The 72,089-nt window shown below is 38.0% G+C and overlaps 1 protein-coding gene across 1 annotated transcript; it reads right to left on the bottom strand.

The window, feature by feature from the left end:
• Positions 1–38,450: 38,450 nt before the first annotated feature.
• LOC138080726 (FUN14 domain-containing protein 2) lies at positions 38,451–50,570 on the bottom strand. The gene is made up of 2 exons (XM_068973593.1): positions 50,557–50,570; positions 38,451–39,079 (listed from the first exon to the last, which is right to left on the bottom strand). The coding sequence occupies exons 1-2, from the start codon at positions 50,568–50,570 to the stop codon at positions 38,539–38,541; spliced, it is 555 nt and encodes a 184-aa protein (XP_068829694.1). The 3' UTR covers positions 38,451–38,538.
• Positions 50,571–72,089: the final 21,519 nt, after the last annotated feature.

The following is a 72,089-nucleotide window of genomic DNA, read 5'->3' as shown; positions in this document are numbered from 1 at the left end:
GTTACAACTTGCTGAGGGCTCAGATGATAGTTAGCAGTTTTTAGCAATTAATCATTTTTAAATTAAGGTATGTACATGGTTTTTCAAGACATAATGCTATTGCACACTTAACAGACTACAGACTAGTGTAAATGTAGCTTGTATATGCACTGGGAAAAAAATTCATGTGGCTCATTTTATTATTGTGATATTCACTTTATTGTGGTAGTCTGGAAAGAAACCTGAAATATCTCTAATGTCTGTACTCCTTTCTTCTTTCCAACTTCTCCCTTTTGGAATTGAAATGTCTATCCTGTGTCTATCCCACCACTGTATTTTGGAAGCACATGACTTCTATGGTTTCACGGGTTCACAGCTGGAGAATGATTTGCCTCAGAATGAATCATACCTTGAATCTCACCCATATCTGATTTGAATCATATTTAGATGAGACTTTGGATTTCAGATTTTAGTGTTGATGTTGGAATAAATTAAGACCTTTGGGGCTGTTAGGATGTGATGAATGTATTTTGTATCTGAGAAGGATTTGGGGATCAGAGATGGAATGCTACAGACTAAATGTTTCTCCCTCAATTTCATATGTTAAAACCTAACCCCTACTACAATGGTATTAGGCGGTGGAGTCTCTGGGAGGTGATTGGGTTATGAGTGGGAAGCCCTCATGAATGAAATTAACATCCTTGTAAAAGAGACCCTAGAGAGCTCTCTTGCCTCTTCTGCCATATGAAAACACAGTGGAAGGACAGCTCTCAATGAAAGAGAGACAGGTCTTCACTAGAGACTAATTCTGATGATACTTGTTCTTGGACTTCTTAGCCTCCAGAAATGTGAAAAATAAATTTCTGATGGTTTAAGCTACCCAGTCTGTGTTATTATCAAAGCAGCTAATAAGCTAAGATAGTGTCCATATATCATTTTATCTTTCACATCTGGAAATACAAACTCTCAGAATTGATCACTGAATAAGTAAGTCTAGGATGTAATGTTGGAGGCTTTTTTATAACTATGTATTTCAATGTGCAGACACGGTTCAAAAATCCTGACTTTACAAAACTTTATTTGTTTGTTTGTGTCCCACCTTGCTTCAAAAGGGTTTTAAGGTGGCTGACCAGAAAACACTAAAATATAGCAAGATCAATTTAAGGTAAGTGTTTAAAAGAAAGAGAAACTTAATACTAAGAAAGTCAAATGCTGGCTGAGAAGAAGCTTATACAAAAGTCCACACTAGTGGATTAGCCTCACTAGAGCTCTTGGGGATGTTCCATGGAGTAAATTGTTTCCTGCTCACTGTCTTTCTCTTTCCAACTTGTAGTATCTACATGTGCATGAAATGGCTTATTTATTATCTTTGCCTTATGGATACTGTACAGAATTTATGGAAGGTTAATGACAGAATTTAACATACACAAACACACAGACACATGTTTGTGTATGTACACACTTACAAAACAACAAGTAATATACAGATAGAAAAAACAATCAGAAACCATATAAAGTAGGGAAAAGCAGAGAAATCTGTGAGATATTTGCTATACAGTTTTGACTGTAACTGATTATTACATTTAGATTTTCACTGACAGGCCAATAAAGTAAAAAAGGGAACATAATAGAGACTGTTCTCTGATAAAAAGAATCTTCAATCTCTTTAGGAAAGGAATTTTTCCCTGCTATTACATTCTAAGAGAAATTTATTAGAACTGTCCATGAACAGAACTGAGTCACGGTTCTCCAGCCTTTATCAGAAATAGGCTTCGATCTCGCTCGTTTATAATTGTCCTTAGTTCCCTACATGTGTTTCTCCTTATTTAGATTAAGGGCTCTGTGAGAGCCAGAATATGTCTGTTCATCTTCCTAATGTGGCATTTTTCTGGGTGTTTTAGGTGCTAGTAGAAGTTCATCAAATGAATTAATTAATAATAAGTGATTAAGTGAACAAACAATACTTTGAGTGTCCAACTAAATGCATCTCTCAGCTCTTACCCAAAGAACTAGGTTTGGGGTAGTTATTTAAAAGTTCCTTGATTTAACAGGTATATATTGAGCACCTACTATATGCTAGGGCACTATTTTTAGTGCTGAGATATGGACAGAAAATAAAAGTTTAAAAAAAAATTCCTTCACTCACATTGTTTATATTCTAAGGTGAGCTGGGGAGTCAATAATGAATAAAATATTCAATATGTTGATGACAAGAAGTGCTTCGGGGAAAGTAAACTGACAATGAAAAAAAGAGGAACGTAAGGAGTTCTGATCAGTGTGTGTGTGAGTGCAAGTGCATGTGTGTGTGTATATAAGAGCAAGAGCAAGAGTGCACATTCACACAAGAGAGATAACGGAACAGGATAGAATATATATTCCAGGAGAAAAGATATTACTCATATAGTCTGGCTTCTCATGGAGACTGATCTAAGTAGGAGTAAAAAACACAGTGAGTTTTCTCTAATGGCTTCAAAGCAGGTAATAGTGTTGATGGAAAGAGGTTTACTTACAACCAGAAACACAAAGGAGTATGGGTATTTGCCTCACTTTGCTGCAAAAGAGATTTGAGATATAGCCAAACAAGCTGGCTGAGTGCACATATTCTGGGGAGTGGGCTAGAGAAAGTGGCTGGGGAGAAGGCTAGGAGGAGGAAGAAATTCTTGGGCACAAGAACCCCTTGTAACACTCCAACAGTAATGTTTTTCAGGAAAGAACTTGAGAATTAATTTCCAATTGGAAATCTAAGTGTAATTTAGGTAGGCAAAAAGTAATTTCCTGGGCTGGATTTGAGTGAGGGCAGGGCATTGGTATTAACACCTCATCTATTGCAAAAATGCCAGGGGATCTTTAATAATCACAAGCAAGCATGGCCTCAGATTTACAGCTCTAGCATAGGCTCGTATCTTCAGAGGGCAGCTCCACTTAGCACTCTGAACAAACTCCAGGTGGTGAAGGACACATAAATGTTGCTTATTGATTTACGTGTGCTCCATACTCCTATAAGCCCCAGTGTTTTTCCTAAAGAACTCCTGTGCCTAAGGACCACCAAGACTTTGCTCTATCATGTAGTGTACAAGATCAGATCAAATGACATCACAGGAACTTTGCAGCCAAGAAACCTAAAAATAAGGAGGGGGTCAAGAGATTCTTGCCATGGTAATTGTTATTTTTAAGTAGATAAATACATAAAAAATGAGCACTACAAAAATAATACAGATAGTGAACACTGAATGAAGTTTTCATCAATTCCCAAGCCATGTACAATCCAGCAAGTGTATGTACACACTTACAAAACAACAAGTAATATACAGAGAGAAAAAACAGTCAGAAACCATATAAAGTAGGGAAAAGCAGAGAAATCTGTGAGATATTTGCTATACAGTTTTGACTGTAACTGATTATTACATTTAGATGTTCATTGACAGGCTTCAATGACTTCACCTCTTGGAACCTCAGCTTCCTTGTCATTATGCGCTTGGAATGAAACTTAAACTACTTGTCCTCCTATATCCCTTCTCTCCTATGATCTTAGCCACATCAGCTTTCTTTCCTTTCTGTATATGAGTCAGACTTGTCTAGAATCAGAGCTGTGGTACTTGCTTGTCTTTCTTTCTACACGAAACCTTCCTCCTGCAGAGCTTTACATGGCTAACTTCTTATCATTTAAATACTATTCTTTTAGAGGCTCTATCTCATCACCCAACACAATGTAGCTCCTTGCTTGGCTAACTTTTGTTCTTACAGCATCCCATTTTATTAACTTTACTTTCCAAAATTATCTTTTTATGTAATTGTTTGTTTAACATCCATCCAAAACCCTTCCTTTATAGAATCAGAGTTTCCACATAGAAAAGAGTCCTGAATATAACTCTCACCAGTTCATTCCCCATATTTAGGACACAACTAATGGAGGGCAGGCTTTTAACAAATATGATAAGCAGAGGAGACTGGGCTCAATGACTGCCTTGGGCCATGCCAGCTCTGGTAGTCTGGGCACCCATGCCATCTCAAGGAAGGAAAGCTCTCAGCTCCAGGCAGCACCATAAGCTAAAGAAGTTGTTTTTAGTGTCTTTCTTCACCTGTCCCCACTCCTACCTATTCTAGATTAAACCTCTCCCAGGGGCACTGTTCTCAGCTATAATTACATAGTGAAGAAGATTGTGGTCTAAGGGTCGCATGAGATGAAATTAACGGAAACACTTAAAACAGTACCGAGATCATAGTAAGCACTCAGTGATTTCCCCATTTCTCCCTACCTAGCAGTGGTGACATTTGATATAATTACTAAGTAAAAATGTGGAGTAGTTGAATATGTTTATAGAAAATAAGAGTGAAAAATTAAATTATAAGAAACTTTAAAAATATTGAATAGCTGATTTTCAAATCCCATACATTTCTCATGATAGGATGGGAACCACAGGGACTGAGAGGGAATGGATGTGGTTGATACTGCACTTAAGACATCAGGGCTGTGGAGTATTAACTGAATTGAGGTGTGAGTGGGGTAAGATCCATGAATCCCTTAAATCCAAGGCAAGAATGTGATTGATCATGGTGGTGAGAAGGGTGACAGAGAGAGAATGGGAATACAGTAAAAAAAAAAAAAAACAGGTGACTGATTCTTGCCAGATGAAGTAATCTGAAAAAGTTCCAAAGAGCCATATTTGTCAACAACTATGTGTCATGTGATTCACATGGAATCAGTTAGAAAACAAAAGTTGTATCCCTCTAGTCAAGACAAAATGATTTTATCAAGATCTTCTTTACCGTCTTTTCACTTGGCTTCCATTGCTAAAAAAGCAAGAAGCAAAAATCTTACAGTTGGGAACCTCTGAAAGTCAGAAATGTCAAAGCAGTAAGGCAAGACCAAAACTGGTCTAATACAACATTTTTTTTTTTTGCATTTGCATTAATGAGATATTAATGAGCTTTCTGAAGCAATACTGTCTTTTTAAGAAGTTGGCTTTGAACACCTAGACTTATCTATATTTTGTCTAATTTAATATCTAAAATTTCCTCTTTCCTTCTAAAAAGGTACTAATATCAGGTGGGTTCTAACAGATTTCATGTGAAGTCACAAGAGATAGAGAATAGGATAGAGGAAAATTATATCTTTCACTGCACCTAGACAACTTCTTCAGAGAACTTTCACATGGCAGCTTTATTAGTCAGAGACCATCTAAGAAAACAAAGCTTATCATACCAAGTAATTCACTAGTGATCACTTAAACTGGGTTATTTGTTACTAGAGGTAAGAACTGATAGGTCAGCTAAGAGAATATGAGGCAACATAGAAATTAGCAACTGCAGGAAGTTGCCACTGCTTTGAGGACTGGAGAGGATTGGACCTGGAGCCCAGGAGCCTGAGCCACTCTGGACATGGAATCATGGGAAACCCATGGGGTAGGCCAGACAGACAGGTGTGTGGTGCCACAACCATTGTCAGATATGTCCCTGAAGCAGAGAGAAAAAGGAATAAGTCTTTCTGATTTCTAGCCAGTACTTCCCATTGCCCTAAAGGAGCCAGAAACTAGTTGATAACAGGGAGTAGGAAACAGAGTTTGCAGGGGATGAATCCCTATGATACAGGAGAAGAATAGGAAAAGGATCTGAGAGCTACCAGGTCCCACACGGCACAGAAGAGGGCAGAAACCCTGGCTCCTGTTCACCAAAGCATAGTCTGCCCACAGCTGACTGCTCCATCACACCTCAGAGGCTCCCTGTTTGTTTACTTGTTTTCATTTATAAGATGTTCTTTATGGGTACGCAGTCAGCACGATATTGCCATCTCACTTTAAAAGTTCCCTTCTCACACAGGTGAAATCATTCAAGGCCATTCTACCTAGATGGGTGGTTTCTTTCCATGCCAATTTAAAATTATTTTCATAAATACATATGTGTTTAAAACCAGGGAAGAAAAGAAAAGGAACGAATTTGAGAAGAGAGTGAAGTGCTAACACAAACCAGAAATCCATTACAGTGTACTTTGCAAATACTGTAGGTAATTAAAGACTTTTAAGAGCAACTACAGTATTATTTACTTGACAGTGGAACTCTTACAGGCTATTATGTAAATACACATTGCACACATTTGAAAAGTGCATGCTATTTACTATTCATAAATGTTGTTAATATGTATTTCATTTAACCCTAAGGAGCCATTTCAGTCTCTTGTGTGAATTTACATTTATGAATGTTTTTATAAAAATTTATATTATTTACCCAATAGGCAGCTTGGCTATAAGAAATGCTAGAGCTGATTGCCAATTTAACTTCACATGAGTTTCCAGGCAATTGTTCCTTAAGTCGGCCTGCATGGTTGGGCATCCCTAAATAGCCCTTCCTTTCAAAATCCTGCAGCCCTGAGCTGTTCAAACGAAGGAATTTTCTAGTCTTTTTTTGTTGTTGTTGGTTCTGGGGATTTTAGTATCACATAAAAAGAGGTCAGGATATATCTCATCTTAGAAAATAAAATAAAGAGTTCAGCACTGCAGTTGGTAGTCTATAAAGTGTATGTGTGTAATCACCTTGTTTGCTCTGTGTACTGAAGTCAACATCTTCAAAATAAAGATGAACAGGCTCTAAAGCAAGATACTGAAAAAGCGGATTTCCTTTTCTGTTTCCCCCCTCCCTTCCTATCAGGATGGAATCCTCCCTGCCCCAGTAATTTTCACTAAGATACCAATATGATCCACCACCACCCCCAACACACATACACATACCATATGTGGAATTTACAAAGGGAATAAATATTCTCTGCCAATACATAAACCATATGCAGAATTTACAAATGTAATCTGTTCCATGACTCCTGTACCCCTCAGCCAGATCAAAGATGTAAACAAGGATCAGAAAAAAAATTAAAGAGAACAGACTGGTGAGATGATTTCTTTGGAGAGAGACTCTCTAAGCTGGAAGTCCCTGCTAGTTCCTTTGGTTGAGGAGTGAGTGAATGAGAGTGCCTAACCCAAAGCTTGAAGGGATACGCTGAAAACTTTGAAATGTTTTCACATGGGAGAAACAGAAATTTGATGCTATTCTTATGACCAATAAAGCTAATGTAGATTGAGAACCTGGGTCTGACTCCCACCCAGGAAACTAAGAGGGCAAGGGAAAGCCTGCTGAACTGTTTTAATGGTGTATCTAGGATGTTTCTGTGTTGAGATTGTCCTGCAGTTTTGGAAATTGATAGGAAAAAGATATGGTCCTATTGACCAGATAGGAGATATGGTATGGAGAGAGAGCAGGTATCAGGTTGTCTTGGGTTTCATTCAAGAGGTTGAAGATCTGAAACGGGATGCCTGGGGCCAAGGGGGAAATTGCAAGCAAGTACTCAGACAATAAGCGCATCTTGCAAAGGTCAAGAATAATAGACATCTCTGGTGAGGGTCCCTTGGACTGCAAGGAGATCCAACCAGTCCATTCTGAAGGAGATCAACCCTGGGATTTCTTTGGAAGGAATGATGCTAAAGCTGAAGCTCCAGTACTTTGGCCACCTCATGCAAAGAGTTGACTCATTGGAAAAGACTCTGATGCTGGGAGAGATTGGGGGCAGGAGGAGAAGGGGACAACCCAGGATGAGATGGCTGGATGGCATCACAGACTCGATGGATGTGAGTCTGAGTGAACTCTGGGAGTTGGTGATGGACAGGGACGCCTGGCGTGCTGCGATTCATGGGGTCGCAAAGAGTCGGACATGACTGAGCGACTGAACTGAACTGAACTGGTGACAACAGCCACTGAGGACACCATGACTGTTTCCCATTCAAGAGTCAACTTTAGCCATCTGCCAGGTCCAGGGAGCCAGAAGCCACCTAGCTGAGTCAACACCCATTCCCTTATCTCTCTTCTTTCTTCCTTTTTTGATCCTGGCAGAAAGTGAATAGCAGCCAGAGACGTGGAGGTTACATGGGAGGGCAAAAAGTATTGAACAGAAGTTCACATTCTTGTGGTAGATTGCAAAATTGGCCATGATCCACCCCCTTGAAATGTAATATTACAAATTGTTTCCTCAAAAGGTGGAGTCTATTTATCCACACTTTCCAGATTGATTCACTTTGGCCAAACCTGAAAGACGCTGAAACCACTTACACGTTGGGGCTTGCCCTCTTTTGCAGGTCTTGGCAATCCTGTGACCACCATCCTGTGAATGAGCCTGGGCCAGCCTATTGGAGAATGAGGTATATGTTTTGGGGTGTCCTAGCCAGCAAACAGATATGAATGTGAGGTTACTAACCACCAGCTGATTGGTGACTCAAGAAGGAAGTATGAATGATTTCAGCTCAGACCAATAAAAGAACCGCATCACTGAACCTCATCCAAATTTCTGATCTATAGATTTGTGAACAAATTAACTGTCTAAAGTCACTAGGTTTATTATGCAGCAGGAAGTCACTGACAGACTCTCTCCCTCAGGCATATTTTTGTTTTAGTCTGAAGCAGGCCTAGATGGGGAAGAGGAGAAATTCAAAATGTCTGTGGGTGTGAACATGCAAACTGAGTCTGAATTGAGACTTATTTTTGATTTAATGTGACTACTTAGGAGCATCTAATATCTAAGAATCATTAGCCTGCATTTCATGTATGGACAAGGAAATCTCACTTCCAGTGAATAAAGTTTAAAGAGATGGTAAAATTTTACACTGCCTTTTGATCAAAAGTCACGTATTAGTCTTATCATGTTGGTTACATATTAATAAGCATAACACATTCAGCATGGTCTCAGAACTAAACACACAACAATTCAGAACTTCCTTAAACTCAATAACTTTGTTATTTGCTTACTGATATGGACTCGAAGATGGATTTTTCAAAGATATCAGAAAATTAAAATGAACTATAGAATGCTAGACATTAAGGCATTATAGGTTATTTTCTAAGTATTTGGTAACAAGAGAGATGTCTTTATCAATAGCTTTGAGAGTACTATTGGATTAAGTGATATGAAATAGCCATTTTTAGAAATCAACAATGTAGTGACATTAGATGTTTTATACACTTCAGTCTAACGTAAAACTGTTAATGTATAGGTTGGCAAACATGAGAAAGAATAGAAAAGAAAAAAAATAGATGAAATTTGGTAGACATTGATTTGTTGATCAATAATCTAACACTCTCCCAATATTTTTCCACCTCTGCTTTCTGACACTTCCTGGAGTTTGGAAAATAAAGTTACCTTTCCAGCCATAGTCAAATATAGCCAATTGTCATTTTTCTGACATATACAATATAACCTAGGGATTCTGGAAAGACATTTGTTCTCTTAATAAAAGGGGTGGATGAGACTGGTACCATCATGTGCCTTCTCTCTCTCCTTTCTGTCTTGGGTTTGATATTGTAGCTGTCAGCTGCCTAAAAGGTTAAACATGTTGATCAGGAGGATAGAAAGAAGCTGGGACCATGATCACATCATAGTGCCAGTATATCCACTCTAGGTTTTCTACCTCCAGATTTTGTTTAAGTGAGAAAAACAAGCTTGAGTTTACTTAAGCCATGTCTGTTGGGTTTTCTGTAACATACAGCTGAAGACAAAACAAAAAATAACCAAACAGTAATAAACACAAATGCAAAAAAAAAAGAAACTAATACAGTAGTAAATATGAATGTGTACGTAGACACACACAGGAGATTATTAGGGTTTGGGTAATAAGATTTTTCAGTTAAAAAACCATGTCAATGAGAGTCAGGAAAAGTACTTTTTATAACAACCATTATTAGCTTATATTAACTATGTCACATTTCTCTACATTAGAGAATACAGAAACAAAAATGACTGCTTTGTTTGAGGCTTTCTTTCAGAATTCCTATAGTCAGTAGGCTATATAATCACAGACTTCTTTTAATTCATTATAAAATAATAAACAAATATATGAAACTATGGAATTGTCAATCTTTATGAGTCTATAAAATATGGATTTTAAATTTCAAATTATTTCTATTTTTAAGATTTTCTTTATTGGATAATTTTATGTCTTAAAAGTTGAGCAAACTCTGGGAAATAGTGAAGGACAGGGAAGCCTGACACACTGGGGTCCATGAGGTCACAAAGAGTCATCCATGACTGAGCAAGTAAACAACAATAAATACATTAATGAGTTTCTAACACATTTCCAAAATCTATTAAAAAGCAATTAATTTTTCTGTTAAAAAAAGATGTTTAAAGCCAAGCATTCTAAGTTTATTAAATGTCAGTAACAGTGACATCATCTTTGATAAGACATTTAGTAGAATTGTATTGGTTATTTACTCATTTGTGCCAAAAATAATAAATATTGTCAAAGTTTTTTTTAACAATACACTCAGTTTTGAAAGCTATTTGGAACATCAAACATAATGCATTTTGCATTAGTTTTACATAAATTTTCATTGAATTCAAACTTTTAAATAAATCTTCCAATATCTAATGCATCGTATTATCAAAGTACCAAAAAACCATTATATGATTATAAGAAGAACCTCAGAACTCACTGTCTTCAAATTTAATGGACTCCCAGTGCTTTTTCACCCCCCCCTGCAAAGACTGTTTTTAAGACATTTCACAGTATTTTATACATTATAAATGGATTCCATTCTTGGCTTAGTAATTCACCTAATGGACAACGGATACAAAAAAGCTGTAACTCCAGGGACATTAAATTGGTTCTAAACTCTGAAAATTACAGCTTTTACAAAAAGAAGAAAATACTAAAAACATGTCTAATGCAACACGGCATCTAATTTTCCACTACCTCCAGATTGTCTAAAAGCTCCTAAACTTCTTAATGACACAATATGTTAAAATTGCATTTCTGTATATTTAGATCTCAGAAAGATCTCATCCATTTTATAACCCCCAAGGAGGGCTTACCAGCAAGAAGGGAGTATGTGTGTTGGGGGACAGAGGGAGGAAAAAGTGTGAGGTACTACATCGATCCTAGAGATTGAATTCTCCTTCTGGGTTAGGAAACTAGCAACCATGTAAGGCATCCTTTCATGCAACAAGGTGATTTACACAGCCAATTCCCATTTTACGCATTGGTCAATGGTATTTCAGTAAAGGAATAGTAAGGGCATTAAAAAAAAAATGCTTTTTCAGACACACCCCATACTGACTTTAAGCTTTAAGAACAGTCTCTAATTTGATACTATTGTTCAGATCTTCAGCCATTCAGGGCACATGAGCCAATTCTTCTGAAGCTAAGCAAGAAATTCAACACGGGGGCTAGAGAAGTTCTATTGCACTGTAAAAACAAAATGCCTCACATTTTGTGAATTTGGACGTGACTATAATAAAATATGACATGCATCTGAGTGCAGAGTCTATGAACTGGCACAGATTTAAAAAATGAATAGCATGGGGTTGGCTTGTTAGGGTCTCCTATACACTATCTAATTTCAAAGAGGGCACTTCCCCCTCCCCTTCTCCCTTCTGAAGAAACAAGTGATGCAGAATATGATCACAGTAACCTAAATCCCTCAATTTCATTGATTTTTCTTTTTCTCTACCTTATTCTGAGATTAGGAAGTTTCCTTCTCCAAGTAGTTACTTTCTGGTGAATTTTTTCCACATCATCATATTTAACATAAGCACAGTATGTAAAAAATAGCCATCTTAACTATTCCTCTGATACCTTGGGCATTTTACTTTATTGATTATTTGTGTTTGAGAAAGAATTATTTTGTTCTAGCTTTCACTCAGTCCTTTTTAACTGCTAATGAAGCTATGACAAGGTTTGCACATCCTTTAGAGAACCTGTGTTTTAAATTAGCACCAAACCCACCTGAGTAAATATCGGTAAAAACTTCTCTTTGTCTGCTGCTGCTGCTAAGTCACTTCAGTCGTGTCCGACTCTGTGCGACCCCATAGACGGCAGCCCACCAGGCTCCCCCGTCCCTGGGATTCTCCAAGCAAGAACACTGGAGTGGGTTGCCATTTTCTTCTCCAATGCATGAAGGTGAAAAGAGAAAGTGAAGGCGCTCAGTCATGTCTGACTCTCAGCGACCCCATGGACTGCAGCCTACCAGGCTCTTCCGTCCATGGGATTTTCCAGGCAAGAGTACTGGAGTGGGGTGCCATTGCCTTCTCTTTGTCTAACACCTTTTATTTCCCTAAAGGAGACCTGTTACAACAAAAATTTGCCTAAACTGGGCCTTTTGGCTGCCATCCTCCTTGTAATATGTTAATAATTTTTTAGCTGTTTTTTACCATGCTGAAGAAAAAAAACAAAAACCAGTGTCGTTTTAATTCCCAGTTTCTCTCTTAATTTTTATATATTCTTTCCTTAGAAGTTGCACACCACCCTGCAGTAAAGACAGCATTGATTTTAATGAGGAATTATATATTTTTGTGAGAGACTTTGTTACTTTATTCTTCCTCTGATTTGGTCTGAGAGATCTTCACAAATGAATTCCTCTTCCTTAAAACTGGATCTCTTTCCTCATCAGTCACACACACCATACCTTCATATTATGTCAGGTAACTGTGGGAAGCATTTCCCATCATTTTTATTAAAAAAGCATTTGTGTGAAAATAGGTCTTTGTCCCTCTGCATTCTCTCCATGCCCTTTGTCCTCATCCTTCGTCACCTATCATCCATTGTTCTCCTGAATGTAAACATCTGAAATAATTTGACTGTCTCTCACCACCATCCAACAATGCCACAAAAATCCTGTGAATCCTAATCTCTAAATATCTCTAGAATCTGTTCCTTTTGCTCTCTCCCTATTATTTTATTTACCTAAATGATATATAACAGGTATTGCAAAGTATAACATCATAAGGCTGTTTTATTCAATCCTACATTATATATATATTTTTTATTAGAGAGTAGTTTTGTTCATTTCATTTCTGAGATAGGACTTTTCAGAGTCAGAAACAAAGGTACATCTTGTATTTTTTTTCCTGCTCTTGATCTCAACATCTTACAACCCGAATTCTGAGACACCCTTTATCATTTCTAGGCTAAAGACATCAAATACATTTAAAAATATACCTGAATAATAAAATAGTTGCTTTTTTGACAATTTTATCACAATCAGTTCTCAATTGAACTACTCTGATTTAACTGATTTCTTTTTATAACTCGAATAAGGGTGTAAACATTTGGTTTTTACCTTTTACATACAGCATATAGCTGACATCCATGATACTGAATATAGACCTCTTCATTTAGAACTACAATCTTAAGGGATCAGCCACAGCAAATCTAACACCCAGACATGAACATGCTCCATAAAATCATAAGACATATTTTGCTTCTAGAAGTTTATCTGTGAAATGGAATGAACTTATACATAAGAACAAAGAAGACATAGTATAGATAACCTCTCCCTTACCCCTAAATATTTTCTTTTTTTGTTTTTCTTTTTTTCTTGTTTTTTATTTTATTTTATTTTATTATTATTATTATTTTTACTTTACAATATTTATTGCATCAAATCATTCCATCATTACAACAACTCTGTAAAATAGCTACTGTTACATTTACAGATGAGGAAATTAAGGCATATGTTAATTAGGTAATTGTTGGAGATTCCCAAAACAAAGGAGAAATCAGTGTTTGAACTGACTGCTTCCAGAGCCTATGCAACACAGCTTTCTTCTTGGTTGGTTGGTGTTGTTCAGTCGCTCAGTCATATAAGATTCTTTGCAACCCCATGGACTGCAGCACACCATGCTTCCCTGTCCTTCATCATCTCCCAGAGCTTGCTCAAACTCACATCCATTGAGTCAGTGGTGCTATCTAACCATTTTGTCCTCTTTCGTCCCCTTCTCCTCCTGCCTTCAGTCTTTCCCAGCTTCAGGGTCTTTTTTAAGGAGTCGGCTCTTCACATCAGGTGGCCAAATTATTGGAGCTTCAGCATCAGTCCTTTCAATAAATATTCAGAATTGATTTACTTTAGGATTGACTGGTTTGATCTCCTTGCAGTCCAAGAGACTCTCAAGAGTCTTCACCAACACCACAGTTCAAAAGCATTAATTCTTTGGCACTCAGCCTTCTTATGGTCCAGCTCTCACATCCATATATGACTACTGGAAAAACCATAGTTTTGACTATACAGACCGTTGTTGGCAAAGTAATGTCTCTGCTTTTTAATACACTGTCTAGATTTGTCGTAGCTTTTCTTCTAAGGAGCAAGTGTCTTTTAATTTTGTTGCTGCAGTCTTGGTTAGACTATTGTATTAATAAAATAATCCCAAAGCACTCTTCCAAACTCCAGTTTCACTCTCATCACTTCCATCTTCTACAAGGCACTAAACTGACTTTCTGAAACATAATTCTAAAGAAAGCATCTCTCTGCTTAAAAAGTATTTAAGCAACTTCCCAGTGCTCAACCTTTCTGTAATCTGACCTAATCTCTCTCCTAACCCCATTTATCCCATCCTCTTCTACCCCACACAGATGCTCCAGTCACTGAAAGCATCAGCTTTCTACATCTTTCTACCTAGAGTTGCCCTCTGCTAGCAGTTGTCTTAGAACTAACCACCTGGAGCACTCCTGATCATTGTGAGCACTCTTTGTGAATGCCTGGCCATGAACATCACCTTTTCTGTGGAGAGTTCTTGAAACAGCTTTTTAGAAATCATTCCCTCCACTGGGTTGTCTGAGAATATCTTTTTAATACTATTGGAGTACATTTGTGATCTCTTTCCCTTGTTTATGAATATATCAGAGGACAAGATCATATCTTCATCATTTCTGTCTCTCCAGTGCCTGCTATATTACATGGGCACCCAATAAATATTTGTAAAATAATGCTGCCCATTCCTTCATGTTTTTCAGTTCAGTTCAGTTCAGTCACTCAGTCGTGTCTGACTCTTAGGAACCCATGAACTGCAGCATGCCAGGCCTCCCCGTCCATCACCAACTCCCGGAGTCCACCCAAACCCATGCCCATTGAGTCAGTGATGCCATCCAGCCATCTCATCCTCTGTCGCCCCCTTCTTGTCCTGCCCTCAATCTTTCCCAGCATCAGGGTCTTTTCAAATGAGTCAGCTCTCCGCATCAGGTGGCCAAAGTATTGGAGTTTCATCTTCAGTATCAGTCCGTCCAAAGAATACCCAGGGCTGATCTCCTTCAGAATGGACTGGTTGGATCTCCTTGCAGTCCAAGGGACTCTCAAGAGTCCTCCAACACCACAGTTCAAAAGCATCAATTCTTCTGCACTCAGCTTTCTTTATAGTCCAACTCTCCCATCCATACATGACCACTGGAAAAACCACATCTTTGACTAGACGGACCTTTGTTGGCAAAGTAATGTCTCTGCTTTTTAATATGCTGTCTAGGCATTATTTTACTCCTTGAATAAATATCATATGCTTGAAGACATTACCCAGGTATCTTCAATAGGAATATGAACTTCCAGTCAGACACCCTGAGGGATGTTATTTGATAATATTTTCCCCTTGTGTCTCTTTAAAGTTTTGTCACTGAATGTTGCGCTAACTTTCTCAGTTACCAACCCTGCAACACAGTGCAGTTTTCAGTGAGTTCTGAGGACGACTGGGGGCCCTTGAGACTCAGAGACCTGTGTGGTCAAAACTATTTTCATAATAATACTAGAAGCTTTTTTATATTTTCACTCTTATTCTCTCATGAGTATCCAGCAAGTTCTCTAGTGACTACCAGACATAATATTGTCAATCCATGACTAATGGAATGTGTTTATGTATGCTTGTTTTATTTTTTAATTTTATGTTTTGTTTTTAAAATTTCAGTTTTCATTTCTAATTCAGTCAATATTGATAGATATGCTCCCATAGAAAGAAAATCTCTTTAGACTCTTCAATAACTTTTAAGACTACAAAAGGATTCTAAGATGAAAACATTTGAGAACTGCTGCTCTAGCAGGATGCTGGCCTACAGTGAATCTTTGTGTATGATAAAGAATGGCATATAGAAGGGATTCAAAATTCTAAAGGTTACACATACACTCTCATTGTATATTTTTAGTTTTGTAGTATATCCCCAAATAGTTTTATCATACTTGAACAAAAGTACTTGTTGCCAAAAATCTACTTTCTAAAAAATGATGTCGGTTGTGACCCTGGATATTGTGCTTTTACAGGAAATTACAAACTACCTAAAGATTAGTTCTAGTGTCTGCCCATATCAAAGTTAAATTGTCTTCTGTACAAGTACAAGATTGCTGCCTTATAAAAAATAAGTATGTATGCACATTTTCTTTATTCAGGCTCTTAAAGAATTCAGTAATAATAGATAGTATTTCAAACAAAGAAAAAACTAATTCCTGGTCATTGAAGTATATAGTATCTCTTTGTTTATGCAGTAAGGTAAATGTCATAATTTCCAAGGTTTTCTTTCATTTAGTCTCAATATGCAAAACTTTCTCAAAGTTATACTCATTTCAACCAGCTTCCCTACATTCTACAGTTATGCACATTTTAAAGTGAATTTTCTTGTTCTTGTATTCTTATGGCTCTTAAATGTAGTAACTAGAATGAATATTTGAAAAAATGTCTATTCTAGGAAGAAACTTTATGCTTCCTTTCTAATAATTCAGATTTAAAATGTATGATTTTTCTTATGTAATTTCTTCTTTCACTAAGGCATATACACAAAAAGAAGTGCTAAGAAAGATTTCTACTTCTTTCTGCTTTCTAAAAATATCATGCATATATTCATCTTGGCTAATCTTTCTGTATGTGATTTCAAATAGATTATAACATTTTGACTAGAATAAAAATCCTTTATGAATTTTCACTGATATTAAGCTCTTATGGGACATAAAATGCTTATAAAGGAGTGTTTGTTTCTTTTCAAAGTCATGCAGTATAAAACTTAGCCTACATAAAAAGATGATGTGACAGAATTCAACAATAACAAAGAATAATTAGAAAACTTAAATATTTTATATCTCCTGGGATTTGGAGGTGCCATTAAAAAACTATATTGATTCTAGCGGAAAAGCAAGAAAACTATATTCCTCCCACCACTATCATTCTCATGGAAATTTCTAACTTTTGAAGATGTAACTAAAATAGTGTAGAGAAAAAAAAAAAATCTGAAACTCTGATCATGAAACCATGTTGAGATAAGTCTCGTCAAGTCTGAACCTTCCAGGATTACACCTAATTCTCAAGCTCATTGACACGATATAATCTTTCACACATGGCTGCCCTTTAGGGCTCTGCCCAACCCCATATAGACACCCTGTTGTTTCTCACATTTTCTTGTAATTTGAAGAGATAAATGGTGCCAGCTGGCTCCTATTTAACTCAAGGCAGGATGATATTCAGCTCTTCAAGAACTTGGTACACACCTCAGAAAACTTGCCAGAAGAAAAGAGGAGTGATGGGTGTGTGTATTCTATCAGGGAGGGGGTGCTTCTAGGGAGAGAAATACCTGAATTAAGTTGTAGTAGTAACATTTGGGGGGATTTAATAGCCAGCTAGAGTGCTCATAAATTATAAGTGAAGCATACGGAGATAGACAGAGTTCAATATACAAATATGAAAAAACAAAATATCTAATATATTTGGGAAATGTTTTGTATCAATTTTACTTGATGAAATCACTTGTTTTCTCTGTTGGACAGATCAGTCTGGGAAAGATGGTGGTAGAGGGCTATAATTATAGTAAATATTTAAATTACTTTTCTTAGAGGAAAATCTGTATTGAAATAAATAAATGAGAATATTTGTGGCTGAGTATCAACAAATGGCTGATACTGCTTGGGGCTTTAATATGTGGCAGGCACTCTTTGGAGAGGTCCGTGTGGAGTAACTAGTTTAAATTTCACAAACATCTAATGCCCTGAGGAACTATCATTATCCTCATTTCACAAATGAAATGAAGAAATTGAGGCAAAGAAAGCTTTAGTTCTTTCCCAGAGAGCAGAGGAAACTAGCAGTAGTGCCGGGATTTGAACCCAGGAAGCCCTGCTCCAGAGACTGTACCCTTAGTTACTTCCTATTGCCTCAAGAGCACGTACAGCTCCAACATAAAATTCCTTTTGCAACTCTTTCATGATGTTTTATGTTCTATAATTTGACAATTTTGAATGTTTGCTACTTTTAAGTATGTGTTATTATTTTTTATCAACATCACTCAGATCATCTTCCTTCCTAGGTTAAACAAATCAAGAGAAAAAGATCTGTAACAAATTCTATGGAAAACTCAAGACTAACTTATACATAATTGCAGGTAGAAATCCATTTTTACAGTGAGTAGATCATAGCTTAGCAATCAACATTGTAAAATACACTTTCCATTGTGTCTTTATTCACATGTATTTTTTTAAACACACATTTAAAAAGAAAAGTTGCCTTTAATTTGTTCTAATGACAAAAATATTACATGTTTATTATGACACTCATAGAAAATACTGAAGTGGAAGGGAGCAATCCCATTCTGAAAGATTGGCCTTTACTATCTTTTTTCTGTTTCTACAGAAAAATGAATGAGAATCAGGACTGGTCAATAGCATGGTAGAGAGGAGAGAGCTCGCTGCTACTGAAAGTGGACTTTGAGAAAACAAGGAGGTCACTTAGCCCAGTTTGTAGGTTACATAAACAACTGGATTCTGGGAGAGCTTGGGGATTTCTGATTTGTATTGTTTGCCAACTTCTATGATGTAAATAGACCCACCATGGTTGATTTCAAGCTATCAATTTATCACTGAATGTTCAGTTAGATAAGAGGCACATATGAGCTCTGGAAAACAAGTACAAGACTGACCCAGCACAATACTGACAGTGTTCTCTAAGATTCATGCTAACTCTAACAGTCTAAGACTTCCTTACTTATTTATTTTTAATTGGAAGATAATTGCTTTACAACATTTGTTGGTTTCTGATGTAAAACGATGGGAATCAGCTATAAGTATATACAAATCCCCTCCTTAGGCAAGGTGCTATAGTTCACAGCTCCATGATGAAGTTACTTTCCTTCTCTCCTTACCAGGACCACTGCATTTACCTCTCAACTGGTGCACAATATATCCAGCCCTCCTCCTATTTGTCCTTCACAAGGCAGCCAGGGCAACTTTTAAAGATACGAATTTGAGTATGTCATTTTTTTCTGTTTAAATAAATGTAGAGTCTTCAGTACTTGGCTGAATACTGGCCCTCAATTATGTTGTTCTTCCAGTTATCAGAGGCTGTGAATGTTGCCCTACAAGGCAAAAAGAACTTTCAAATGAATACAAGTAGTGCATTCAGTAAGGACCTTGAGAATGGTAGATTATCCTGGATTATCTTGGTGAGCTTGATGTAATCACAATGGTCCTTGTAAGAGAGATTCATGAGTGTTCAGGGTCAGAGCAAAAGATGATGTGATGGCAGAAGCAGAGATTTGAGTGAGGCTGGAGAGATGCATCTTGAAGATGAAGAAAGGGACACAAGACAAGGAATACAGGTGGCCACTGGAACCTAATAATACAAGGAAAGAGATTCCCCCTGAGAGCCCTGGAAAGAAACACTCTGCCAACACTTTGACTTTAGTCTAGGAAAATTAATCTTGAACTTCTGATCTCCAGAACTGTAAAGGAACAAACTTATGTTGATTTAAGCCACTAAGTTTGTGGTAATTTTTTTACAGCAGCAATAGGAACTAACACAATGCCCTTTCCTATGAGGTAAGGACAGAATCCCTTCGAAAAGCACATGTCGTGTATATAATCTCACTTCTACCTGTTCTCCCATGTACCTCATCACATGTTCTGTTTTTCCTTCTGCTCCAGCCCCACTGGTTTTCCTTCTGTCCACTATATAGTGCATAACATGGCTGTCACAGCTACTTTTCCTATGCTGTTACTTTCTTGAAAGTGCTTTCCTTTCATTTCAGGGGTTCTTCCTGACCCAGGGATCCAACCTGGGTCTCCTGCCTTGCTGGCAGAATCTTTACCCTCTGAGCCACCAGAGAAGCCCAAGTTAATTCTTAATCTATGTCAATTCAAGTATCACTTCCTCAGAAAGATTTTTTCTACTAAGTAGGTCAAATCTCCATATACATATATATATATATATTTTTCTCTATTAAGTAAATCAAATCTCCATATATGTATGTATATATATATGCTGCTGCTAAGTCACTTCAGTCATGTCCAACTGTGCGACCCCATAGACGGCAGCCCATGAGGCTTCCCCATCCCTTGGATTCTCCAGGCAAGAACACTGGAGTGGGTTGCCATTTCCTTCTCCAATGCATGAAAGTGAAAAGTGAAAGTGAAGTCACTCAGTCGTGTCTGACTTTTAGCGACCCCATGGATTGTAGCCTACCAGGCTCCTCCACCCATGGAATTTTCCAGGCAAGAGTACTGGAGTGGGGTGCCATTTCCTTCTCCAGGTGATCTTCCCAATCCAGGGATCGAACCCAGGTCTCCCGCATTGCAGGCAGATGTTTACCATCTGAGCCACCAGGGAAGCCATATATATATATATATGGATTTGTACTTAGCTGCTCAGTCCAACTCTTTGAGACCCATGGACTGTAGCCTGCTAGGCTCCTCTGTTTGTGGAATTCCCCAGGCAAGAATACTGGAATGGGTTGCCATTCTCTTCTCCAAGGTAACTTCCCAACCCAAGGATCAAACCCAGGTCTCCTGCATGGCAGACAGATTCTTTACCAACTGAGCCAATAGGGAAGCCATATATACCCATATGTACATATATAGTCGACACACATACACACACAGAATACTTCTCTCTTTCACTGTATTTGTAGTAACTGGAATCTTACATGTGTCTGTATGATTTTTTTTTACTAATTGCCTTCACCTGTACTGGTTATGATCCATACTAATTTTTAACTTGCCTTTGTATCCTTGGGTCCTGACACACAAGAGACATTTAATAAATATTTAGTATATGACTGAATACTTCCCAGGTCATTCCTCTCTAGCAGTTGTGATCAATATACTCTATTCTTCTATTATGTATCCAACAAACATTTACCAAGAATCAACTTTAAACAAAGTCCTGATCTCTCATATTCATGCAATTTCTCTAAAAATAACAGTAATAAAGAAAAAGTAATAACTCCTATTTTTACTCAGAATTTTACTATGTATCAAGCACTGTAATAAATGCTTTAAATATACAAGCTCATCCTGCCCTTGTAAGATGAGTGTATTATAACTATCATTTCAGATCAGAAAAAAAAAATAGGCCTTACAGCATTTATGTAATTTCCAATAGACCATATGGCTAGAACTAGATTTAGTATTTAGATCTGGCTGGGTAAACCATTATTTCTTAGCACAATATTACCGTTTGTACTTTCAAGGCCCCATACTTGTTTACAGGAATTATTTACACATTTATGCTTATTTATTAATGCATTCTTTCTTAGCCCATTCTCATTCCCCCCGCCTTTCTCTCTCTTTATTCCACATGCTGTTTTCAAGAATTATCCATGTTTCTGGAATACATATAGTTCATTGACTCTGTTTTACACACACATTACTCACATTTTACACAACAATTAATTTTCAAAAATGTTTTGAGTGAGAAATATTGATGTGCAATATAAATTTCAGATGTACCACAGAGTGTTCACAATTTTTAAAGGTTATACTTCATTTATAGTTACCATGAAATATTTATAGCTATATTCCCTGTGCTATACAAAGTATCCTTATAGTTTATTTTATATATAGTAGTTTGTACCTCTTGATACCCTACCCTAATACTGCCCCTCCCCTCTTCCCTCTCTTTACTGGGTAACCACTAGTTTGCTCTCTATATCTGTGAATCTGATTCTTTTGGATTATATTCACTAGTTTGTTGTATTTTTTAGATTTCTTGTGTAAGGGATATCCTACAGTATTCATCTTTATCTGTCTGACTTTTTTCACTAAATAATACCATTTAGGTTTATTCATGTGGTTGTAAATGTCAAAACTTCATTTGTTAAATGGCTGAATAATATTCCATTGTATATATACATACCACATCTTCTTAATCCATTTATTTGTTGATGAACACCTAGGTTGCATCTGTATCTTGGTAATTATAAATAATGCTGCTATGAACTCTGGGGTATGTGTATCTTCCTGAATTAGTGTTTTCTTTCTTTCTTTTTGATAAATACCCAGTAGTGGAATTGTTGGGTCATATGGTCATTCTACTTCTTGTTTTTGGAGAAACCTTCAAACTTAAACAATATAGTTTTATCATAATCTTAGTCACAATGCCATAGAGGGCTCATTCCTCTTCAATATCCATTCCTCCTGTCTTTAGTAATAATGGACAGCTGAGAATATTACTGTCCAACTAGAAACCACACTTACCAGAGTTCCTTTACATGAGTGTTATTAATGTGTCAACTCCTGGGTTGTCCTTCTACAAAGAAGGGATACCCCTTTCACTCTTCCTTTCTCTCCTTCCCTCTGTCTTAAGCCAGAGCATCATTTTAGACCACAAGGCAGAAGTATGTGTTGGGAAGGCAGAGGAGTGTCTTGGGATGGCAGACTATCTAAACAGAAGGGGTGTTTACCACAGACATCATAGACCTGCCATCTTAGCCTTGAACTACTGAAACTCACTCATCTCATATGCTAGCAGAGTAATGCTCAAAATTCTCCAAGCCAGGCTTCAATGGTATGTGATCTGTGAACTTCCAGATGTTCAAGCTGGATTTAGAAAAGGCAGAGGAAACAGAGATCAAATGGCCAACATTCACTGGATCATGGAAAAAGCAAGAGAGTTCCAGAAAAACATCTACAAAGCAATAAACATTTTGCTTTATTGACTACATCAAAGCCTTTGACTGTGTAGATCACAACAAATTGTGTAAAATTCTTCAAGAGATGGGAATACCAGACCACCTGACCTGCCTCCTGAGAAATCGGTATGCAGGTAAAGAAGCAACAGTGAGAACTGGACATGAAACAACAGACTGGTTCCAAATCAGGAAAGGAATACGTCAAGGCTGTATATTGTCACCCTGCTCATTTAACTTACATGCAGAATATATCATGAGAAATGCTGGGCACAAGCACAGTGAAGCACAAGCTGGAATCAAGATTGCTGGGAGAAATATCAAAACCTCAAATATATAGACAACATCACCTTTATGGCAGAAAGCGAAGATGAACTAAGGAGCCTCTTGATGAAAGTGAAAGAAGAGAGTGGAAAACTTGGCTTAAAACTCAAATTCAGAAAACTAAGATCATGGCATCCGATCGCATCACTTCATGGCAAATAGGTGGGGAAACAGTAGAAACAGTGAGAGACTTTATTTTGGGGGGTTCCAAAATCACTGCAGATGGTAACTGCAGCCATCCTTGGAAGAAAAGCTATGGCCAACCTAGACAGCATATTCAAAAACAGAGACATTACTTTACCAACAAAGGTCTATCTAGTCAAAGCTATGGTTTTTCCAGTAGTCATGTGTGGATATGAGAATTGGGCTATAAAGAAAGCTGAGAGCCAAAGAATTGACGCTTTTGAACTGTAATGTTGGAGAAGACTCTTGAGAGTCCCTTGGACAGAAAGGAGATCCAACCAGTCCATCCTAAAGGAAATCAGTCCTGAATATTCATTGGAAGGACTGATGCTGAAGCTGAAACTCCAATAGTTTGGCCACTGATGAGAAGAACTGGCTCATTGGAAAAGACTCCAGTGCTGAGAAAGATTGAAGGTGGGAGGAGAAGGGGATGACAGAGGATGAGATGGTTGGATGGCATCACCGACATGATGGACATGAGTTTAAGCAAGCTCAGGGATTGGATGATGGATAGGGAAGCCTGGTGTGCTATAGTCCACTGGGCTGCAAAGAGTCGGACACAACTGAGTGACTGAACTGAACTGAAACTCAGATGTAGATACATTAATTCTGCCTTATTTAAGGCACCTTGTTTATACTAGTTTCACTCTTCTTAGTGCAGTTGTACTCATTTTCAAACCAATACATTTATCCATTCCTCTATTGAGAGACAATGAGTTTTCTCTAACTCTCCATTACCACACTAACAATGCTGTATAATGTTTTCACACATTTCCCGTATGAATCTTTATGAGAGGCTAAGTAAGTTGCATACTCAAGAGTAGGATTTATGGGCCATGATTTATAAGAATACCTAATTTGATTAAAAATTGCCACATTGCTTAATAGAATGACATTTTGTTCTTAATCATTTGTCTATATTTTCTTCTTCTGAAACATACCCTCAATTCAATTTTATTTCGTTGCATCTTATAATGAAACAAAATACAATTTTAAACTGTTTTTCAGTGTACAACTTTAGTCATTCCAACCCTTACTTGGATTTATGTTCTATCATTCTCCAGGCAAGAATATTGTAGCTGCTTGTCATGCCCTCCTCTAGGGGAATCTTTCCAACACAGGGATCAGACTCAGGTCTCCTGCACTGCAGGCAGATTCTTTACTCTCTGACCCACAAGGAAAGCCCAAGTCCTATCAGGGGATAACAAAAAAGGAGGGAGTAAAGTTGTGGGAACACATGGAAATGTGATAATTTTCTAAATTAATTTGGTCGGTCAGGAAATTTTCTTCAGCAGATTGGACTTCAGGTTTGCATCTTATAATGAAACAATATATAATATGAATATGTTATTTATATATCAGTTCAGTCTAGTTCAGTCGCTCAGTCATGTCCGACTCTTTGTGACCTCATGGACTGCAGCACGCCAGGCCTCCCTGTCCATCACCAACTCCAGGAGTTTACTCAGACTCATGTCCATTGAGTTGGTGATGCCACCCAACCATCTCATCCTCTGTCATCCCCTTCTCCTTCCACCTTCAATCTTTCTCGGCATAAGGGTCTTTTCTAATGAGCCAGTTCTTCACATCAGTGGCCAAACTATTGGAGTTTCAGCTTCAGCATCAGTCCTTCCAAAGAACACCCAGGACTGATCTCCTTTAGGATGGACTGGTTGGATCTCCTTGCAGTCCAAGGGACTCTCAAGAGTCTTCTCCAACACCACAGTTCAAAAGCATCAATTCTTCAGCACTCAGCTTTCTTCACAGTCCAACTCTCACATCCATACATGACCACTGGAAAAACCATAGCCTGACTAGATGGACTTTGTTGGCAAAGTAAAGTCTTTGCTTTTTAATATGCTACCTAGGTTGGTCATAACTTTCCTTCCAAGAAGTAAGCGTCTTTTAATTTCATGGCTGTAATCAACATACTGATGAGTTATTCCTTCCTCTTTCACCAAGTGGATGAATGCACTTAACCAAGTCCCTTCCCATGATTAGTCTTTATTTCTCTCCCCTGTTCATGAGAGAGGCAGATCAAAAAGATCTCTAAGCATGTATTTGCATGTATGCTTCCCAGTAAAAAATAAAATAAGTATTTGCTAAAGCCCAAACACCATGCTAAGTGCTAGCTATACCAGGATAAATGAGAGGCAACCTCTCCCTTCAATTATCTTATCCTCTAGGGATCAATAAAGCAAAACAAATAGGCAGATATTGGAAAGGCAATCATCTTAAAGATTAACATATTTGATTTAAGTTGAATGGGGCTGAGCTATATCAAACTATATAGTTTGATATATTAAACACTTTTTTGTCCTGTCTCCTCACTTTGGACTCACTTCTGCTTCCATCCACAGCTTCATTGAACAGTTCCATGTGAATCTCAATCACAGCACAATGACAGCCTCTTAATATTATTTGGTAGGCAGGCATGTGAAGCCTCAAAGGGCAGTAAGGCTATCTCAATTAACAAGGAGCAGAAGCCAATGTTCACCTGCATTTCCCTTTCAATCCTTAAATGGAAAATCTAAAAGATATACTATAACCTTAGAAAATACAGGCAAAATTGAACTCCAGATGCTCACTGTGGCAATCAATTTGATTCTGCATGCTTATATTGGCTTTTTTATCATTTCCTGTTCTACTCTTTTCAGGCCCCCACTCTAACTTCTTGGGTTCATTGCCAATACACAAGTTCATATTTCAGGTTCTTCATTTGGAACCTTCCAAGCTAAGTGATGAGAGTATAAATAATGAAGGGTTCAACAGCCCTTGTTATCATCTTAGTGACTATTTATTACCTGTATGCCCCTACTAGAATTGAAGTTTTCTGAAAACATATTTAATGATTATTTCCCTAGTACCTAGTATAGTGTTCCCATATAAACATAGATGATGCCTAAAACATATTAAGTTAAATGAATGAATGACTTCTCAGTATTGCAATAACACTTTAGTAAAGAAATACCTTAAAAGTTTGCCAAGCAGATGAAACTTTAGATGATCTGCAATAAAAAAAAAGGTCATGAGTCTTGATCCCTGTAGATGTGGTCAAAGAAGTAGGCAGAGCCAGTGCATATTAAGTTCAAATGGCTATATGGCCAAGGGTTTGCAGAGACATGAACTATATGGAAGATCATTCAAGACTAGATGAGGCAAAAGATACCTGTGGGAACCCCTGTGTGGATTGAACCAGTTGCCCTAATGCCTGGTGAAAAAGTCAGTACTTAGAACTTAAATCCACATCCACTAGAACTGACTGATTTCTTTGGGAGAAGTGCTCTTCCATTGCCTCAGTTTTCTCATCCATTAAATGGGAAGTGAGAAAGGTTGGACAGAGATCAGACCTGCTCTTAGAAAGGTATCTGGAACACGATAATGGTATGAAAGGGAAACAGAATATATGTCATACATCCAAATTGCATCAAATATCAGCTCACATATATTGGATGGTATGTGGACTGATATTTGGTGCATTTTGTATACAATCATTTTTAACAATTTTATTAGGAAATCTAAATTTTATTAGGTACTGCAATGAAAGGACCATTTTAATTAAGTCCTACTTTGCTGCAGTGAAAGGATCATCTTAATTAAATCCTACTTTCTTTCATTCTATTGATGCAAATAATTATTAGAGTTAAAAAGTTTGCAAAATAGTTAAAAGTAAACTATTAATCTAATTATCTCATTTTTACAACCCACATCACAAACCTACTAGCATTTAGGAAACAAAGCAGTATTTCTGGTAAAGTTTGCATTGGGAAGCTAACTGGTTCACACTTAACTTTCTCAGGGGATGTTTCCTCCCCTTCAACAGCTCAATGTCCCCAAATTTTCATCAGAGGTGCTAATTCTGAAAGCTAGAGAGACAAGGATTAACTCCTTGCTAGTCTGGTCATGAAGCAGGCCTCTGTATCTCATGCCTGCAGTATCATACACACTGAGCTGCAGTTGCAAATGGGTTCTGATCACTGGGCTGCTAGTCCATGGGCTAGCAGCTTCTGACTGAGCCTCGCTGGAAGTAGAAAATCACACTGGAAGGAAATTTTCATGTCATTTGTGGCCTCAGTTATGACTTAGATAGAGGCGACCAAATAGATATTTTTAGGACTCTGGGAGAGCCTCCAATATCATGACTTCATGCCTAAAGACTCATTTCTTTTCTTTTTTATTTTATTTTATTTTATTTTATTTTATTTTTTTTAATTTTAAAATCTTTAATTTTTACATGTGTTCCCAAACATGAACCCCCCTCCCACCTCCCTCCCCATAACATCTCAGTGAGTCATCCCCATGCACCAACCCCAAGCATGCTGTATCCTGCGTCAGACATAGACTGGCAATTCAATTCTTACATGATAGTATACATGATAGAATGCCATTCTCCAAAATCATCCCACCCTCTCCCTCTCCCTCTGAGTCCAAAAGTCCGTTATACACAGCTGTGTCTTTTTTCCTGTCTTGCATACAGGGTCGTCATTGCCATCTTTCTAAATTCCATATATATGTGTTAGTATACTGTATTGGTGTTTTTCTTTCTGGCTTACTTCACTCTGTATAATCGGCTCCAGTTTCATCAATCTCAACAGAACTGATTCAAATGTATTCTTTTTAATGGCTGAGTAATACTCCATTGTGTATATGTACCACAGCTTTCTTATCCATTCATCTGCTGATGGACATCTAGGTTGTTTCCATGTCCTGGCTATTATAAACAGTGCTGCGATGAACATTGGGGTACATGTGTCTCTTTCAATTCTGGTTTCCTCGGTGTGTATGCCCAGCAGTGGGATTGCTGGGTCATAAGGTAGTTCTATTTGCAATTTTTTAAGGAATCTCCACACTGTTCTCCATAGTGGCTGTACTAGTTTGCATTCCCACCAACAGTGTAGGAGGGTTCCCTTTTCTCCACACCCTCTCCAGCATTTATTGCTTGCAGATTTTTGGATCGCAGCCATTCTGACTGGTGTGAAGTGGTACCTCATTGTGGTTTTGATTTGCATTTCTCTGATAATGAGTGATGTTGAGCATCTTTTCATGTGTTTGTTAGCCATCTGTATGTCTTCTTTGGAGAAATGTCTATTTAGTTCTTTGGCCCATTTTTTGATTGGGTCGTTTATTTTTCTGGAATTGAGCTGCATAAGTTGTTTGTATATTTTTGAGATTAGTTGTTTGTCAGTTGCTTCATTTGCTATTATTTTCTCCCATTCAGAAGGCTGTCTTTTCACCTTGCTTATAGTTTCCTTTGTTGTGCAGAAGCTTTTAATTTTAATTAGATCCCATTTGTTTATTTTTGCTTTTATTTCCAGAATTCTGGGAGGTGGATCATAGAGGATCCTGCTGTGATGTATGTCTGAGAGTGTTTTGCCTATGTTCTCCTCTAGGAGTTTTATAGTTTCTGGTCTTACATTTAGATCTTTAATCCATTTTGAGTTTATTTTTGTGTGCGGTGTTAGAAAGTGATCTAGTTTCATTCTTTTACAAGTGGTTGACCAGTTTTCCCAGCACCACTTGTTAAAGAGATTGTCTTTACTCCATTGTATATTCTTGCCTCCTTTGTCAAAGATAAGGTGTCCATATGTGTGTGGATTTATCTCTGGGCTTTCTATTTTGTTCCATTGATCTATATGTCTGTCTTTGTGCCAGTACCATACTGTTTTGATGACTGTGGCTTTGTAGTATAGCCTGAAGTCAGGCAAGTTGATTCCTCCAGTTCCATTCTTCTTTCTCAAGATTGCTTTGGCAATTCGAGGTTTTTTGTATTTCCATACAAATCTTGAAATTATTTGTTCTAGTTCTGTGAAAAATATGGCTGGTAGCTTGATAGGGATTGCATTGAATTTGTAAATTGCTTTGGGTAGTATACTCATTTTCACTATATTGATTCTTCCAATCCATGAGCATGGTATATTTCTCCATCTATTAGTGTCCTCTTTGATTTCTTTCATCAGTGTTTTATAGTTTTCTATATATAGGTCTTTAGTTTCTTTGGGTAGATATATTCCTAAGTATTTTATTCTTTTCATTGCAATGGTGAATGGAATTGTTTCCTTAATTTCTTTTTCTACTTTCTCATTATTAGTGTATAGGAATGCAAGGGATTTCTGTGTGTTGATTTTATATCCTGCAACTTTACTATATTCATTGATGAGCTCTAGTAATTTTCTGGTGGAGTCTTTAGGGTTTTCCATGTAGAGGATCATGTCGTCTGCAAACAGTGAGAGTTTTACTTCTTCTTTTCCAATTTGGATTCCTTTGATTTCTTTTTCTGCTCTGATTGCTGTGGCCAAAACTTCCAGAACTATGTTGAATAGTAGCGGTGAAAGTGGACACCCTTGTCTTGTTCCTGACTTTAGGGGAAATGCTTTCAATTTTTCACCATTGAGGATAATGTTTGCTGTGGGTTTGTCATATATAGCTTTTATTATGTTGAGGTATGTTCCTTCTATTCCTGCTTTCTGGAGAGTTTTTATCATAAATGGATGTTGAATTTTGTCAAAGGCCTTCTCTGCATCTATTGAGATAATCATATGGTTTTTATTTTTCAATTTGTTAATGTGGTGAATTACATTGATTGATTTGCGGATATTGAAGAATCCTTGCATCCCTGGGATAAAGCCCACTTGGTCATGGTGTATGATCTTTTTAATGTGTTGTTGGATTCTGATTGCTAGAATTTTGTTGAGGATTTTTGCATCTATGTTCATCAGTGATATTGGCCTGTAGTTTTCTGGGAGAGCCTGGGAGAGCCTCCAATATCGTGACTTCATGCCTAAAGACTCATTTCTTTCTTTAAAAAAAAAACAACAATAAATATGAATTGACTCAACCATAAAGCTTCACACCAGTACTGCCCCAGGGCCATTCAGTGCTTATAAAAAGCTTCTATAGGAAACTCCTCTAGGGGATGACAGAGGATAAAATGGTTGGACGGCATCACTGACTCAATGGACATAATTTTGAGCAAGCTCCGAAAGTTGGTGATAGACAGGGAAGCCTGGCGTGCCCGCAGTCCATGGGGTCACAAAGAGTCAGACACGACTGAGCAATTGAACTGAACTGAACTGATAGGAAACTTCCTGTAATAAAAGTTGTGGAAAGTTCTGATTTTACAAATGAAAAGAGGCAATTCCTGTCTTTGTCCATATGGGAAACTCATCTCCTTTGAGCCCCACTTGGAGGCCCACAACGATTTGCCGATTTGCCGTTATCCTCTGTATTGAGGCAAATTTCCTACTTTTTGCTCCATATCCTTTGATTACTATTGTCTTGGAATGAATTAAATTTTCTTTTTTCTCATTTTGACCTTTTTATACCCAGCTCCTTTATACCTTGCACCTTGTCTCACAAACCCTGCCTGAGACCATGCTGATTCCCGCTGCTCCAGCAATTCTAACCTGCTTGAGAGTTGTCTAAAGTGGCATAGCATAATGTTTATCCCTTCTTTGCCTTTTCACAAAATGCTCCCTCTTTCTGGAATGTTCTTCCCTCCACTCTCCTCATTCCCCATGCAGAACTCATTCCTATTTATCACTTGAACTCAGAAAGATGGGTCAGTTAGGAAAAGCCCCCTCAACTCCTATCTGACTTCTGAAGGTAAGTCTGTGTGTTCATGTCACACAGAACCTTACCTTTCAGGCAACACATTAATTCTCTTAGAACCAAAGAGTGAATTCTGCTCCAACTACAACCTGTCCTCTTAGTAACTGTTTAATTTCAAATGCAATTGTGCAAACCTAAAGAGTGTATAAGTAGATGAGCATTAGCTACTCTAACACACAATTCTAAACACCTAAACAGTTATTATCTTTTCTACTGGCCCCTGAATAGACAAAAACCAGGCTGAAACTCAGCAGGTATGCACTGATATTGAACTACCTCATTCCAGTTGGTTAAAGCTGACATCCCGATCCTGATTGTCGTCCCCTACCATTGCCTTGGCTGCCATGATACAGCAGCTTTAGATACATCCAAGAATCTTCCTTTAGCTAAAAGGTTATAGCCTGGGCCAGCATCCAGCTCCAGGGTTCCTTCAGGTGTCTGTTCGAACTGGCTTGCGTCTTACTTCTTGTTGGGCTTCCCTGATAGCTCAGTTGATAAAGAATCCACCCACAATGCAGGAGACTCTGGTTCAATTCCTGGGTCAGGAAGCTCCCCTGGAGAAGGGATAGGCTACCCACTTCAGTATTCTTGGGCTTCCTTTGTGGCTCAGCTGGCAAAGAATCTGCCTGCAATGCAGGAGACCTGTATTCAGTCCCTGGGTTGGGAAGATCCCCTGGAGAAGAGAAAGGCTAACCACTCCAGTATTCTGGCCTAGAGAATTCCATGGACTGTATAGTACATGGGTCACAAAGCGTTGGACACAACTGAGCTGCTTTCACTTTTACTTTTTTCTATCAGATATTTTAAATATCTGATTGTGCAGATCATCTAACACATCCAAATTCCAAAGGAACAACTGCCAGAATACTCTGACAGGTATAATGCACAAACATAAGCCTGAATGTGACTAGAAATCAAATTTGCAGTTAGAAAGATATTTAATGTGGCATTGTGTCATGAGCCTAAGGAATCAAAGGGTCATGTTCAAACTACCAAGGAAAGGCATATAGGATTGGGAAAATCAATATTTCAAATTCAACATTTAAAATGATTTAACTGATTTATCAAATAGGATAAATACCTTCATTACCAGAAACTTTTATTTACTGCAGCAGCAGTCCACATGCGTAGGTGTTAAAGCACATTTTTGTTTAGTATTTTAGTATTCAATAGCTTGTCAAATGCATATTGAGCTTTTGTGAATTTAGATGTGTATATGTAGGAGATAATATTAATAATTACATTTGGGGCAACCCCAACATGGTACTTAATTGGCTTAATAAAGGATAGTGATGAAAGTAGAAGAAGATGAGACACACAAAGCGTGTAAAGATGACATCAAGTCATATAATGCTTTTAATAGATGTCTTGGTATGAATTAATTATGATTCTTATACTGATTGACTCCAGAAGTTCAAATGGTTCATTAAGAGAAGAAATGTAGCTCAGAGCATTGGAGAAAAAAGAGAGCACACCAAATAGGTCTCTAGATCTAACATAAGAAAATAGTATGTGGGAATGACTGATCAGCTATTATTGGCCATTTTTGTACAAGATACAGAAAGCTGCCTCTGAATCTTTCTGCCCTATCACTTTTGGCTACCACTTGTCAAAATAGAAAAATGTAATACATCGATTTTACTTATGCTTAATATTTTATACATTATAGATATTACATAGGGCCTCTACATGTAAAAAATAATGCTTTTTTAGAAAGGCCTGGAAGCAGACTCTAGATGGACTTTAGGATTCTATGAGCAGGGGCTGTAATTACAGGCTTTCACAACAAAACTAAAGCATCACTTGCCCATTTCTTACCACAAGGAACACCAACCTCACTAATTCCAATACTAGCTATTATTGAAACTATTAGCCTCTTTATCCAACCATGCATGCATGCATTCCAATTCCACATTTATCTATGTCTTGTTCTCAGATTTATAGGAAACTGAGTTCTTCATTTAAGGAAGGAAGGAAGGGAAAGAGGGAAAAAAGGGGAAGAGAAGGAGGGAAGAAAGAAGATAAACCCTCATTCAGGATAATATAACACTAAAGATTAGCATTAGAACAACCCTCCTCCATCCCACTGTCATCTACACCCCCATAATCTCCACACCCACCTCCCCACGTGCCCCTACAGACACCAACACACTCAGTGCTAACAATGCACCTTTAAGGAAATGTTATTTTTACAGCTTATGACAACAGATCATTTAAGAATGCCTTTCCTTTACAGTCATTTAATATTCTTAGATTTCTCCCCCCATTTTCTGATGGTATTAAAGCAATAGACTGAATAGTAAAATGAACAAAAATGTCAAAACATTATTAAAAGTTAAAATTTCAGACCTTTCCATATTGTATTAATAGACAAGTCAAAGTACTTGAAATTTGCCAAGAATTTTAAATAAAAGTGAATGATTCTTTTTAAAAATGTTATAAATGGAAAAGATAAAACAATTCTTAATTATTATTCTCAATTATTCTTCCTCTCTATTATCCAAAGACAAGCAACTTAAAATATAGCCATAGATTTTGAAACATTTATATTTAATTCAGGAACTCACCTGATACATACCACATTGAATAATTTTTTTCAAGGAATCAATGTACATTATTTTATTTTTAACCGAATGCATATACTTCAGATTTCTTTACTACAGATACATTTGTTTCCACTTAGATAAATATACCTCTTCTCTTATTGCACCCATACTGTCACTGACAAGAGGAAAAGACAAAGAGATGTGAAAACCACTCTTAAGATTCTGTTCCTTTTTTACTTGAAATGTATTACTGGCCTTCCGAGTATAAGCCTAATGCTTAGTGTTTTCTTCCAGGCTTAGGCTATCTTCTAGGAAGAGGTTTCTTCTGGTTGGAAACCAAAACCAAAACTATCCTTGCTACTTAATCCTATTATTTATTGTTCAGCTCAAAACTTTTTGTCACCATGAATCACTTGCACCTTTTACTTTTGGACTTCTAAAGCAATCCAATTTGTGAATACTTTCAGCCTGGTTTGAAAAGTTTGATGGCTGTAAGGCAAGTATGTTAACCAAAGCAGAAGAGAAAGAGATAAAGGGTGAGTATGGGTGGTTTTCAAAATTGGAGGAAGCTGACTAAATGAACACAATCACCCCTGCCTTTAAAAATCTTTGGATTAGGAAAACCTCTTAACCATAGTTTAACTCTTAATGAATTCAAGGTTTTTTTGCTTTTTTTTTTTTTTTTTGGACAAATTCTGAACAAGGCCATTTGGGGACTGAATATATCCTCCCAAAAGTCATATGATGAAGGCCTAATCCCTAAGGGATTAGGAAGTGGAGTTTTGGGGGGATAATTAGGTTTAGATGAAGTCTTAGGATGTGGTCCTCATGATGGAATTGGTGTCCTTATAAGAGGAGACCAGAGAGCGTTCACTCTCTCTCTGTTCCTCCCTCTCTCCCCTGTGTGAGGATACAACAAGGAGCCAGTTGTCTTTAAGCCAGGAAGAGAATCGTTATCAGAACCTGACCCATGCTGGTACCCTGACCTCAGACTTACCAGCTTCTGGAACAGTGAGAAATAAATATCTCTTATTTAGTATCTCATTTATTTTTCATAGCTGCCCAAGATGACCAGACACCACTGACCAAAAACAAAACTTCGTTACTTTAACATATAATAGAAGTCTTTATGGTGTACATATAGTGACACCTTTAAAGAAATAGGCAATCTAACAGTCTTCCTGTTTCTTGCATTCTTTCCTCCATGTTCTCATTGGTGCTAATTCTTTACTATGAACATACTTTATTCACTTCTACATAATCTAATCTTGTTCACCAATTAAGTCCAACTAAAGTATCTTCTCTTAAGAGACTTTCCTTCACTCAATATACCTACCCTCTATCTGTGCCTCTCTCAATATACTTATTTGTTCCAAATGTACTCACTGAGTGGCAACTACAGTTTGGTTAGTATCCTCTAAGATGGCTCTCATTATATGATCCTCATCTCTAGTATAATCCCCTACCCTAAACTTAGGGCTACATCTTGTGGCTTGTTTCTAACAAATAGAATAAGGTGAGAGTAAGAGGTGTCATTCATGAGACTAGATTCAAAAAGATGCGGCTTTTGTCTTGCACATTCTACCTGACTCTATGACTCACGTGCTCCAAAGGGAGCCAGCTGGCATGAGCTGCTCTTGGAAACACCCAGGAGTCAAGGAACTCAGTCCAGTAACCTGTGAGGAACTGACTCCTGCCAATAACAACATAAGACACAGCTAGATCTCTGCTTCACAAAAACTATGAGATAAGAAATTTTTGTGATTTTCAGCTGTTAGATTTTGGGGTAATTTTCTATATAGCAACAGATAACTAAAACATAGAGCTAAGCAGACTAATAGAAAATTATGTTTTTTTTAGTGTTGTTATTTTTTTATTCATATGACTTTTAGTTGCTGTTAGGTTGTAGACATCTTGAAAATACAACTCTTCTTTGATGAAATAATAAGTATAAACATGAGAGTGTTATAATGTTCACAAAAATGCCTTCCTTCACCCTGCCCACCAAAGTAAACCCTGCAGTTGCCAACTCAGTTTTCTCCCTTTTCACCTCCTCCAACCACCTTTTTCTACCACCACCACCCCAAAAGTACCTGCTGCTGCTAAGTCGCTTCAGTTGTGTCCGACTCCATGCGACCCTATGGACAGCAGCCCACCAGGTTTCTCCGCCCACAGGATTCTCCAGGCAAGAATACTGAAGTGGGTTGCCATTTCCTTCTCCAGGGCAAAAGTACCTATTTTACTTTTAAAGAGTAAAATATTTTTTTACTCAAAGATTTTGTAATGCTACACCAAAGAAGGGCAAGTGGCAGGGACCCGTGAGGTTGAAAGAGCAAGGCAAAGGACCTAAGCAAAAATGCTAAAGGGCTGGAGGAAGGAAAGCAAGGTTAGAATGTACGTCAGTGAGCTGAGACCACAGAGGGAGAGTTTTGTTGGTATTTGATAAGGAAGATGTGTTTAAAAAGAACAAAGAGAATATTGTACAACACCAATAACAAGCACCTGTTCAGACTGTGATCCTACATCTAAACAGTGGACCTTGTTCAATATTCTCAGTTTCTTATTCCTCCAGTCCACAGGTATTTATTCAGTCCACCCTGCTTTCATGGAGCTTACATTCTAATGGGGACTCTGAAACCAAATCAATAAAATATTGATTTATGATACAATTATACACACATATCTAACTGATTCTTTTTACCTTTTACTGCAACCAACATATTTCTTTTACATATTAGAATATATATATATAATATATATATGATAGCCTATGACTGTATTTGTATAAATATAAATATGTTAATATAATTTCATTCCTTTGACCTGAATGTTCACAATTTTCTTCTGATTTTAAAATAAATTTAAACATTTTCAAAGGTCCCTAAAAGTACTATGGATCCTCATCACTGTGTCTACTCCTTACAAACTGGTCTTGGCTACCTAAAGGAATGCCTTTTGACTTGAATTCTGAAGGATGAGTTAATTGCCTAAAGCAGTATTTCTCAAATTGCAAATTACACGGAGTATTGTTAAACTGCGGATTCAGATTCACTATGTCTAGGCTAGAGTCCAAGATTCTGAATAGCTAAAAGTTCCTAGGAAACGCTACTGGTATAGGGACAAAATTTTAAACAGTACGGAACTAGAGCTATGTTGTCCAATATAATAGCTACCAGCCACATGAAGCTATTTAAATTTTTATTTCAATTAATTAAACTAAAATAAAATTAAAATTTCTATTCTTTAGTTGCACTAACCACATTTCAAGTGCTCAATAGACATGTGCAGTTATTGTCTACCTTATTAAACAGTGCAGATATAGAACATTTCTATAACAACAGAAAGTTCTTTTGGACATAACTGATATAGAGAGTAAAGTCAGGGAAGGTAATTCAATTTTGGTATAGAAGTACAGGGGGCAACCAAGTAGGATGAGCCATATAAATGAAGGCTATCAACCCAAATAAAGGAATATATTTTTGTGAAATAAAGCAACATCACAGGCTTAAATAAAATAAGGTCATTTCAAGTCAGTCTATTTCTCTATTTCTAGTTTAGCCACTGCCATGAACATATTTCTCACTACAGTACTTCTAATAAATATTCAGTTTTTTTTTTTCCAAAGCCACTGATAAAACTGTATTTTGATGATCATTATAGGTGGGTCCATGGGGGGGTCACTGTACTTTCATATATATTTGAACATTTATATGTTTACATATGTCTGAGCATAAGAAAAAGTGAAAAAATTTTGAGTTCTTATACAAAAATATAGGACACTGTGGCTCATACCATTATGATTTGTATATAATCCACATATGTTACAAGCAAAACTACTTAATGTTGCCTTAAAATATTACAATAAGGAGAAAAATGCAAACGGATGAATTCTAAAAAATTCCACACATCCGCTAGTAGCTACAATTTCCAAATTCAAGTTACAAGGCAAACATTTTAAAAGGAAGGCATTGAAAACATACATTTTGCAAGGGATCACCTGCAAGTTTAAGAAGTAATTCCGAGTTTTCAGCATTCTCAGAACTCATCAAGTCTCAAAAATCCTGCTGATCACCCCATTTTCCACCTACTTTTCTATGACCTCATTACTCATATATTCAACAGACTGAGTATCTACTAAGTGCTTGACTCCATGTATACAAGTGAAGACACAGCCTTGCCTTTCTGCACTGCATATTCCAGACGGTAAAAGGTCATTACAGAAAAATGTCTTGTTTCTAAGGATGGGTGTGTGTATAAACTTGAATTCTAAAGATAAATTCGAAGAGTTGGGGTCATCATGAGACAGTAGATACCTTTGATGCTACTGTTCTAAATTTTTAATGCTTGGAAATGCCACCATTTTAAAACTCTGAATAAAGAAACAGAATTGACACAGAGGAGCTATGGGTTACCCCTGACGTTTTGACTGGAAGTAAAGAAAAGTTCACATTTCAAAGCGTCAAACCCTTTCTATTAAATAAAAACCCAAGAGCTTCTTCCCTCTTACACCTAAAGTCACTTATTTTACCATCAATAAACCCTTTGGAAACAGCCATGAGATGCATTACCCTGTGTGGTGGAAAACATCCCTAGATAATATCTGAATGCCTTTAAATGATTCACTAAGTCTGACCATCCTAAATGTTATCGACTGCTTGGTTTCCCCAAAGGCCTTCCCACCAAACAGCTTCAGCTCATCGTATGTCACTTTAGGACAAGCTCATTCCATATTTGGATTTTTCAACTGTCACACACTAAGAGTAGTTCTCTTTCTGTAATCTCAAATCTACTAAAAGAGAAAGTAGACACCACAATTGCAAATCTTTCAAGCTTAAAGGCCAGTGTATTCAGTTCCTTTCCATGCAAAACTTAACGAGGTATCTTATATGCTTGCAATGTCTTTTCCAAATCAAGTGTGGGGCAACCTTTGAAGATCCACTCGGTGTGTCATCTTGTCCTATGTTCTGGTAAGTATCTTACGCGAGAAAGGAATATACTTGCTGACCTACAGATTAGTCCCAGGGGAGTGTGCTAGATAAGTGCTAACATCTATGGTCTCTTCCATTGCCATCAAGCTCACAGTGGGGCCGTTCTCAACTTGAACCACCAGATGCCTACAAAGCCACTCAGATACGCCATGACAGGGAGGAGGAAGAGGAGGATTTTTCTGTCCTAGGGTGGAGGGGAGAGGCTGCTGATTGGCAAACGTAGGACTCTTGGTGGTGAAGTCATCCCCTCTAGGATGCCATGCCCAGCAGAAAGCCTCCGAAAAAGCCACCAGTCACTAGAACGTTCTTCTTCACAAACGACACCACCTCCTCTGCTTTGCTCTTGACCTCTGTAGGTATCTGGTTGCTCTTGCGGATCTTCAGCTGTTCCTTGGCCTTCTTCATGTCCTTCTCTACACGCTGCCAGTCCACTTTGATGTAGCCAGTATGGTTTGCAAGCTGAAGCAGAAAAAATCCACCTCCCACAGCCGTTGCAGCCAGTTTTCCAACCTTCTGGAATATGAAACCTGTGCACCATCCAGTGACACCTCCAATTAACAGCTGGGTTGCCACACTATACTTTTCAGCTGAAGGCCCAGATTCCTGCCCAAACAGCCTGCGCCACCATGGCTGCTTTTTAGCAAGTTCTGCAAGGTCCAGTGACTCAAACTTTCCCTCAAAGTTTCCTTGACTGGCGGCAGCCATTTCGGCGAGCTCGTCTCGCGATGACACCCGCGGAGCTTCGCCGCGGGAGAACGCGGAGTGGCGCGCCGCCGTCTGCGCGAGCTGGCTAAATATTCAGTTTTAGAATAAGGTTGCCCATAGGTGTGCTCTCAGATGACCCCTAGATAGAAGTTTAATCTGACTAAATGATTAGACTTCAAGCTTCTGTTTTAGGTAACATGAATTCAGAGCAGAGATAAATGAAACCAATGGTAACTCATACATGTACATGCATGTGTGTGTGTTTAAAGCTTCCTCTTCTTAACTCTGTTTTAAGAAAGCTAATATCCTTTCTGATGGAAGTGAAATAACTGGTCCCTGTCAGCAGTCTTTGTGACTTTTGCTCATTTACCACATTTGTGCTACAGATGTGCTATGCTGATGAAGTATTTTTCACTTGGTGACTCATTTACTTAATTGCAAACCTTGCTCTTTTAAAAGTTTATAAAGAGAATGAGAACCGAAGAGGAAAATGCATTTGATGCAGTCAACATAAGAGGACATATACAGAGCATTTGTCTCTCTAATTGCCCATGCTCTAAGTTTTGATCTAAAGCCAGGACCTAACCATATAGAAATTTTGGTCCACAACCCCTGAGAAGCACAATGAACAACAAAACCAACCCTCAAGTTTGCAAGGATCTCAGATTAGCTTAGCTTGAACATCTCCCTGTTCTGCTAATTGTTTTTATGTTAAACATCCCATGATGATGAGGCACTAATTTTATTTTTCTCATATGGCTCATTAAATTCAGGACAAATAATGAAACCCAAAGGCTTTGTGTTTTCAGTGTCAAGTAAATCTGATCACTTTACAGTCCATCAACTTTAAAGATTTTGAGTGAGGATTGGTCCTGTTGGGAGAAAAAAAAATATTTTTTCTAAATAAAATCCAAAGGAATATGATAGCACACTTTGGCTGCAGGACAGGTGTGAATACAAAGAACACACTCTCTCCTTCCAGCTTAAAGTGCATCTGGCTGGGAACTACTGCTGAAGCCTCTTCAATTTATCACTAAAATACCTATGAAGAAACAGAACAAGATGAAAATTCACACCTTCCAAAAATGAAGATTCAAAGAAAACCAATTACTTAACTCTGGAATTTGCAACTGCTTCTCAGCTCTAGGTGCTGTATTAAGAAAAATACACTTAGAGCTTTACAAGCAATGTTTCATGAAACAGAAAATAAATAGGGTAAGAAGTCATTTCACCTCTCCTAACTGTGTGCTCCATGCCAAATAACAAAACCAGGTACACATTCATTTAGTTTTACAGGCAAACAGAAGACTCTATCACCTATCATTAATCTTCCTACATCCATTTCAGTACTGAAATTGCACAAAGTAAAAATATATGTATGTTTGGTTGGGGGAACATCGGATAAGAGAAAAAGCCTCCCTCATCCTCATGCCATTTTACAAGGTGAATACCTCCTCAGTTCAATTCAGTTCAGACCCCATGAATCGCAGCACGCCAGGCCTCCCTGTCCATCACCAACTCCCGGAGTTCACTCAGACTCATGTCCATCGAGTCAGTGATGCCACCCAGCCATCTCATCCTCTGTCATGCCCTTCTCCTCCTGCCCCCAATCCCTCCCAGCATCAGAGTCTTTTCCAACGAGTCACCTCTTCGCATCAGGTGGCCAAAGTACTGGAGTTTCAGCTCTAACATTACTCCTTCCTAAGAAATCCCAGAGCTGATCTCCTTCAGAATGGACTGGTTGGATCTCCTTGCAGTCAAGAGTCTTCTCCAACACCTCAGTTCAAAAGCAGTGCAAGTTCTATACAGTTATCATTGTTTAAGCCAGTATTAAGAAGAGAATGTGCTAGAAACTATGCTGTGTGCATAGGAACAAATGTAGTTAACAGAAACTATCTCTGAGAAAGCCCAGACACTGGATACTAGAAAAGCACTTTAAAGCAACTGTAATAAATATAATCAAGAGTTAAAGGATACTATGGACAAAGAATAAGAGTAAACCATGAAAATGTGTCTTACTAGATAAGACTATCAATAAAAAGACAGAAATTTTAAAAGAGAAAATAGAAACTCTGTAGTTGATATCTACATTGTCTAAAATAAAAATTTCACTAAAGATGCTTTACAGTAGAACTGAGACAGTAGAAGGAAGAATCAGTGAACTTGAGGGTCTTTGAGATTATATGGTCAGAGGAGCAAAGAGACAAAAAAAACGGGGGCGGGGGAATTAAAAGGTGGGGGAGAGAGAATATTTGAAGGCATAATGGCCATATGCTTCTCAAATTGAATGAAAACCTTCAACCTATACATTCTAGAACCTTCAAAACATCCAAGCAGGATATACTCAAAGAGATTCACACCAAGACACATCATTATTAATGCCAAAATATGAAGATGAAGAGAGAACCTGGAAGCAGCAAGAGAGAAACATACTGTTATGTACAAGGGAGCAGCAAAAAGACCAGCAACTGCTTTCTCATCAGAAACCATTGAGGACACAAGCCAGTAGGATGGCATATTCAAATATTAACAACAAGAAAAAACAAAATAATCTGTCAACTAAAAATTCTATATCCTGTGAAAATATCTTTAAAAATGAATAACAAATTGATACATTGTCACATAAACAAAACTTGAGAATTTGTTGCTAGTAGATTTGTCCTATAAGAAATGCTAAAGGGAATCCTTTAGACTTGAAAGGACATAGGCAGTAAGTCAAATATTCAAAATGAAATAAAGAATATTGGTAAAATAATTACAGAAACATATATAAAATCATTATGTATTTTTGTTTATAACTCCTTTTTTTTCTATGTGATTTTTAAAAACTCCATAAAACAATAGCAAATCTATATTAATGAGTTCAGAAATGTAATTTGTGACTATAACAACTTGGCAACCCACTCCAGTACTCTTGCCTGGAAAATTCCATGAACTGAGAGACTCCTCAGAGCCTGGTAGGCTACAGTCCATGGGGTCACAAAGCATCAGACATGACTGAGCAACTTCACTTCACTTTAGGGCCATATTAGGGCAAAGTTTATATATATTATTACAATTAAGTTGATATTAACCTGAGCTGATGGTTATAAATTAACATCCTCATTGTAATCAACACAATCCTAAAAAATAACAATATATAACAAAAGAAATTAAAGTGAATTAAAATAATACAAATAACTAACCAAAGAAGGAAAGAATGGAAGAACTGAGGAGCCAAAAAGACACAAGATACATAGAAAACAAATGGTAAAGTGACAGACATAAGTTCTTCCTTATCAGTAGTCATATTAACAATAATGTGATTATCAGTAAATAAATTAACAATACATATATTAAAATTTCCAATTAACTGGTAACATCAGAATTGATTTTTTTAAAAACACATCATCTAACTAAAATGTCTATAAGAGACTCACTTTTAATACAAGAGATACATTATTTGAAAGAAAAGGGGCTGAAAAAATATTCCATGCAAACAATAACAAAAAGAGTTGAAGTGTCTGTACCAATATCAGACAAAACAGGCTTGAAGACAAACATTGATTTGACAGACAAAAATTATATAAGAGGGTTAATTCATCAAGAAGATACACACATGAACATGACAACAGACTCAAAAATATATGAAGCAAAAACTGTTCAAACTGAAGGGAGAAATTGCCAGTTTAGAAATTACAGTCAGACATTTCAATAACCCAGTTTCAGTAATGAACAAACTAGACAAAGATTAGCAAAGAAATATAAGACTTCAACAGCATTATATCACCTGTACTTGTATCACCTATACCTAACATAGCTAAAACATTTCTCACAACAGCAAGGTACATATTCTTCTTCAGTGCTTTCAGTTCAGTTGCTCAGTCATGTCTGACTATTTGCAACCCCATGGACGGCAGCATGCCAGGTTTCCCTGTCCAACACTAACTCCTGGAGCTTTCTCAAACTCATGTCTATTGAATCAGTGATGTCATCCAACCAAGTAATTTTCTGTCATCCCCTTCTCCTCATGCCTTCAATCTTTCCCAGAATCAGTGAAAATCACAGTTGTGTCTGACTCATTATGACCCCATGGAATAGCCCATGGAATTCTTCAGGCCAGAAAACTGGAATGGGTAGTTGTTCCCTTCTCCGAGGGATCTCCCCAATTGAGGTATCAAACTCAGGTCTCCCACATTGCAGGTGGATTCTTTACCAGCTGAGTCATCAGGGAAGCCCTCCCAGCATCAGGGTCTTTCCTAATGAATCAGTTCTTTGCATCAGCTGGCCAAAGTATTGGAGCTTCAGCTTCAGCATCAGTCCTTCCAATGAATATTCAGGACTCATTTCCTTTAGGGTTGACTGGTTTGATTTCCTTGCAATCCAAAGGACTCTCAAGAGTCTTCTTCAACACCAAAGTTGAAAAGCATCAATTCTTTGGTGCTCAGCTTTCTTTCTGGTCTAACTCTCACATCCATACATGACTACTGGAAAAACCATAGCTTTGACTAAACAGACCTCTGTTGGCAAAGTAATATCACTGCTTTTTAATATGCTGTCTATGTTTGTCATATGCTTTCTTCCAAGGAGCAAGCATTTTTTAATTTCATGGCTGCAGTCACCACCTACAGTGATTTTGGAGCCCCCAAAAATAATGTCTGTCACTGTTTCCATTGTTTCCCCTTCTATTTGCCGTGAAGTGATGGGACCAGATTGTTTTTTGAGTGTTGAGTTTTAAGCCAGCTTTTTCACTCTCCTCTTTCACTTTCATCTTCTTTAGTTCCTCTTCACTTTCTGCCATAAGGGTTTTGTCATCTGCATATCTGAGGTTATTGAAATTGCTCCTGGCAATCTTAATTTCAGCTTGCGCTTCATCCAGCCTGGCATTTTGCATGATGTATTCTACATATAAGCTAAATAAAGCAGGGTGACAATATATAACTTTATTGTACTCCTTTTCCAATTTGGAACTAGTCCATTGTTCCATGTCCAGTTCTAACTGTTGCTTCTTGACCTGAATACAGATTTCTCAGTAAGCAGGTAAAGTGGTCTGGTATTCCTATTAAAATATTATTAAGAATAGATCACATTGGGCCACAAAGTGAATCCCATGAATTTAAAAATACTGTAATCGTGCAAGTATGTTCTCCAACTATGATAGAATAAAATTAGAAATCAACAGCAAAAAAAAAGGGTTGGGGGGAATATACATACATAGCATATTAAACAACATAGCATATTAAACAATACAATGGGACAACCTCTTGAATACCCAGTGGGATAAACAGATTGCAAGAAAAACTAGAAATATTTTGAATGAATAGCAACAAAATAAACCCAAATTTATGAAATGTAGATTAAATAGTGGTCAAAGAGCTTATAGCTCTCAATATCTATGTTAAAAAAGAACAAAAATCTCCAGAACAAAAATCTCCAGTCAATACTTAGCTTTCCACCTTAAGAAAACTAGAAAAAGAACAATAAATTTAATCCAAACTAAGGAGAAGGAAGGAAATAGTAAACTGTAGAGCAGGGATGAATAGAGAATCAAAGAAGCAATAGAGAGAGTAAACAAAATCAAAATCAGTTCTTTGAAAAGATCAACAAAATTGACAAACCTTTAGCTGGACTCACTGAGATAAAAATGAAAAAAGACTAAAGTCAGTAGTGTCAGGAATTAAAGTAAGGATATTTGTCCTTACAGAAATTAAAGGATTATAAGGAGCTAGTATTATATGATCAACAAACTGGATAACCTACAAGAATTGAATAAAATTTTCAAAATCCTAACTAACATGACTCAAGAAAAAGAAAAAAGAAAATCTAAATGGACCCACAAAAAGTAAAGAAATGAATTATTAATCAAAAAACTTCTGATAAAAGCTCAGAACAAAATGTCTTCGCTGGTGAATTCTACTAAACATTTAAAGAATAATTAATGGTAATTCTCCCCAAACTCTTCCAAAATATACAAGAGGAGGGAATACCTCCTAACTTAGTCTATAGGGTCATTATTACCAAAGAGGACAGAGACCACATAAGGAAAGAAAACTACAGGCCACTAATTTTCATGAATATACACATGAACATCATCGGCATAACATCAGCAAATCAAATCCCTCAGTTTACTAAAAGAATTAAACACCATGACCAAGCGAGATTTACCTCAGCAATGCAAGAATAGAATACGAATACAATACCAATCAACATAATATACCTTTTAATAGAATGAAGAGGAAAAAACCCGTATGATCATCTCGATAGAGAAATCGTTTGACAAAATACAATACTTCATGATAAAAACATTGAAAGAACTAGGAAAAAAGAGAACTTTCTCAACTGATGAAGAGCATATGTGAAATAAACCTATATCCAATACCATAGTTAACAGTGAAAACCTAAAAGCTTTCCTTTAAGATCAGGACTAAGACAAGGATGTCCACTCTCATCTCTTCAACACTGTATTAGAAGTTCACCCCAGGGCAGTTAAGCAATATAAAGAGATAAAAAGTTTGGAGAGAAAGAAATAAAACTAGGTATTATGAAGATGGTTATGAATAAAAGATCTACTAGGAACTGTGCAGATGGCATAATCTTTGTATAAAAAACCTAAAGAATCTACTTTTAAAACTTTTAGAACTAACACCCTAGTTCAGCAAAGCTGCAAAATAAAGGTAAATACATAAATAATTATATATCTATATATAAGTAATGAATATTCTGAAAATAAAATAAAGAAAACAATGCCTTTAAAATAGCATCAAACTATCAAAATATTTAGGAATAAATTTAGCCAATAATGTGTAAGATATGTAGAAAACTATAAAATATTGTTAGATAGAAACTGAGGAAGGCCTAAATATGGAAATACTATGTTCACTGATTAGAAGACTTAATATTGTTAATATGGCAATACTCCCTTATTTATCTTCATAATCAATGTACTCTCTAACAAAATTAATGTTTTTTTTTTCCAGAAAAGAATAAGTTGATCCTAAAATGGATATACAATTGCAATGGCACATGATAGGCAAAGAATCTTGAAAAATAAAATATAAAGTTGCAGGACTCACAGTTCCCTATTTCAAAACTTAATACATAGCTATTGTAATCAAAATATCATGGTACTAGAATAAAGACAAACATGATAATCAATGGAATACAATCAAGAATCCAGAAATAAACCAATACATCAGTGATCAGATGATTTTCAACAAGGTTACCAAGACCATTTACCAAGGAAAGAATAGTCTTTTCAAAAAATGCTGCTAGAATGAAGAAATATCCATATGCAAAAGAATGAACTTTACCCTAATCTCATACCATATATAAATAACTCTAAATTGAACAAAGAACCAAATGTAAGCACTATAAAACCCTTATAAGGAAACATCAGTACAAGTCTTTCTGCCTGTGGATTAGTTAATTGCTTCTTAAATATTACACTAAAACCACAAGGAACAAAAGTTAGATATAGTGAACTGTGTCAAAATTTAAAAATCGTGTGCTTCAAAGAACACTATTAAAAAAGTGAAAAGACAATCCATAGAATGGGAGAAAGTCTTTGCAAATCATTTATCTGAGAAAGCTCTAGTATCCAGACTATATATAAAACTCTTTCAATACAACAACAAAATGGCAGTTAATGGACAAAGGACTTGAATAGACATTTTCACCAAAGAATACATATAAATGGCCAATAAGCACATTGGAAAGATCCTGAACACCACTGGTCATTAAAGAAATGCAAATGAAGACCAGAACAAAATATTATTTCACACCCAAAAGATAACTATATTTTAAACAAACAACTTTTAAAAACCCAGAGTATTGCAAGTATTGGTCAGAATATAAATTATGTTGCTGGTGAGAATCTAAAGTGTTACATTCACTTTGGAAAACATTCAGGCTTTTCCTCAAAAAAGTCAAATACAGAGTTACCATAAGTCCCAACAATTGCACTGGTTCAAATAAACAGAAGCACAAAAGTAGATTAGTGATTGCCAGCAGCTAGGGTGAGGTGCAGACGCAGAGTGACTGCTTAATGGATACAGGATTTCTTTTTAGGGTGATGAACATGTTCTGGAATTAAGTGGTGGCAATGATTGTACAAATAATAAAAATTACTGAACTGTACACTTTAAAATGGTTAAAATTGTGATTTTCATGTTATGTGAATTACCTCAATAAAATAAACTGTTTCCATGTAAAAATGAATAAGAAAAATATTTAATTCAAAATACAGGAAAAAAAAAAAATCACAGAAACAACCCAATGAAGAAGTGAGCATCTATTTAGGCATGTTATCTTTTAAGATATAGCAAAGTAAGGGAATCACGGTCAACTCTTCCTTCATACTCACCTAAATTTCTAGTCTGTGCTTCTTCCCACCATCACTGAAATAAAATTTGGACTGGTCTTCCCAAGCAATGTACTCAAGACATTTCCTGGGGTTTCTCCAACACTGTGTCAATACTGAGGGAAGTAGAAACATTTCCAAAATATACTCTAAACATCCCTTATTCTCATAATTGATACAAATGAAAGACAGTTGGGAATGTGGAGGATAGAATTAGAGAAGATAAATTGAAAGATATTCCTGGGTGGTTACAACAGCACTGTCAGGCAATGGTGGCGGCTTTCACCAGAAATACCCTTGCTGGGGTGAAAGGCTGCTGTTTATCCAACTGTGGACCTCAGTTCAGTCATTGGTCCCAGTTGTTCCCTTTCAGACCTAGCAAATTAATACTCTTTAGAGGCAAGTTTAAACATGTCACTTAAAAACTGTCTTTGAATATATCAAGTGGAATACAGTCTTTAGTTCTACTGAAATCTCCCTAAATGTCATATTTTCCATCATATAGCTGTATACTTTTGTTGACAGAAAAGATATTGGGTTACAAAAAGCCTGATTTTTTTATTTTTTTATTTTGCAGCATTTCTTCATAACTAAAGTCACCAGGTGGGTTGCATTCTCTCAACAATGTGAGGCTTTGAATTGGATGCTATCCACTAGAAATAATCTCCATCCTAAGAACAAGTGGTGGCTAGAGGGCTCAAACATACCTTGTGCACACCAGGACTTAGAGACCCCATAGAGACTGAGACAGAACTGTGTTTTGGTGTGTCCTGAGGAGGTATGGGTCAGCAGTGGACTGCTGCAGGGACAGGGGCTCTGGGTGCAGTAACACCTGGGTATAGCTTAAGCCCTCTTGGAGGAGGTCATCATTAACCAACCATAGAGCCACCAGAACTTACACAGGACTGGGAAACAGACTGTGGAAGGGCAAAAACAAAAGGTGCTGTGCACCAGGACCCAGAAGAAAGGAGTATTGACCCCACAAGTGACTGACCCAAACATGCCCATGAGTGTCCAGGACTCTGTGGTGGAGGTGTGGGTCGATGATGACTTGCTTCAGGGTTGGGGGCACTGACTGTACCATTGATTGCATGGGACCTTTTGAAGGAGGTCCACATTACCTCCATTACCTCCACTATAGTTTGAAGTGAAGTGAAGTGAAGTCACTAGTTTTGCCCGACTCTTTGCGAACCCATGGACAGTGGCCTGCACCAAGCTCCTCCGTCCATGGGATTTTCCAGGCAACAGTACTGGAGTGGGTTGCCATTTTCTTCTCCAGGTTATCTTCCCAACCCAGGGATCGAACCCAGGTCTCCTGCATTGTAGACAGACGCTTTACCATCTGGGCCACCAGGGAAGTTCTTGGTCAAAGAAAAGGGAGGAAACAAGCCCCACCCACCAAGAGAAAATTGGATTAAAGCTTTACTGAGCATGACCCGCCCATCAGAACAAGGCCCAGCTTTCCCCTCAGTCAGTCTCTCCCATCAGGAAGCTTGCATAAGCCTCCTATCTTTCTCCATCAGAGGGCAGACAGAAAGAAAACCACAATCACAGAAAACTAACCAATCTGACAACAAGGACCACAGCCTTAAATAACTCAGTGAAAGTATGGGCCATGCCGTGTAGGGCCACCCAAGATGGATGGGTCATGGTGAAGAGTTCTGACAAAATGTGGTCCACTGGAGAAAGGAATAGGAAATCACTTCAGTATTTTTGCCTTGAGAACCCAATGAACTGTATGAAAAGGCAAAAAGATAGGACACTGAAAGATGAACTCCTTAAGTCGGTAGGTGCCCAATATACTACTGGAGATCAGTGGGGAAATAAAAACTCGAGAAAGAATGAAGAGATGGAGCCAAACAAGAACAACACCCAGCTGTGGACATGACTGGTGATGGAAGTAAAGTCCAATGCTGTAAAGAGCAATATTGTGTAGGAACCTGGAATGTTAGGTCCATGAATCAAGGCAAATTGGAAGTGGCCAAACAGGAGATGGCAAGAGTGAACATCGACATTTAGGAATCAGCAAACTAAAATGGACTGGAATGGGTGAATTTAACTCAGATAACCATTATATCTACTACCGTGGGCAAGAATCCCTTAGAAGAAATGGAGTAGCCATCATAGTCAACGAAAGAGTCTGAAATGCAGTACTTGGATGCAATCTCAAAAATGAAAGAATGATCTCCGTTCATTTCCAAGGCAAACCATTCAATATCACTGTAACCCAAGCCTATGCCCCAACCTGTAATGCTGAAGAAGCTGAAGCTGAATGGTTCTATGAACACATACAAGAACTTCTAGAACTAATACCTGGAAAAGATGTCCTTTTCATTATAGGGGACTGGAAGGCAAAGAAGTCAAGAGATACCTTGAGTAACAGGCAAATTTGGCCTTGGAATACAAAATGAAGCAGGCAAAGGCTAACAGAGTTTTGCCAAGAGAATGTGTTGGTCATAGCAAACACCCTCTTTCAACAACACAAGAGAAGACCCTATACATAGACATCACAAGATGGTCAATACTGAAATCAGATTGATTCTGTTCTTTGCAGCCAAAGATGGAGATGCTCTGTACAGTCAGCAAAAAACAAGACCGGGAGTTGACAGTACCTCAGATCATGAACTCCTTATTGCCAAATTCAGACTTAAATTGAAGAAAGTAGGGAAAACCACTAGACCATTCAGGTACGCCCTAAAACAAATCCCTTTTGGTTATATAGTGGAAGTGACAAATTGATTCAAGGGATTAGATCTGATAGAGTGCCTGAAGTTCTATGGACCGAGGTTCCTGACATTGTACAGGAGGCAGTGATCAAGACCATCCCCAAGACAAAGAAATGCAAAAAGGCAAAATGGTTGTCTGAGGAGGCTTTACAAATAGCTGAGAAAAGAAGAGATGCAAAAGGCAAAGGAGAAAAGGAAAGATATACCCATTTGAATGCAGAGTTCCAAAGAATTGCAAGGAGAGGTAAGAAAGCCTTCCTCAATGATCAGTGCAAAGAAATAGAGGGAAACAAAAGAATGGGGAAGACTAGAGATCTCTTCAAGAAAATTAGAGATACCAAGGGAACATTTCATGCAAAGATGGGCTCAAGAAAGGACAGAAATGGTATGGACCGAACAGAAGCAGAAGATATTAAGAACAGTTGGCAAAAATGCCCATAAGAACTATACAAAAATGGTCTTCATGACCCAGATAGCCACAGTGGTGTGATCACTCACCTGGAGCCAGACATCCTCGAATGCAAAGTCAAGTGGGCCTTAGGAAGCATCACTACCAACAAAGCTAGTGGAGGTGATGGGATTCCAGGCAAGCTATTTCAAAACCTAAAAGATGATGCTGTGAGAGTGTCACACTCAATATGTCAGCAAATTTGGAATCCTCAGCAGTGGCCAAAGGACTGAAAAAGGTCAGTTTTCATTCCAATCCCAAAGAAAGGCAATGCCAAAGAATGCCCAAACTACCACACAATTGCACTCACCTCACGTACTAGCAAAGTAATACTCAAAAATACTCCAAGCCAGGCTTCAACAGTACATGAACCCTGAACTTCCAGATGTTTAAGCTGCGATTTAGAAAAGGCAGAGGAACCAGAGATCAAATTGCCAACATCAGTTGGATCATTGAAAAAGAAAGAGAGTTCCAGAGAAACATCTACTTCTGCTTATTGACTACACCAAAGCCTTAGACTGTGTGGATCATAACAAACTCTGGAAAAGTCTTCAAGAGATGGGAATACCAGACCACCTCACCTGCCTCCTGAGAAATCTGTATGCAGGTATAGGAGCAACAGTTAGCACTGGACATGGAACAGACTTGTTCCAAATAGGGAAAGGAGTACATCAAGGCTGTATATTGTCAGCCTGCTTATTTAGCTTAAATGCAGAGTACATCATGAGAAATTCTGGGCTGGATGAAGCACAAGTGGGAATCAAGATTGCCAGGAGAAATAGTAATAACCTCAGATATGCAGATGACACCACACTTAGGGCAGAAAGTGAAGAACAACTAAAGAGCCTCTTGAAAGTGAAAGAGGAGAGTGAATAAGTTGGCTTAAAGCTCAACATTCAGAAAACTTAGATCTTGGCATCTGGTCCCATTAGTTAGTTAGTTAGTTCAGTCGCTCAGTCGTGTCTGACTCTTTGCAGTCCCTTTACTCCATGGCAAATAGGTGGGGAAACAGTGAAAGACTTTATATTTTGGGCTCCAAAATCACTGCAGATGGTGACTGCAATCATGAAATTAAAAGACACTTGCTCCTTGCAAGATAATTATTACCAAGCTAGATAGCTTATTAAAAGGCACAGACGTTACTTTGCCAACAAAGGTCCGTCTAGTTAAAGCTATGGCTTTTCCAGTAGTCATGTATGGATGTGAGAGCTGGAGTATAAAAAACGCTGAGTGCCAAAGAGTTTATTCTTTTGAACTGTGGTGCTGAGTCCTTGGACTGCAAGGAGGTCCAACCAGTCCATCCTAAAGGAAATCAGTCTTAAATATTCATTAGAGGGACTGATGCTGAAGCTGAAACTCCAATACTTTGGCCACCTGATGCTAAGAACTGACTCAATGGAAAAGACCCTGATGCTGGGAAAGATTGAAGGTGGGAGGAGAAGGGACGACTGAGGATGAGATGGTTGGATAGCATCACTGACTTGATAGACACAAGTTTAAGCAAGCTCAGGCGTTTGGTGGTGGACAGGGAGGCCTGGCATGCTCCCAGTCCATTGGGTCACAAAGAGTCAGACAGAACTGAGCGACTGAACTGTACTGAGAACTAGTGGACTAGTGATATACTTGTTTGTCTGGTAAAATTTGCATACTAAGTTTTCTCCTGAGATAATCAGGGAACAAATGGGACTTAGATAAAGAAAAACACTTTTTAATATCAAAAACAATAAAAGCTGTGAAGAAAGATTAAATGTCAAATCAGACAAAGAACCATTTTTCCTCTTAGGGTAATTTTAATTTTCATATCTAAAACATTAATAGTATAAAGAATTATAAAGTATAGTAAACATGCTACAAAAAGTTTTCAAATACAATATCTCACTTAATCATGACCCTTTTCCAAAACAAATAATGTGAAGCTCACGATCTCTATGTAGTTTACCCAACATTGTACACGTAATAAGTATAAAAATGCACAGAACTTGTATCTCATGTTTTGAAATAAGCCCAGAACTCCTTAGAAAATGCTTTGTTTTAAAAGGAAATTACCACTTCATATAAATATGGTTCAAAACTGAGCTTTCTTTATTGAGACATTTGTTAGACCAATAATACATGTTATCTCATTTTTATAATTCTCAATCTGGAAAGACATACAATAAATGTACAAAGTTCTCCATAAAATATCATGGCAGAGATGAAGATATATTTTAAATGTGACAGCTGATTTTACCTTCCTTCTGGGCCATATCTAAATCTCATCCTTTTTAGAGATTAAAGGTGGTGATATCCATACATTTAGGAAAGAATATTACAAACATTATGTTTTGAGTTTTAACTCAAAAGGAAAAGGAGTACATATTAAAATATCCCATACTGATGACTTAAACCACTGCTATTCTTCTTGTATATATCTTAACTATGGTAGTAGGGTAAATTTAACCAAGTTTTTACATATGATAATAATACAATTCATCTGTGAAGTCACAGAATAGCTTTATTTATTACACATAAGACCATTCATGTTCAGGCACTCTTTCACATGGTCATCATCATCTTCTGATATAATTAGAAATCCATAATCCCTGGATATATTTGTCCATGTGCATTCATGAAGTGCAAGTGCTTTCTAAATCATAAATTATACTTTTATGAAATCCTGGTATAAAGCGTCTATCTTTCAAATAGTGCTTGAAGAAAAATCTTAACCATTGAATGAAAACCAGCTTATACTACACTTATACTTTCTTTCTCTTTCTTTTTCCATCAATCCACAGATGATTATCAAGAAGTTTCCCTTCTTTCTATAATAAAAATCTATGTATTTACATATTATGATTTTAAATAATTTAAATAAATTAAGTATATGCAGATTACACTTCAAATCTAAAACAAGACTATAAACAAGAGATTCTGGGACAATGGTACAGGAAGGAAAGTTGAAAAAAAAATGAACAGAATGACATCTGACACATTCACTAAAAGAGCATGCAGAGCAAGAGAAGTATCTATTGATGTTAGTAAAAAGAGATACTTTCAGAATGATAAAGATGAACAGATACTACCTGCTATGAGAATAATGAAAGATTTAACTGTAGCGATTTCAATCATATGGGATTTATAATAACTTTGTAAATAATACTAAAAATGTATTTAACAAGTGGGACTTCGAAGGTGGGAAACCAGATAACAAAAAGCTGAGAGGAAGCTAAAGAAAAGTTATCACAATCAGATTGAAAAGAATATCTATCAAATCAGTTTGTGATTTAAATTTTTTCTTTATAAATCCTCATTTCATTTGGTACAATGAATAAAATGTAGTTTTACAGCAAATGTACTTATCTACATTTTGCTAGATCATACTAAAATACTGGCAGTTTATTCCCACGTGACACTTAGATTTCATGGTACATTCATTCAGCAAATTCACTCAACAAGGTGTTTGGGATACGAATTGCATGCAAGACTCTTTGCTAAACACTGAAAGAGGTATAAATTTACAAAATCCTTGTTTGTTTTTTTAAAAAACACATTTTTTACTAATGAAAATGAAACAGATGCCTAAGTATTCTCGGTACAAAATAGGGCAAAATAAACTTGAGTTCTTGCCAGAAGACTGTTAGGGGGAATCTGAAGGAGATCAGCCCTGGGATTTCTTTGGAAGGAATGATGCTAAAGCTGAAACTCCAGTACTTTGGCCACCTCATGCAAAGAGTTGACTCATTGGAAAAGACACTGATGCTGGGAGGGATTGGGGGCAGGAGGAGAAGGGGACGACAGAGGATGAGATGGCTGGATGGCATCACTGACTTGATGAACGTGAGTCTGAGTTGGTGGACAGGGAGGCCTGGAGTGCTGTGATTCACGGGGTCGCAGAGTCAGACACGACTGAGTGACTGAACTGAGCTGAACTGAAACTAAGAAAATATGAATATTTAAGAATGAGAAAAAATTTTAAAGATTTGGGACATGATCCATGCTGGGATACTGCAGAAGATTTAATTCAAGTCTCTGTTCAAGCATTATATCTGCTATATAACTAGACAGAAACATCAGACTTTAACTAAGGGTACTGTACAGGGATAAGAGCAAAGTCAAGATGGAAAAATAAAACACTTCTACTTCAATTCATAAGAATGGAAAACAGCATCTCTCACCATATACCAATTAATATTTTACTATTGATGAAATCATACCAGTGAGTAATCAAAGGTAGAGTGTGTAGGAGTGAAAGGTGTTTTGGCACGAAGGTCTTAGAAGATGCTTTTGTTGGTTTCAGTCAGATTATTAATACCTCTTTTCCAAAGAGAACTAATAGATGAAATTTTTTTCATTATTTTACAGAGATATACTTCACACAGCTCTTTAACATGGCAGTTCCTCATAAATATGTTCATAAATCATCTTTTTAAATGGTTAACTTTTCTTTCCAAGTCTACCACAATATACTTATAATTTCTTGAGATCATCTTTTAAGCATCATGGTATCTCCCAACTAGTCAAAATAAAGAAAGGCAGGTGCATATTTCCTGTTGTGATTAATGCCCTTAAGCCCTTGAGCAAATGTCTTCCCTTTTTGTTAGACTTATGTATTCAGCCTGAATTAAGTTTATCCTGAGGTCTGAACGTATCTTCAGTCAGTCAGTTCAGTCACTCAGTTGTGTCCAGCTCTTTGAGAAATCATGGACTGCAGCACTTCAGGCAGCCCTGTCCTTCAAAGACACCCAGAGCTTACTCAAAATGAGTAACCAACCATCTAATCCTCTATCGACCCTTTCTCCTCCCACCTTCAATCTTTCCCAGCATCAGGGTCTTTTCCATTGAGTCAGTTCTTAGCATCAGGTGGCCAAAGTATTGGGGTTTCAGCTTCAGCATCAGTCCCTCTAATGAATATGTAAGACTGATTTCCTTTAGGATGGACTGGTTGGACCTCCTTGCAGTCCAAGGACTCAGCACCACAGTTCAAAAGAATAAACTCTTTGGCACTCAGCGTTTTTTATACTCCAGCTCTCACATCCATACATGACTACTGGAAAAGCCATAGCTTTAACTAGACGGACCTTTGTTGGCAAAGTAACGTCTGTGCCTTTTAATAAGCTATCTAGCTTGGTAATAATTATCTTGCAAGGAGCAAGTGTCTTTTAATTTCATGATTGCAGTCACCATCTGCAGTGATTTTGGAGCCCAAAATATAAAGTCTTTCACTGTTTCCCCACCTATTTGCCATGGAGTAAAGGGACTGCAAAGAGTCAGACACGACTGAGCGACTGAACTAACTAACTAACTAATGGGACCAGATGCCAAGATCTAAGTTTTCTGAATGTTGAGCTTTAAGCCAACTTATTCACTCTCCTCTTTCACTTTCAAGAGGCTCTTTAGTTGTTCTTCACTTTCTGCCCTAAGTGTGGTGTCATCTGCATATCTGAGGTTATTACTATTTCTCCTGGCAATCTTGATTCCCACTTGTGCTTCATCCAGCCCAGAATTTCTCATGATGTACTCTGCATTTAAGCTAAATAAGCAGGCTGACAATATACAGCCTTGATGTACTCCTTTCCCTATTTGGAACAAGTCTGTTCCATGTCCAGTGCTAACTGTTGCTCCTATACCTGCATACAGATTTCTCAGGAGGCAGGTGAGGTGGTCTGGTATTCCCATCTCTTGAAGACTTTTCCAGAGTTTGTTATGATCCACACAGTCTAAGGCTTTGGTGTAGTCAATAAGCAGAAGTAGATGTTTCTCTGGAACTCTCTTTCTTTTTCAATGATCCAACTGATGTTGGCAATTTGATCTCTGGTTCCTCTGCCTTTTCTAAATCGCAGCTTAAACATCTGGAAGTTCAGGGTTCATGTACTGTTGAAGCCTGGCTTGGAGTATTTTTGAGTATTACTTTGCTAGTACGTGAGGTGAGTGCAATTGTGTGGTAGTTTGGGCATTCTTTGGCATTGCCTTTCTTTGGGATTGGAATGAACACTGACCTTTTTCAGTCCTTTGGCCACTGCTGAGGTTTCCAAATTTGCTGACATATTGAGTGTGACACTCTCACAGCATCATCTTTTAGGTTTTGAAATAGCTTGCCTGGAATCCCATCACCTCCACTAGCTTTGTTGGTAGTGATGCTTCCCAAGGCCCACTTGACTTTGCATTCGAGGATGTCTGGCTCCAGGTGAGTGATCACACCATTGTGGCTATCTGGGTCATGAAGACCATTTTTGTAGAGTCCTTATGGGCATTTTTGCCAACTGTTCTTAATATCTTCTGCTTCTGTTAGGTCCATACCATTTCTGTCCTTTCTTGAGCCCATCTTTGCATGAAATGTTCCCTTGGTATCTCTAATTTTCTTGAAGAGATCTCTAGTCTTTTCCATTCTTTTGTTTCCCTCTGTTTCTTTGCACTGATCATTGAGGAAGGCTTTCTTACCTCTCCTTGCAATTCTTTGGAACTCTGCATTCAAATGGGTATATCTTTCCTTTTCTCCTTTGCCTTTTGCATCTCTTCTTTTCTCAGCTATTTGTAAAGCCTCCTCAGACAACCATTTTGCCTTTTTGCATTTCTTTGTCTTGGGGATGGTCTTGATCATTGCCTCCTGTACAATGTCAGGAACCTCGGTCCATAGATCTTCAGGCACTCTGTCTATCAGATCTAATCCCTTGAATCTATTTGTCACTTCTACTATATAACCAAAAGGGATTTGTTTTAGGGTGCACCTGAATGGTCTAGTGGTTTTCCCTACTTTCTTCAATTTAAGTCTGAATTTGGCAATAAGGAGTTCATGATCTGAGGTACTGTCAACTCCCGGTCTTGTTTTTGCTGACTGTACAGAGCATCTCCATCTTTGGCTGCAAAGAACAGAATCAATCTGATTTCAGTATTGACCATCTTGTGATGTCTATGTATAGAGTCTTCTCTTGTGTTGTTGAAAGAGGGTGTTTGCTATGACCAACGCATTCTCTTGGCAAAACTCTGTTAGCCTTTGCCTGCTTCATTTTGTATTCCAAGGCCAAATTTGCCTGTTGCTCAAGGTATCTCTTGACTTCTTTGCCTTCTAGTCCCCTATAATGAAAAGGACATATTTTTCAGGTATTAGTTCTAGAAGTTCTTGTATGTGTTCATAGAACCATTCAGCTTCAGCTTCTTCAGCATTACAGGTTGGGGCATAGGCTTGGGTTACAGTGATATTGAATGGTTTGCCTTGGAAATAACGGAGATCATTCTGTCATTTTTGAGATTGCATCCAAGTACTGCATTTCAGACTCTTTCATTGACTATGATGGCTACTCCATTTCTTCTAAGGGATTCTTGCCCATGGTAGTAGATATAATGGTCATCTGAGTTAAATTCACCCATTCCAGTCCATTTTAGTTTGCTGAGTCCTAAATGTCGATGTTCACTCTTGCCATCTCCTGTTTGACCACTTCCAATTTGCCTTGATTCATGGACCTAACATTCCAGGTTCCTACACAATATTGCTCTTTACAGCATTGGACTTTACTTCCATCACCAGTCATGTCCACAACTGGGTGTTGTTCTTGTTTGGCTCCATCTCTTCATTCTTTCTCGAGTTTTTATTTCCCCACTGATCTCCAGTAGTATATTGGGCACCTACTGACTTGAGGAGTTCATCTTTCAGTGTCCTATCTTTTTGCCTTTCCATACAGTTCATCGGGTTCTCAAGGCAAAAATACTGAAGTGATTTCCTATTCCTTTCTCCAGCGGACCACATTTTGTCAGAACTCTTCACCATGACCTATCCGTCTTGGGTGGCCTTACATGGCATGGCCCATACTTTCACTGAGTTAGTCAAGGCTGTGGTCCATGTGATCAGATTGGTTAGTTTTCTGTGATTGTGGTTTTCTTTCTGTCTGACCGACCTTTTAGAAGTAACATCCAATAAAGATGTCCTTTTCATTATAGGCGACTGGAATGCAAAAGTAGGAAGTCAAGAAACACCTGGAGTAACAGGCAAATTTGGCCTTGGTTGAGGAATGACCAGGGCAAAGGTTAATTGAGTTTTGCCAAGAAAATTAACTGGTCATAGCAAATACACTCTTCCAACAACACAAGAGAAGACTCTACATATGGAAATCACCAGAAGGTCAATACTGAAATCAGATTGATTATATTATTTGCAGCCAAAGAGGGAGAAGCTCTATACAGTCAGCAAAAACAAGACCAGGAGCTGACTGTGGCTCAGATCTTGAACTCATTACCAAATTCACACTGAAATAGAAGGAAGTAGGGAAAACCACTAGACCATTCAGGTATGACCTAAATCAAATCCCTTATGATTATACAGTGGAAGTGAGAAATAGATTTAAGGGCCTAGATCTGATAGATAGAGTGCCTCATGAACTATAGAATGAGGTTCGTGACATTGTACAGGAGACAGGGATCAAATTCATCCCAATGGTAAAGAAATGCAAAAAAGCAAAATGGCTGTCTGGGGAGACCTTACAAATAGCTGTGAAAAGAAGAGAAGCCAGAAGTAAAGGATCAAAGGAAAGATATAAGCATCTGAATGCAGAGTTCCAAAGAATAGCAAGAAGAGATAAGAAAGCCTTCTTGAGCGATCAATGCAAAGAAATAGAGGAAAAGAACAGAATGGGAAAGACTAGAGATCTCCTCAAGAAAATTAGAGATACCAAGGGAACATTTCATGCAAAGATGGGCTCAGTAAAGGACAGAAATGGTATGCACCTAACAGTTCAGTTCAGTTCAGTTCAGTTGCTCAGTCGTGTCCGACTCTTTGTGACCCCATGAATCGCAGCAAGCCAGGCCTCCCTGTCCATCACCAACTCCCGCAGTTCACTCAAATTCGCATTCATCGAGTCAGTGATGCCATCCAGCCATCTCATCCTCTGTCGTCCCCTTCTTCTCCTGCCCCAATCCCTCCCAGCACCAGAGTCTTTTCCAATGAGTCATTTCTTCCCATGAGGTGGCCAAAGTACTGGAGTTTGAGCTTTAGCATCATTCCTTCCAAACAAATCCCAGGGCTGATCTTCAGAATGGACTGGTTGGATCTCCATGCAGTCCAAGGGACTCTCAAGAATCTTCTCCAACACCACAGTTCAAATGCATCAGTTCTTCGGTGTTCAGCCTTCTTCACCTTCCAACTCTCACATCCATACATGACTACTGGAAAAACCATAGCCTTGACTAGATGGACCTTAGTCGGCAAAGTAATGTCTTTGCTTTTGAATATGCTATCTAGGTTGGTCATAACTTTTCTTCCAAGGAGTAAGCGTCTTTAATTTCATGGCTGCAGTCACCATCTGCAGTGATTTTGGAGCCCCAAAAAATAAAGCCTGACACTGCTTCACTGTTTCCCCATCTATTTCCCATGAAGTGATGGAACCAGATGCCATGATCTTCGTTTTCTGAATGTTGAGCTATAAGCCAACTTTTTCGCTCTCCTCTTTCAATTTCATCAAGAGGCTTTTTAGTTCCTCTTCACTTTCTGCCATAAGGGTGGTGTCATCTGCATATCTGAGGTCATTGATATTTCTCCCAGTGATCTGAATTCCAGCTTGTGTTTCTTCCAGTCCAGCATTTCTCATGATGTACTCTGCATAGAAGTTAAATAAGCAGGGTGACAATATACAGCCTTGACATACTCCTTTTCCTATTTGGAACCAGTCTGTTGTTCCATGTCCAGTTCTAACTGTTGCTTCCTGCCCTGCACACAGATTTCTCAAGAGGCAGGTTAGGTGGTCTGGTATTCCCATCTCTTTCAGAATTTTCCACAGTTGATTGTGATCCACACAGTCAAAGGCTTTGGCATAATCAATAAAGTAGAAATATATATGTTTTTGTGGAACTCTCTTGCTTCTTCCATGATCCAGCAGATGTTTGCAGTTTGATCTCTGGTTCCTCTGCCTTTTCTAAAACCAGCTTAAACATGAGGAAGTTTACTGTTCACGTATTTCTGAAGCCTGGCTTGGAGAATTTTGAGCATTACTTTACTAGCATGTAAGATGAGTGCAACTGTGCGGTAGTTTGAGCATTCTTTGGCATTACCTTTCTTTGGGATTGGAATGAAAACTGACCTTTTCCAGTCCTGTGGCCACTGCTGAGTTTTCCAAATTTGCTGGCATGTTCAGTGCAGCACTTTCACAGCATCATCTTTCAGGATTTGAAATAGCTCTACTGGAATTCCATCACCTCCACTAGCTTTGTTAGTAGTGATGCTTTCTAAGGCCCACTTAACTTCACATTCCAGGATGTCTGGCTCTAGATGAGTGATCACACTATCGTGATTATCTGGGTCCTGAAGATCTTTTTTGTACAGTTCTTCCATGTATTCTTGCCACCTCTTCTTAATATCTTCTGCTTCTGTTGAGAAATCTCTATGCAGGTCAGGAAGCAACAGTTAGAACTGGACATTGAACAGACTGGTTCCAAATAGGAAAAGGAGTATGTCAAGGCTGTATATTGTCACCCTGCTTATTTAACTTCTATGCAGAGTACATCATGAGAAATGCTGGACTGGAAGAAACACAAATTGGAATCAAGATTGCTGGGAGAAATATCAATGACCTCAGATATGCAGATGACACCACCCTTATGGCAGAAAGTGAAGAGGAACTAAAAAGCCTCTTGATGAACGTGAAAGAGGAGAGTGAAAAAGTTGGCTTTAAGCTCAACATTCAGAAAACGAAGATCATGGTATCTGGTCCCATCACTTCATGGGAAATAGATGGGGAAACAGTGAAACAGTGTCAGACTTTATCTTTTTGGGCTCCAAAATCACTGCAGATGGTGACAGCAGCCATGAAATTAAAAGATGCTTACTCCTTGGAGGAAAAGTTATGACCAACCTAGATAGCATATTCAAAAGCAGAGACGTTACTTTGCTGACTAAGGTCCGTCTAGTCAAGGCTATGGTTTTTCCAGTAGTCATGTATGGATGTGAGAGTTGGACTGTGAAGAAGGCTGAGCGCCGAGGAATTGATGCATTTGAACTGTGGTGTTGGAGAAGACTCTTGAGAGTCCCTTGGACTGCAAGGAGATCCAACCAGTCCATTCTGAAGGAGATCAGCCCTGGGAAACTCCAGTACTATGGCCACCTCATGTGAAGTGTTGACTCATTGGAAAAGACTCTGGTGCTGGCAGGTATTAGGGGCAGGAGGAGAAGGGGACGACAGAGGTTGAGATGGCTGGATGGCATCACTGACTGGATGGATGTGAGTCTGAGTGAACTTTTGGAGTTGGTGATGGACAGGGAATCTCCTTGCTTGCTGCTATTCATGGGGTTGCAAAGAGTCGGACAGGACTGAGTGACTGAACTGAACTGAACTGCCCTCTGATGGAGGATAAGAGGCTTATGGAAGCTTTCTGATGGGAGAGACTGTCTGAGAGGGAAATTGGGCCTTGTTCTGATGGGCAGGGCCATGCTCAGTAAATCTTTTTTTTTTTTTTTTTAATTTTTTTAATTTAATTTTAAAATCTTTAATTCTTACATGTGTTCCCAAACATGAACCCCCCTCCCACCTCCCTCCCCATAACATCTCTGTGGGTCATCCCCATGCACCAGCCCCAAGCATGCTTTAATCCAATTTTCTCCTGATGGGTGGGGCTTGTTCCCTCCCTTTTCTTTGACCAAGGCCAAGCTAGAGTGGAGGTAATGGAGATAATGGCAACCTCCTTCAAGAGGTCCCATGCACACACTGCTGCACTTAGTGCCCCCAACCCTGAAGTAGGCCACCGTTGACTGATGCCTCCAGCGGAGACTCATGGATACTCAGGGGAATGTTTGGGTCAGTTTCTTGTGGGGTTTCTGCTCCTTTCTCCTGGGTCCTGGTGCACAGCAGCTTTTGTTTTTGCCATCCAAGTGTGTGTTTGCACAGTCCTGTGTAAGTTCTGGTGGCTCTGTGATGGGATTCATGGTGACCCCCTCCAGAGGGCTTATATCATATGCAGGACAACTGTATCCAGAGTCCCTGTCCCTGCAGCAGTCTACTGCTGACCTGTACCTCCACAGGAGACACTCAACCACAGTTCTGGATCAGTCTCTGTGGGTTCTCTGCATCCTGTTGCACACAAGTTTTGTTTGATTCCTTTGGGCTTCTCTGGCGGGTATGGGGTTTGTTTCTAAACAGTTTTGCCTTCCTACCATCTTGCTGGGGCCTCTCCTTTGCCCTTGGATTTGGAGCATCTTTTTTTTTGGTGGAATCCAACATTCTCCTGTTGATGTTTGTTCAGCAGCAAGTTGTAATTTTGGAGTTCTCACAGGAGAAGAAGAGCACAACAATTTATCTTGGCGTATGTAATAATTTATTTTTTGTAAACACTAATATCATCTATTAGCTCATCATGCATACGCATTAAAGAATAGTATCAATGATCAGTAGACATTTTCTAAAATGCCCAAGGAGACGACAGATGATGCCTCAGCCTTCAAAGAGGACTGATTTCTTCATGAACCACTTTGCTTATTTTAAATTTTTTTTCAATTCTGAATTTTCTATCTTAGAATTTCTAACTTTCTAGGAAGAAAATGAAAACAGTGAAAAGTCTAATCTGGATTCATTCTAAATTCTTACAAGAAAAGAATGAAATGAAAGTCTCTCCATTATTGTACTGGAAGTTCCAGATTTGGGGCAGCATAAGAAACATCTAAGAGTAATGGGCTTTAAACTTTTCCAGAAATGCTCATACTTTGGTGTATGGAACACTAGCGTCATTTAAAAAACTGAAATGTGGAAGTTTGACTTAACAGTAATTACATCTCCAAAAGAATTCCATTATTTTGGATAATGTTATTAAGAGGAAATCAACCCAGGAAGCTGCTTCTTTCTGTTTCAAAAGTCTCTGCATTTCTCCCCCTGCATTTCAAACTGCTCTTAAAGTGGGTTAACAAGCAAATGTATATGTTTTTAAACATCTTCTCTCTAGACACGAAGAATATAAAAGAGGTTGTGGTTACTTATGGTTCTGGGTTGTGCCTCTGCAACTCAGTTTCACAGAGGAATTTCGGTAGAATTTATAAATTAAAAAATTTATAAAAGAAAACAGATTATTTTGTTTTTCTTTCTGAATTTTATTTTATTACTATGCTTCAGGATCAGTTACAGAAGTAACAGAGGCAATAAATAGAGTATACTTACTTCCATTCTTATTATTTGTGGATTTCATTGAGACCAAACATGTAAACAAAAGCATACCATTTTATCCCTGTTCATCTGTTTGAAAGAGAATTCCAAGGCCAAAGCCACAGCTGCTGACACTAAACAGATGTGTTCTGTCAGAGTCTGACTTGGCACTTCAAGTTCACCTTACCCTGAGTTTATTCTCAGGCCATCATAGAAATAAATTGCTACATTTATGATAATTTCTTTCCAGAAGGAAAATGATTTTGAAAGGAATTGAGTAGAAAATTCACCTTCGGGGACTGACTGGATAGTGACAGTATTAGACATCAAAGTCAACCCTTATATAAGGGAAGGCATTTCTTGAACTTAAAAATGAAAGCTAATGTACCTATGTCCAGTAAACATCCATTCCAACCTCATTTTTAATGTAGAGAAAGCTAAAAGTTACATTTCCCATTGAGTTAATGTTAAATCTCTTGGATGTGTTAATAGTATTGTGGTTATGTACAGAAATGTTCTTGTTCTTAGAGGATATTCATACTAAATCAGAGATCTCCCTCAACTTATGATGGGGTTGCATCCTAATCAATCAATTGTAAGCTGAAATATCTTAAGTCAAAAATGCCTGAACATCACAGTTTAGCCTAGCCTACCATCAACCTGCTCAAAACACTCACCTTAGCCAACATTGGGCAAAATTATCACCATGAGGTGTGGCCAAATTTTGTTTTAAAAAGGAATTTTAAAAATGCATTGTAGAAATAACAGAATATTTGTTGAATGAGAAGCATAAATCCTCAATCTGCGTCTAATTTTTCAGGGTAAAATATGCTGTGGAACTAAAGACAAATTGATTGAGTTCTACTTGGACAGTGTTAGGATCAGGCTGATTTAAATGCAGGAGTGTCAGATCAATTTTCAAGACTATTTTTCACATCACATTTTAAAGATTAGCCAATCATGTTTATCAAATATCCCTGGAATTATTTCTCTAATATTATTTTCCATTGTCCTACCAAACCATCATAATACTCTGATGCCTAATATTTTAACATTTTGGTGTCCTTGATCTCCAGACTGCTTTACATACCCAAATAAGGCATGGTAATCATTTGTCTTTCTACCAATCTCAATTTGTGTTTCACAGAATATAGCTACAAGGTGAAGAATAGATTAATAATTTTTCTCAGTGATTGGTAACCATAAATATTAAAAACTAGAGTAAAGTATAACATAAAACTCATGCTTAATTACAAATAGGAATAGATGCTCATTTCTTAATACGCAGGAAAGAAAAAAGAAAAAAAAAAAAAAGATTTAAAGTACAGTGCAAAATGTACCAAAAAGAATATCAGGGTAAAATAGTCTCAAGTTTAAAATAGTAGCTGATGCTAATTATTAGTGAGGGACATTGCAATAACATCAATAACACAGCTGTTGACACCTCACAACACATAACAAGCTGTGTTGTTGCACAGCAATCAGAATGAGTGGGAGCTTTGTAAGTGTTATTCCCCGTAATAAATTAGCATCATACTTTGAATATGCACAAAAATTGACCGACCCAAGCAAAAATATTTTTGCTTTCCCCCATGGAATTTTTCCTGGTGGTAAAATAAATGAAATCATCATTTAATTCTTCTCACCTGGCACCAGGGTCAGCTCTAGGTAAAATGCTTCTATAGGAAAGTCTCTGGCTCACTGCTATTTAGAGCAGCATCTGCATCACCCTGAGCTTGTGAGAAGAGCAGAATCTCAGACCCACCCAGAACTCTTGAGTCTGAACCTGCAGTTGAACATGGTCCCCCAGGAAATTGGCTTACATATTAAAGTTTGAGAAGCCCTGCTCTAGTTCATCTCACTTGTTGGTTTTCTCCTTTGATCCACTTCCCTACAGGGCGTTCTTGCCTGGATAAATCATTCTTTGTACCAGGCAAGTAGGCAAGTAGCTATTTTACAGGCAGAACAATATGTTCATAACCTGCCCTTGCTGTTACTTTCTTCTTCTAACATTGTACCCATCAATGCCTTCCCTGAGTCATCAAGCCTGCTGGCCTGATTCAGGGCAAACCAAAAGATTTTCATCTTTCTGTGATGTTTCATCCCCTTTTCACTATAGCACAGAGAAAAGAGAAGGCAATGTTGGCTGCCCTTACTCTTTCTTGCCAACTTTCCTCTCCCCTGCTGCCTTCAGAAATACAGAGCAATTAACACCCAGGGTGAGTTCAAAGTAAGCCCACTGGTATTTTCATCCATTTGCAAAATTATCACAGAACCTTCCCAGTTTTAACACAGACACAGTAGTAGCTTTAAGCAAGCACACTGCTATCCAGAGTTCTGAATTATTAGAGATGTAGAAACTGTTGAATTTCTAGAGCAAAAGACAACCTAATACCTGTGAAAGCAGATCATGTATCATGAATTGTGCTTGACATCTTCAAGCTCATGTAGAATAATATAGAGCTTAAGTAGCAGTTACTTAATACATTTAGATTTTTTTTCTGAAAATAAAATTAAAATACTCTTCATATTGAAGAGTGAGCTTTTAAGGAACTAATCTTCCCACAAAGAACAATCATTAACCTGGCCAAAATGCAAAAAAAAAAAAAAAGTGCAAAATACAAATACCCCCACCGTCCAAAAAACCCAATGGAAAGATCTAGAGGGTTCTGGAGGCTAATAAGCAGGCATATTTGGAAGGAGAGTCGAAACTTAGAGCAAATGAATAGAGTCAGATAACTGGTAAATCCTAAGGAAGGAAATGGCAACCTATTCCAGTATTCTTAATGGTAAAATCCCAGAGACAGTAGAGCCTGGTGAGTCACAGTCCATGGAGATGCAAAGAGCCAGACAAGACTGAAGCAAGTGAGCACAAATGCTCACAAATGCTAATGTTATGGAACCAGGTTCGTTTTGCCTAACACAGCAAGTCAAACACTGAGATGCCAAGATTTACAGCAAAGAAAGGGATTATTCACAGGGCAACTAAATGGCTATTAATCATGAAACAATTGCTAAAATGGAGGAATATATAGTGCAGAGAAAATGTATTACTTTCCTATTGCAACTGAAACAAACTTAGTGGTGTAAACATAAGAAATTTATTTTCTGTAGTTCTGGAGACTAGAAGTCTGAAATGGGTTTCACTGGCCTAAAATCAAAGGGTTGACAAGGCTGCACTCACCCAAAATCTCTAGGGAATAATTCATTTTCCTGCCTTTTCCAGCTCCTAGTGGCTGCCTGTATTCATTGGCTTATGACCCCTTTCTCCATCTTTAAGGCACATTGCATCAATCTCTGTATCTGTCACTACATAGCCTTCTCCTTTTGCCTCCACTTGGATGATACAGAATAACTTAATCAATCAGCAAAATCATATCTGTCATATAAAGTAAAATTCATAGATTCCAGGGATCAGGACCTGGATATCCTAGGAGGGAGGCACTATTCTACCTCCCACAGAAAGGTATATAAGAAGGCACATCCATGGCAACCTGGGTAGTTAAGGCCTCACAAAGGAGAAAGTATTAGTACAAGGCCTGGACAAGATGAGGCTTATTAAAAGTTAATAATAACAAGGACAAAGTACAAGAGGGATTAGATGGAGTTTGGAATAGAAGAGCTTTCCCAAAGTGAAGAAAGCTAAGGGAAACTTGTTGGGAGGCATGGGAAAGAATGTCACATTTGAGGGGAGGACAAGAAGTTCACATTACTGTAGCTTAAGACAAAAAGGACAGTGGAATGGCTCACATACAACTCACTATGAGACATAAACAAAATTTAGATTTTTTTTTTTACTATAGACAAAGTGAATTACTGGGGAATTCTAAGCAGGGCAATAACACAATCATATTATAATAGAAAGATCCTTTGGATGGAGGTCACCAGGCAGCAGACAGATAAGCATACAGGACAGGAGTACATGAGGGATAATGAGGACCTTAATAATATCCTCTAAGAATGTTTCTTCTTCTACTTCTATTTTCAAAAAATCATCTTATTTATAACCCTGTGTCTTTTAATGACAGCCTATAAATTGTGGAGTTTTCTTTTTTAAACTCATTGTCTCAGAATTTTAATATGCTGAGGGTCACACATCAGGTCACACCATCTCTGAAGACAGTCAAAGAGCAATAACAGACCAATTCTCAGAAACCTCTGGGAAAATAAAAGTAAATTTCAATCTCTGAAAGATTTACATTGCTGAACCTTTGCCCTACATGATGGGAAGTCACCTATGAGAAACTTTGATTCCAGCCCTGAAAGCCCAAAGTGGGGCATTTTTTATAGTATTACATTTTAAAGTATTGCATTAATTTGCTTCTCAGGAATATTTTTTTTAAAGAAGGAAAGAAAAAAAAATCTACATTATAACATTCCCATTAACAACATCTGAGAAGTAAACTATGTCTGCATTTGAAAAATCCTCCAAAGGGCTTCTTTTCCTATTCCATCTGTGAGAAAATTAAGGTTAAAAATCAGAAAACTTGTTCCTGGCAGACAAATTTTTCCTTCACTCAAAATGATATTAAAAGGGACATTTCTGAGTTTAAAGTACAATCAAGTTCCCTGACCCCTTTTCTTCATCCATAAAGTTGGAATTGTAGAAATATTCTATGTTTTCCAAAATTGGCCTAAAATTTTACATTTGGGGAATAGTGGATCATGATTTAACATTCTCAATTGTTTTCCACTATCACTGGAATGTAGTTTACTATAAATTAGCAATACAGACTTCCTCACAAAACTCCTTCCTTCTTCCATTTTTCTCACCCTCCCCTTCTTCCTTCCTTTCTTCACTTTGTGATCTTTTTAATCTCACAAGTAAAATTAAATTAAATATCAGTTATAGAGGAGGCAGTTTGGAATTAAATGTATTTACTATTTCTTTCGGAGAAGGCAATGGCGACCCACTTCAGTACTCTTGCCTGGAAAATCCCATGGACGGAGGAGGAGCCTGGTAGACTGCAGTCCATAGAGTCACAAACAGTCTACCACGACTGAGCAACTTCATTTTCACTTTTCACTTTCATGCATTGGAGAAGGAAATGGCAACCCACTCCAGTGTTCTTGCCTGGAGAATCCCAGGGACGGGGGAGCCTGGTGGGCTGCCGTCTCTGCAGTCCCACAGGGTCGGACACGACTGAAGTGACTTGGCAGCAGCAGCAGCAGCAACTATTTCTTTTGATTGTGTAAAATCTATCATTGTAGGGGAGAGATCAAGATGGCAGAGTAGGAGGACATAGATCTTATCTTCTCTCAGGAATACAACAAGGGTGCATCTACACATGGAATAATTCTTACTGAAAACTAATGAGACTGGGAGAAAGACTCTTACACAATCAAATTGTAAGAAAGATACACACAGAATCAAGTAGGAAGGGATGAGAAGTGATTAGGTTGGGGGAAACATGGATTACATGGAGAGACTACATGGAGAGACATATTTCCTGGGCATGAGTGGTTGAGTCACATTTGGACACCCAGCTCTGGAGTCTGACATCAGGAAGACACGTCTCTTTAGCTGATTAGAAAATCAGTGGGACTAAAAGGAGAGCTGTAAGAAACCTAAACTCTGCTGGAAAAGAACATGCACACATTTGTTAGCTTTCAAAACATGGTGGAGAAGTCAAATTGAAACTGCCCAGGATTCTGGTCAGTTTCCCTTGATTGTCCCAGCACATGCCCCAGCCTGAACTGAGTGCCCAGTCCGGCCCCAGGAGCTTCATGACACAGCTTCACACTAGGGTGAGATGCAGCTGACAGAAGCTGGAGGGAGAATTCAGCTGTGATGGATGGAACTAGCTCAGACTTGGAATGGCATCTGAGAAAGGCAGTAGAAGCCATTCCTGGCACTTTACAGAGGCATTAGTGGCAGTCCAGGACTTTGACTAGGGCTAGAGATACATAGCCTGGACCCAGACTCACACCAAGCACTTTCTCTAGCCCTTCTTAGTCCACTGCTACTCCCTTCTGGTTTGAGAGTGCCAGTGTTAAGAGGGAGAGGTTAACAAAAACAGATCAGACCTAACCTTCAGGGCTTCTGCTCCAGCATTCTGGGAACCAATTTTGACCCCCAAATTGGGCTACACCCCAAAGGTTGGTGTAGCCACTGAACAGAGAAGAAATTTAATGACTATCAATTTAAAACAAGCAAATATAGAGCAAAATACATGAACTTCATGGAAACCACAAATCAAAAACCTATAACAGATAACACAAAAACTAGAGCAAAAGGAACACCAGCATAGCAATAAAGAAAATCATCAAACCTCAAGGGAAGAAACTAAAAGAAGAAGAAGAAGAAAAAAAAGATAAGAATTGTAAAAACAACCAGAAAACAGGTAACAGAACAGAAAGAAGCACAGACTCATCAACAATTACTTCAAATGTTAATGTGACTAATGCACCATTCAAAAGACACAGGGAGGCTGAGTGGATTAAAAATCAAGATTCATTTATACGATGCTTACCGTGAACTTCCTGATGTTCAAGCTGGTTTTAGAAAAGGCAGAGAAACCAGAGATCAAGTTGCCAACATCTGCTGGATCATGGAAAAAGCAAGAGAGTTCCTGAAAAACATCTATTTCTGCTTTATTGACCATGCCAAAGCCTTTGACTGTGTGGATCACAATAAACGGTGGAAAATTCTGAAAGAGGTGGGAATACCAGACCACCTGACCTGCCTCTTGAGAAATCTGTATGCAGGTCAGGAAGCAACAGTTAGAACTGGACATGGAACAACACACTGGTTCCAAATAGGAAAAGGAGTATGTCAAGTCTGTATATTGTCACCCTGCTTATTTAACTTCTATGCAGAGTACATCATGAGAAATGCTGGACTGGAAGAAACGCAAGCTGGGACCAAGATTGCCAGGAGAAATATCAATAACCTCAGATATGCAGATGACACCACCCTTATGGCAGAAAGTGAAGAGGAACTAAAAAGCCTCTTGATGAAAGTGAAAGAGGAGAGTGAAAAAGTTGGCTTAAAGCTCAACATTCAGAAAACGAAGATCATGGCATCTGGTCCCATCACTTCATGGGAAATAGATGGGGAAACAGTGTAAATAGTGTCAGACTTTATTTTGGGGGGCTCCAAAATCACTGCAGATGGTGACTGCAGCCATGAAATTAAAAGACGCTTACTCCTTGGAAGGAAAGTTATGACCAAGCTAGATAGCATATTCAAAAGCAGAGACATTGCTTTGCCAACAAAGGTCCATCTAGTCAAGGCTATGGTTTTTCCAGTAGTCATGTATGGATGTGAGAGTTGGACTGTGAAGAAAGCTGAGTGCCGAAGAATTGATGTTTTTGAACTGTGGTGTTTGAGAAGACTCTTGAGAGTCCCTTGAACTGCAAGGAGATCCAACCAGTCCATTCTGAAGGAGATCAGTCCTGGGATTTCTTTGGAAGGAATGATGCTAAAGCTGAAACTTCAGTACTTTGGCCACCTCATGCGAAGAGTTGACTCATTGGAAAAGACTCTGATGCTGGGAGGGATTGTGGGCAGGAGGAGAAGGGGACAACAGAGGATGAGATGGCTGGATGGCATCACTGACTCAATGGACGTGAGTCTGAGTGAACTCCTGGAGTTGATGATGGACAGGGAGGCCTGGTGTGCTGTGATTCATGGGGTTGCAAAGAGTCAGAAACGACTGAGCAACTGAGCTGAACTGAACTACAGGACATTTACCAGGGCTAAAGACACAAATAGACTAAAAATGAGAGGATGGAAAAAGATGTTTCATGCCAATGAACAAGACAAGAATGTGGGGGCAGCATTATACATATCAGACAAAACAAACTGTAAACAAAGGCTGGAAGAACAGACAAGGAAGGATATAATGATAAAGGGACCAATACAAGAAGAGGATATAACACTCATTAACATATATACACCTATTATAGGGGAACTTAAATACATAAAGCACATATTAAAGGACATAAAGGTAGAAACTGACAATAATACAATAATCATAGATAATTTTAACACTTTACTTACATCAATGGACAGATCATTCATATACAAAAATCAATAAGGCAACAGTGGTCTTAAATGTCCAAATAGATCAATTGAAATTAATAGAAATCTACAGGACATTTTATTCAGAAACAGTGGAATAAACATTGTTTAAGTATACACATAATGCTCTTGAGGTTAGATCACATGCTAGGCCAGAAAACAAGTCTCAACACACTTAAGAGGATAGAAATTACTACACTGAGCCTTTTTTCAGACCACAACAATATGAAACTAGAAATCAATGATAGGAAGAAAAATGGGAAAACAAAAACAGGGAATAAACAACATGCTACTAAAAAGCCAATGGCTCAAAGAAGGAATTAAAGAAGAAATCAGAAAATATCTTGAAATTAATGAAAATGAAAATACAACTTTGAAAAATCTATGGGATTCAGCCAAAGGAGTTGTAAGAGGGAAGTTTAGAATAATACAATGCTATACTAAGAAACAAGAAAAATCTCAACCTAAA

This window comes from Capricornis sumatraensis, chromosome 6 (assembly GCF_032405125.1).
Source record: "Capricornis sumatraensis isolate serow.1 chromosome 6, serow.2, whole genome shotgun sequence".
Classification (NCBI taxonomy): Eukaryota; Metazoa; Chordata; class Mammalia; order Artiodactyla; family Bovidae; genus Capricornis; species Capricornis sumatraensis.
Note: the sequence above shows the minus strand (reverse complement) of the source record. Positions and strands in the feature narration are given on the sequence as shown.